General features: G+C 35.0%; 1 protein-coding gene across 1 annotated transcript; it reads left to right on the top strand.

Moving 5' to 3' along the window:
* Positions 1-21,074: 21,074 nt before the first annotated feature.
* On the top strand, positions 21,075-68,061 carry LOC138702992 (TATA-binding protein-associated factor 2N-like). Its single transcript, XM_069830464.1, has 4 exons — positions 21,075-21,260; positions 32,283-32,352; positions 58,866-59,141; positions 62,821-68,061. Exons 1-4 carry the CDS (start codon positions 21,129-21,131, stop codon positions 63,201-63,203), a joined length of 861 nt encoding a protein of 286 aa, XP_069686565.1. The 5' UTR covers positions 21,075-21,128; the 3' UTR covers positions 63,204-68,061.
* Positions 68,062-72,089: the final 4,028 nt, after the last annotated feature.

Here is a 72,089-nt window from a genome sequence, read left to right as displayed (position 1 = left end):
AACTTTGAAAGGTATATACATAAATATAGAACTAAAAATTCGAATTCTCTACGTTTATCTGAACCTACATGTAAAACCAATGCAGCTTTTTATCATAGCATGAGTCAAGGTCCCAGATTATTAAACAAATTTTATTCTAATATTATTTTAACCACGAATCCTATCCAAACTAATAAAAAAATGTATTGGATTTATAGTTTGAGTTTAAACATATTAAACACTTTTTAATCTGTATTCACTCTCAATTTTAATTTTATTTTTGTCTTTATTAAAATCACCTCCTGAACACGAGTCTTACTCATTCAGGAGTGGGCTAGTTTATCTTACATTGTATTAACTTCTATTCATTTCAAACTTACTAGCAATAAAATAAGTAAATAAATAAATAATTAATTACTACTTTTTCATTCAGTAATATTAATATTATTAATTACGTTCAAATTTCAAATAACACTCGTTAGTAACTTTTGTTTCATGAACGTTGGCAGCTTCTTCAAAGGCAAACGATGTTATCAACATAACAGTTAGAAAGTAACTGCCAGTTGTAGTACTTGTCAGTACCAAAATTCGAAACAAAGTTGGCAAAAGAAAATTCAACCTGACAACTAGGAAATCACTATAATTCACTAGTATATGTAGTAACTAGCCGTACCCGTGCGCTCCGCTGCACCCGTTAGAAATAAATATAAAGTAATTACATAATTAAAATAGGACATTTGATCCAGGGAATATTCGTGTTTGATAGAAGGATAAATCGTTTAATATGTTACTTAATTTAAATTATATTTAAATAATTAAAATGGAATCATTTTGGTCCAGAGAGCACTCATTTGGTGCAATGACAATTCCTTTAACATGTTTCTTAATTTTTATTACATGCATCCATAGTTCAATGAACATTGACATCATTTACATTTAATGTGTATACTTTATTTTACTTGTTATATGTTTCCACTGAATTAGGGTAATAACTTAATTTCAACTCTTATTTTCTACGTATTCAGTAAATGGCGCTTGGCCCACTATGGTTCTGAACCCTTCAAATAACTTAAATAACTTAAATTATATTATATTATATTATATTATATTATATTATATTATATTATATTATATTATATTATATTATATTATATTATATAAAAAGTGTGTTGATAACGGATGTACCCCGATAAGTAAGTTTTCAATTTGTTATGGGGGCTCTTGAATCTCAGGAGGAACAAATTTTTATTTTACAACAGGGCAACATAATCTGCTTGGCTGATTAGTCAAATTTTTTGCATTGCATTCAATGCGTATGTATTTGATGTATTTTAACTCGATTCAATTGAGCATAGTTAAAATTTGGATTATAAAATAATGAAATGCTAAGCTAACTTATTACTGCATACTAAATCAACTCTCGTTGTTCGTTAATTCTCTAAGATAAACATTATTTTAAGAAATACAGGAAACGAATACAGAGAATAACCTATCAAGTTTTCTGTGCATAAGAAGCTATTTTAATCTTACCTGTCCTCAATTCATTCAGAAGTTACTGGAATAACATTATAGCATTATGTCCATACAGAGAAATTACACTTTCCAATGGTGAAATAATAATTAATTACACAATTCGGTTAATTTAGCTTCCGATATTGCTTCATACAAACACAGAAACATTTTCTGTAGGCTATGATTCATAGCTTTCGATTGTTGTTGACCAAGGACCCTTATAGACGAAGTCATTTGTTTATTTCATTACACGGCCTTAGATGGCAGTGATTTTAATTTTGAAACTCATTTATCTCATTAAATATCAGTCCTATCAAAATTTTTCACAGAATAAAACTTATCGGAAATGATTTTTAAAGAAATTTTTGTTATGTAACATTTTTCATAAAAATCAATAATAAGCGAGATATTTCGATTTATTTAATTCAGGCCCCCTTATAACCCCCCTTTTAAATAATGTATTTTGAATGCTATATAGCCTATAATCTAAGTTATAACGAACTTAATTTATATTCCAATTTTCATCGAAATCCGTTAAGCCATTATCGCGTGAAAAGGTAACAAACATACAGACAGACATACAAACAAAAATAAAAAAAAAAGCGATTTTCGGTTTCAGGGTGGTTAATTATATATGTTAGGACCAATTATTTTTGGAAAATCAAAAATTAACAGAAAAATTTCGGCTACAGATTTATTATTAGTATAGATATGGAGGAAGTTATGTTTCACCCTTAGGGTGTAAGTAAGTAACAAGACCCGGATTTGTGAGTTGCCAATCTGTTTCCACTCTATTGTAAGGTGTGACGCATTTATCTTGTCTTTGCTAGCGAATAGTAGAAAATCTACACTTTAGTAGGTGACTTTTTCTTCACAGGATTCAATATAAACAAATTTCAAGGGAGGTTTCGACACGAAGTTGTGAAAAGTGTGAGGAATGGATATCCATCACACTCTTCTGCTATAAATGATCATTTTGTTGTATTTATTTCCTCAGGAAGACACTATCGAGTCCATCGAGAGATCTGGGCGCTCAGCGGATTGCGTGGTGCATACAGAGATCACGAATGGAGGGAAAAACCTGACAGCTGCTAAGGACATAGACGTACCCCCACCCAGCATCCAACCTTTCGATAACTTCAACCTGGATATCCACATCCCAGACACGCCGTCTGACATCACAAGACTCGACAACTCCAAACCTACAGGAGGGTTCGACAACCACAATATCCAGATTCCAATCAGCAACTTCGGACCCGGCACTGGGATAGGAGGCGGGTACGACATCCCCAAAAGCCCCCCAAACCTCATCAACGATTACGCAGGTCGAGAGAGACAGGAATACGGCGGCGGCGAAGAGAAAGAGAGGAGCTTCGGATCTGCGACGAGTGTGCGACGCCAGGAGTCGTACGACCACCAGGAATACTCCAACGAGAAGTCTAGGACTCTGCCAGGATGGCGTCCGGGCTGGGGAGGGGGTGGTGGTGGCGAGGCTGCGGACGACCCCAGGTGGAGGATCAACTACGAGACCAGCGCCAACGACATCAACGAAGTGAACAAGAGTGCAATTATTGGCGGGGATCTGCTGCTAGCGGCCCTGCTTCAGGTGGTCTTCTTCTATGTCTTGTACTAGTTCAATCAATGGATAACTTCATTACCTACTCGTCCAAGAGATCTCTTTGTCTGGCAGTGTTGACAGAACAGTAGCAATGAAGGATCCACACTAAGGTCTGGTTGCAGAAAGACCGAACAGATATTATGATCAACGATTAAGTACTGTACTCCAACCACGAGAAAGTCTCCAGGGAATGAGAGGGAGCGGGATGATGCTGTGAATGAATGTTGATGTCATAAGGTCACACACGTGGTTACTCGTATTTCTATTGGCTAAGTCTCACAGCACAAACAATAACACTGATGTACACATTTTTATACTGCCCTAGTTACAAAATTAGATCACAGTTAATCTCCTGGTCCTTTAATCCCTTCATACAGGAAATAACATATCCAGGAGATCGCATGGTTTTTAAACTGACATTATAACGATAATATTATATATCTACTTCGCTCCAATAGATGACGCAATAGTAAGCACATTCCTTTCACGGTTTATCTCTTGGTTGGAGAACAGTAGTGTTTAGCCATCAGTTCTAGTTTCGTTGCAGAAAGAACACTCAGTATTTGATCGGAAATAAATCTTCCATCAGATTTGATCAACAGATTTTTGCTAATTAGTGACTGATCAACGATCAAATGTAGCCTATGTTGTTTATAGAGAAGTTATTGTAATTTGTTTATAATATGGAGCAGTTAAGTAGGTAGTTCTTTTGTTCTAAAATCATTTAATAGATTTTACTGATGAAGAAATTTTCAAACATTAAGAAATAGCCTATTTGGTAAATATCCATAAGCGATATATGACGTCATACGGTGAACGATTTCGTGATTTCCGACAGGAACCGAAAAATTATCTTTTTTTTTTCTGCTTCACCGGAATACCATATTATGTCCTCTTAAATTCTATTACAGTCATGAAGCCCTCTACGATGTTTGGTAAGAGGTCCTCCATTATCATAAAAATTTGTCCCTCACGTTTTTAGTTCGGTTCATTTCTTTTACTTTATTCTGTAGTCTATACAGATCAAGATACAGATGGAATCTGTCTGTTTTACTTCTACAAAAAAAAAAAAAAGGCAAAGTATTAATTTGTTTTCTTGATCAGCGCTCACTTGATGCATTCGATTCAATCCTCTTAAAGAACATCAAATTGGCCGTGGTTGCTAAATAGCGCTGATGCCAAACGCATTTCTTTATTAAGTCAGCAATTAGTAAATAGAGACGAGCTGATTGGAGATTCACTTTCGTGCAACGCAATAAACAATCAAATAAATCAGACAAACTAATTGGTGACCAGAAACTTATTTGTTAGTATGTAGTAGACCTATACATCTTCAACGAAATTATTTTTATTGAAATTCCAACGATTTCTTTCGTTGATCATAAGACAAATATATAGTAACTTAATGTACGTCAATGTTAGTTTTGAAATTATGACGATTTCACTTAACTAATAAGCATATAATAGACATATTCACCATTGAGAAATGTTTTTATTGAAATTCTGACGATTTTTTTTTCGGACAGGCTTGGTTCACGGGGAAATAAAGTAAAATTCTCTATTTCAACACAGGCCAAAACATAAAAGAAACCTCTAGGAAAATATCAATTTGCATTAAAAAGAGAACATTGAAGTTCTATTTAATTTTTATTTAGAAGACTGAATTGTTATAGAGACAAAACAATTCGTTGCATTCATACATCCGAATCGTAAAACGCCATAACACAGCCAAGAGAAGAGAGTCTCTGGAAAAGTAGGTCTAATAACAATGAACGTACAATGTTTATTCTGAAAGAAAAAGCATCAAGGAACCTGACATTGCACAGAAAGATATTGCAATTGGAATGATAATATTAATTTTCAAAAACGACCTCTATTATGATAATCAGAACCTTAAAACATTTCCCACTCCCTTTCACTTATTCACAGAAACAGTAGTAATAATAATAATAATAATAATAATAATAATAATAATAATAATAATAATAATAATAATAATAATAATAATAATAATAATGGCATTTAATCGAAATTACAATTTGTTCAACAATGTGAACAATAAGTAACAATGATGAAAGAATAATATAAATTACTGAATGCTTTTAAACAGGTTATGTTGTTGGACTCATCCTTCCTCTGTCTGCATAATCTACACAATGCGTATGTGAAGACGCTTAGATGGCAATGTAAAGTTAAATGAATGAATGAATGAATGAATAAATAAATATGTAAATAAATAAATAAATAAATATAACTCGACCGAGACTAGTGGATTCCTATAGCCTGGAGCGCCACTTGTACTTCTCCTGGTTTGTATAGCGTCATCGCAATAGTTCACATTACGCTCGCGTCTTCACTCGCCTCGGTCAAGTTGTAAGTAAATAAATAAGTAAATAAATAAATGAGTAAATAAATAAATGAGTAAATAAATAAATGAATAAATAAATAAATAAAATGTATTATTTCAGATTTTATAATGCATTGAGCGAAAATAATTTGTAGTGCCGGATATTCAAATTAATAAGTTAACGCAAAATGTTTACACAATGTTATATATTTACTGTAGTGTATAGGAAAAATAATTATTCTGGTTTGATGTTTTTGAAACAGCTGAGACATAAGTAAAGTGGAATTCGCTACCTGCTAGCATCAGGGACTGTCGAAATAAAATTGAATTCAAACGAAAACTTACTAGGCACTTGGTCAGTAATTGATTACTTGTAAATAGTTTCTTTAATCTATCACAAAATATTTCAATATTCAGTAATTTCATCACTATACAATTTTGTTATTCTAGATTTAATTTGTAATTCAGTAAATATAAAATATTCTTTGTTTCTCTATGATAAATTACCTAGCTTTAATTATTCAGGTAATCTTTTCGTACTTTGATTTTTATTGTAATTGTAAATTTAATACTAATTGTAATATTATTTGTAATTGTAATTGTAATTTTATTGTTGATATTGTAGTTGGAATCTCCTGGTAGAGGGGCAGAGAAGGCCTGGCGGCCTTATCTCTACCAGGTTAAATAAATAAATACTAATACTAATACTAAAGTGAATTTCTAACGAGTTGCAAACAAACACTATTTAATAAAAACTTAACCTCACATTAAGGTCCTTAAACTTTTAATACCACTTTGATTATTTTTAAAATGTGACTACTTTCCACGTCAGTGTCATTTAGTGTAAAATAAATTATGAATAACCCACATGTATAGAAATAACAATACTAAGAAACATCTCCTATGTTTATTCTTAATTTAAAGGAATAAATTAATTTATAATTATTACGTTCAGAATGGCTTAACTCTTCAAACCAGTACATAGTTATTGAAATACTTTAGTTTTCAATTGAATGTTATTCAGTAAAATTTAATCAAATTTTAAGAAAATTACATTTTTATACTGAGTATTCTGTGGTTAATTCTATGGATTGGAAACATTATCATATATTTTTGAAGGAAATATCTTGTCTGTGTAAATGTCAGTGTTCTGTTTTCTACACAAGCGATCTACCGCCTAACATACTGGCTTGTTAGTAAGTTATTTTATGTTATGTTTACTTTATTGATAGAAACTGTTAACAACGTCATGTTAAAGTTCTTACTGATTTATTAATGTAAACAACTGTTGGTATTTCCGCTCTGCATATATGTTAAGTCTTACTGTTGGCATCACTGCTTTGCACATTCATCTCATGCTTTGGGTAAATGTCTTATTATTCCACTATTGTTTGCAAATTAATATTGTTATGTTATTGAATATTGTTGATTATTGTTTACTTGCACTGTTATTATGCATTATGATTAAGCTTGCAAATGTTAATGTTATTTTATCGCTAATAAAATCGCATACTTTTTCAGTCATCTCGAAAGAATTAAGTCATAAATATCTCCGATATTATAATTTTATTACATGATTATTGATCATCATTAGTCATTCTCATTACCCACTATGGAACAACAAGCTGAAATTCTGCTTCCGAGTGGAAGAATTCCCTTGGTTTTCCCCTAGATCTGTTTCATCTTCACTGAAATCTAAGCCTGAAAATAGGGACACTTATCTCAAGGCTTCTAAAACTTCTCATAGGTTGCATTATTATTGAGCTTGTTGGCGAGGGATCGACGGGGAAAGGAGAGCGATTCTGACGTCACAAGATAGCTAAGCGCGCCAAAGCTCAAATGCTTCAAAGCAGTAGCCTATCTCGTGTTTTTTTTTCTTGTTTATGTTGTTTTGAATGCATTATGCCAGGTCAAAGGTGTGCTGTTGCGGTATGCAACAATTCAAACGATAAAAATAAAGAGTTGTCTCTCTTTACCATTCCTAAAGATTTGAAATTAGAAAAAAAAAGTGGGTAATTGCGTGCAAAAGACAGGATAAATTCAATCCTGATGCAAGCAGATTATGCTCTGATCATTTTAAAGATGACGATTTTGTTCCTGGTTTTCGAGCAGCTTTAATGAAAATAAAGCCGAAACGACCGACAATGTTAAAGCCTATAGGTAAGTTTAAATAAATCACGTAGGTCTATATAAGTAGCCTCTGTTAATACCAGCTTTATATAATATTAGATTAAGTTCATCTATGTTAACCTACAAATTATTTTCTTTCTTTTGTAATCATGCTATTTATATAAAAAATACTAACTACTAATACTAACAGTTGCATACCAAAGGGGTGGAGGGTTAACGACTGATACCAGTGATGTTTTTTCACTATAATTCTCATTATATTCATTTTATATTAACGATTTATGACATTTTGTCATTATGGCATAATCAGTGGGTTAATCATAATAGCCTCCAGTAACAATTCATTGTTGAGTTATAATGATTATTGTAAATGAACGTGTTGTTGACATTTCATTACCGGTACATGCCCCTTTTTCCACACTTTAGAATGAGGTATTAAAATCAATCAATGTTAGATTTTTTTATAAACACCCATTTAAAACAAAAACACCACCATCTTGGCCCTCTTTAAATTTTAGTACATTATTCTATCTTTTGAAGGTTTAACCATGCCATCACCAGCATGGCTAATTACTTTCAATAATACTGAAAAATTCTACAATGAGTTTCATGGCAAGAACACGATTAAAAAGGGGCGGAATATTATAAAAAGAACCAAAGAATATGTGGCAATGTTCGTACATAACGTTCCACGTGAAATTTTACTGTTGATTTTTCGGTCAAAACTAGGTTCTTTATACGACTCTACTGGGTGTTCAGTTCAAAGTGTGTCATGGCTCGCTGTATGCCGTCCTGTGGCTAGTCGATGAGCCTAGAGAATTCAATCTTCCTACACATCCGCAGAAGTGTATTACATATCTGCCAGAGAAGTTGCCTAGCAAGTACGGCGTTCATTCTGAAGAGTACTTACCGATACGTACGGTAATGCCGGTAGTGACAAGAATGTGAACTGTTTCGAAACATGTACTGAGGTGAGTTTTTTCTTACTGTCGGGATATGGGGAGAGGGTTAAGACGATTGCTTACGTATTTGTTGACATTAACTTCGACGGTCAACATGGACACGGAGCATTTGATTTGTGTTGTGGAATGTTGCCGTATGCAACCGATGATAACAAATACCCTGCGTACGACTTGGCCGCGCAAAACACAGTTCGAAAGAGGTTATGGTAGCACACAGACCGTACAAACCGCCATCTGTTGCTACGACGTTCAAGTTATACCGTACACGTTCTCAAGTTCAGATTGAACGCCTAGATTAATAGGCAATTTCTCTGACACAAAAGCTGAAACTCGCTTCAAATCGCTGACTCATCAACAGTGACGTCATGACACACTTTGAAATGAACACCCAGTAGTATGTGAACACAAGACTGGAAACTAGCAGACGTAAACGGACGTCAGACACTGAGAGCAGACGAATTGTTAAGAAATACAGAAAAATAATGCAGTGACAAGTACAGCTTTTATATACAAGGTATAAACATTTTCAACGTATTTATTGTATTCCATGATACTTACACACTTGGTTTATATTCCTTGTAATGTTTTTATTTGAGACGATTATGTTTATAATGCACGCTTAACATTGAAAATAAAGGACCAATCAGCATGGACTCTTCACCCGTCATCAGCCAACTAGCTATTTGATTGGCTATTGAAAAACTAGATAACCTATTGAGAGTATAGAAGCCTTGCACTTATCTAGGATGACCAGATTCACAAAGACAAAAAAGAGAACACAAAGCTTCAAAAAGGAGGACATTGTTCGAAAAGAGAAGACAGAAATATGTGTTTAGATTTAGGCTGAGGCCTATATTATATTTTAAATTACGTCAATATCTATTTTATTACCCAATATTTACAGTACAGGTTTAGGCTTATATCATAGTATATCATACTTAAAAGTCCTTCACCCAACAAATGCATGGGAAAGAATAGTTGGAAAGCCCAGGAAGAGATGGGAGGATGAAGTCAGAAAGGACGCCGTGAATATTCTAGGGATAAGGGCATGGAAAACGAAGGCCAGAGATAGAGAATATTGGAACAGACGCATTGAGGAGGCCAAGGCTCAAATTGGGCTGTAGCGCCATAGCACCAGCAGCAGCATACTTAAAATTATGTTAATATCTATTTCATTACAAAATAATTATGGAAAACTTAATAATAATGTTTTTACAGTTACGTAGCTACTTATGAAAGTGAAGGATACTATAATTATTAAAGAGGACAGAAAATATCTGCTTAAATTTACATTCGCACGTCGATTTCTCGATTTACTAGCTACCTCTGAGCAACGACCATAACAAGGATGAGCAAAGAGAGTTATGATGGTTGGCAAAGAGTATATTCCGTCGATGCTGCTACCACCTACACGCAAATTACTTGAAAAAGGCGTTAAATCAGATAATTTCAAAATATCAGGCATACAAGTTACGAAAAGGGGGGCATTTCTTGACCCAGAACAAAAGCCTAAAAAGGAGGACATGTCCGGACAAAAGAGGACGTCTGGTCACCCTTCATTTATCAACCTTTTTTTCGTAAGGAAATTGAAGTAGGCCTATTAAGAAAGGTTGAAACAAGGGAATTAACCAAAAAAGAACACTATTACCATTAAACAATGTTTATTTATATAGTTCATTCAAGTTTGCTGATTTTTTTTTCGTTGTTGGTAACTCTATAGCATCTATTAGATGCTTTATGGTTGTGCTAACAGATGGAGTTACTTGTCTACAATGTGATGCTGAAACGTGTGTTCAGGTTACTGCCCAGCGACAGTCCTGATGTATTTTTTATATTTCGATGATTGGTTAATTAAAATTAACCCGGCACACTCACAATCACACTCACATTCATACAAATTTCCAGACTCTAGACACCCAGGTAATTTTTCTTCTTCAAGAAAAATAGTTTGCCGATTTAAAAATCAAACATCTACAAACATTTATAGAAATAAAAATAATAATTTCAATATTAATTTATAAAGTACTTAAATTGTAGAGAAATTATTTTTATATTATGAAATAGACAAAAATTACGGGAACGCCGGACACCGAGGTCAAAAGAGGGAACTGTCCTGTTTTTTTACTGGACGTATGGTAAGCTAATGTGAAATCATTATTTGAAAGTGTCCTCTCCTTATCCAGCACGAGATTTTTTTTACTCGTATCTGCTCTTATTTCAATTGCATTATGTCACAATTTGTCGCACACGTGTTTCATGTCAATAAAAGCCATTCCTCTCCCATTGGATGACTGTCCCAAGTTTTTGTAGCACGCTCTTTTTTTTTCCATTTCGCATTTTGTAAGCTTACTATTCTCATAGCTACACTTTATGCTTACATTGTCGCTCCTATTATAAAATTACTGCACATTTTTTGCCCATTTAAGTTGCACACGTTCCTGTTCCTTCGAAAGTAATGTTTCTAAGGCTCGAATACAATTACTTTTTTAGGTGTTCATTGTCTTTTCATTTCTCTCTTAGAACAAAGGGCAAGCATAATCAAATTATGCGCCTTTTCTTTTCTTTTTTGCACATATGTGCACTATACGTTTACGCAAAGAAGACTAGAGTAAATGTTAAATTTTACTGGAGGAAGTTCGAATCTAAATAGTAGTGTCAGACAAGTTATATTTTAACCGCTTCTTGTGCTCGATTAAAAAAAGTAATAGATCTACATTACAGAAATTAGGCTAAATAAAAATTTTCTGAACGCAATAAAACTTACATTCCATTAAATAAACTCAAGATCGGCTGATTAATACAGGGTGTTTAAAAAATACGGGGCATAATTTCAGGTATGTATTTCCCACATGTAGACAATCAAAATAGTTCATTACAACATGTGTCCGGAAATGCTTTATTTCCGAGTTATGGCCTTCACAACATTGAAATTCACCGGAACGTTTTTCTTTCCGCAGGTCGTTGCCGTCAAAGGAGACATTAACCACTTCCCTTATTACCCCGAGTTAACTCGGGTTGCTAACATGTGTCAAAATTTATTAACCCGAGTTAACTCGGGTTGCTAACATGTGTCAAAATTTATTAACCCGAGTTAACTCGGGTTGCTAACATGTGTCAAAATTTATTAACCCGAGTTAACTCGGGTTGCTAACATGTGTCAAAATTTATTAACCCGAGTTAACTCGGGTTGCTAACATGTGTCAAAATTTATTAACCCGAGTTAACTCGTTTGAGTCCCATTGTCTATTTCATAGTGATTTTTTAAGTATGTAAGAAAATTAGTGATGTACAGTGATTCTGCAATGTTAAATGACTTCTTTACGAAAATAAAAAAAATATGACACTTTTTTTCACAAAACTGGTAAAATATATAGTAAGGGAAGAGGTTAAAAGGGCACTCTGACAGTTCATTCCGAGGCAAGGTTACATTCAGTGTTGTGTAGGCGTTAGACTGTGCGACATGTATTCAAATCAAAGAGCTGGCAGAGATACACTTCTGACCTGGAGTTTGGGATCGTGTTCGCAGGTCAATGAGACATCGATGTGAGGTCTGTTTTCAAGCAGGAGGTGGACATTTTGAACATCTGTAATGACAATGACTTGCGGAAAGAAAAACGTTCCGGTGAATTTCAATGTTGTGAAGGCCATAACTCGGAAATGAAGCATTTCCGGACACATGTTGTAATGAACTATTTTGATTGTCTTCATGTGGGAAATACATACCTGAAATTATGCCCCGTATTTTTTAAACACTCTGTATATTCGGGACTTTTTAGGATCAAAGCATTCGATTTCCAAATAGTTTCTCGTAAAAGACTCCTTAACACCCAATCTTGGAAGACAAATATTTCTCACTCAACTGTCTAGCAGAGAGAGAAATATCCTTTATTTATCGATATATTCCGCTTAAGTATCATAATATACTGTGAGTTCGATAGTGTACAAAAACAAGTAGTGTGTGCTTATGGAAAAGGAAGTCGGCATATATTTGAATTTGAAAACACTTTTGTTTCCTAAACATAATTTTATAATATCTAATTTCTATGGATTAGTAGAATACTATGTAAGTAGTGTTACCAAATACCTTACTATAATAATACCGGACAGCTGTATACTAGCAGCATTGACGTGAGTGCGAAATATTGCGGACCTGACATTAGCGGAGCGGGATGGAATTACGTCCACATATACAAATATTAAAATAGCAGGATTTGGACTATTGTTTAAAACGTGAGTTACTAATGTGGAATAATATATGAAACACTTAAGAAATGTTGAATAGTATTTAATGTAAAATTATCTAATATCAAAGCTGCATATTATGAGAAATATTGCATGCTTCATGTTACTTTCCGTAATTAATTGTTGTATATTTTTTCTTTGGTTTAGTGAGACAAAATCATTTCTGATATTAGGAATGAATCTACAATAATGCTTTATATACGAATTGCTGACAACTGCAAAGATAAAATTGATAGTAATCTGATGCTTGTAATAATTAGTAAAGGCATGTGGACAACAATAAAACTCAGTTTGATAAAACTTTAAAATTTCCGATACATTTTAACTCCTATTCATGTATTAGGTCTAAATAAAAAAGCTAATTTGTATATTTCTATCAACATAAAGATGAAGGAATTAGGCCTACTGAAGAATGTTGTTGACTCACGTTTTATGATCCCTCGTAAATCGAAAGTACGATTTGGAGTAATTTGTAATGCTATAATTTTGTATCAATAACAGCACATATACACCCTGACATTTTAACACAGTACTAATTAATAAAACTATTAAATAGCCCAGCAACAATATACATAGCAGTTGATTAGGCCTACAGCTTGTTTCGCGAGTATCACCACACCGGCCGCTAGGTAGCAGCATCGGCGTCGATCGCACGTAAAACTGCTAGCTGTCCGGTATTATTATAGTAAGGTATTTGGTATCATGGCCGTGGTTATGTATAAAGAAATTCCTATCGCCGCTGTCTACAGAGAAATTGTCAAATCTAATAAAACGTCAAAATTTTAGATTAAATTTTGGAAAGTGAAATAAAAGTGAAATTTCTTTAATAGTGCAATTTGAAAGCGGATAAAACGTTGTATCATATGCGTAACATAACAGCATATTACTACTGGGTGTTCAGTTCAAAATGTGTCATGGCTCGCTGTATGTCGTCCTGTGGCTAGCCGATGAGCCTAGAGAATTCAATCTTCCTACACTTCCGCAGAGGCGTATTACCTAAATGCGAGAGAAGTTGCCTAGCAAGTACGGCGTTCATTCTGAAGATTACTTACCGATACGTACGGTAACGCCAGTAGTGGCAAGAATGTGAACTGTTTGGAAACACGTACTGAAGTGAGTTTTTTTTCTTACTGTCGGGATATGGGGAGAGGGTTAAGATGATTACTTACGTATTTGTTAACATTAACTTGGACGGTCAACATGGACACGGAGCATTTTGATCTGTGTTGTGGAATGTTGCCGTACGCAATCGATGATAACAAATACCCTGCGTACGACTTGCCCGCGCAAAACACAGTTCGAAAGAGGTTATGGTAGCACACAGACCGTACAGACCGCCATCTGTTGCTACGACGTTCAAGTTATACCGTACACGTTCTCAAGTTCAGATTGAACGCCTTGATTAATAGGCAACTTCTCTGACATAAAAGCTGAATCTCGCTTCAAATCGCTGACTCATCAACAGTGACGTCATGACACACTTTGAAATGAACACCCAGTATACTCGAGTTAATCGACTGTAATATGATACGTATTTCGTAAATAGCTACTGGACTATGTTACGTCTTTAATTATTTTAATGATACCATAGGCCTAATGGTAGCGAATGACACACGTAGTAATAATGTAACTGCCAAGTTCATACTGCGATACTTATACAACATTTGAAATTAAATGCTGAAATATACCGGTACGAGAAAATAAAGGGATTTCATGATGTCTAGCCTACGCACTAAGCCACCGACCCGTAGACGAGATCATTACCGTCCAGATTGCGATCTAATTGAAGTGAATACTGAACTTTACATTGCAATATTTTCAGCCTTGAAAGTTCCCAGTCATCATTTCACACACGTCCAACACGAATTCTGACATCGATAAGGAGACAAATTCAGAGCTCGAATCCACAGGTTCTTGATGAAACAATAAAATTTGTGTTGGTCGCTTCGCTATATGCTCGACGGCCTCCGCGATGCAAATGCGGCCAGTGCGTCTATTGTTAGCCTCACTTCCTTCACGGCGCGGACGGGATGTTCATGGAGTCCAGTGCACTAGTGCGGTCATCACCCTCGACTGTTCAAATAATGTCTGTCCTCCCCCATTTCCGTTTTGAAACATATTACCAACCTTATTAAGAGTTACTTTGATTAGAGGAGTATATTTTCGATAAATGCTTTGTTCCATATGCAAAATAATTACAATGCTCAGATTTTTTCTAGAAAATATAAATTTAATATAACAAAAATTATAAGATGGAAGCTTTCTTCTTTCTATCGTCTCCTATAAACGCTTAAGAGAAAATATCTATGAATTTTATGTTGCGTTACAAATGAAGCCTATCAAATTTCGCGTGAAAACAATACCGACTCTTGTATCGCTCTTTAGTAATCGTATTAGAAGAGTTTTTACCCCATCTGTTTTGGAGAAACGCTGCTAAAATAGCGTGCAATGCCAATGAAATGTACTCGTAATTCCTGAATTATGTGTGCTATTTTAAGTTCGAATATGTATTTGGCAATTTAATTACTCTTTAGTAAGAGTATGATAAAACAATGTTTAAGTTGTCGAATGCATATACTGTTAGGCCTATTTGTATTATGTATTTCGTTTTAAAAATACTATATTTTTGTAGGAAACATCACAATAGGTTTTTATTTTGTTGCGCTCGTGCATATATCCAAAGATAATGAAAAACTTTGTGTGATATTTAATAGAACTATTTTTCGAATGCAATGACAGATGGATAAACAGACAGACAGACGGACGGACAGACAGATATATACATATAGACAGATAAAGTAAATAAACAAATAAACAAACAAAGTAAATAAATAAATAAATAAATAAAATAAAAAATGATAACTCACACTAGGCCTGCTTACACCGTATCGTATTTCATTCTCATTCTTAAAGAAAGAATGAAAATATTTGTTTACAAATACGACTAGAGCCATTTCGTGTTAAGTATAACTACACATAAAAACAGAAAGAACGGAATAACGAAATATTTATTTGTATTAGAACATAAGTAAATTTTAAAAGATGAAGATTTAATTTAATGTAAAAATATGGAAGTGACATTCCGTAAAAGTAAATTCATTGGATGTAACTTACTTGATGCTGAGAAACTGATGTTTATTATTGCCGAGTTTATTGATACTTGGGATATGGCATCCCTCATTCATTCGTGGAAACAGCTGCGAATCGTCAGCGACCAGACAAAAGTGACAGTGTGAAAACAACAATATGGCAGTGACAGCTGGCTGTGATTGGTTGAAATTCAAAGGATTCTTATACTTCGAGATTATTACGCCATGTCACCAACACCTTCCAGTCCTAAAACAAAGAAGTGGCGGAGTCTGGCGGTAAAAATAAGTAAGTTAGGCCTACTAAGGAGATATACAGCCAAATAAATCTCTAAAGGGCTCCTATACACGTAAAGATTTACCTGGGAGTAAATCTGAACAAACCTAAATCCACAGCAAATCCGGTCAATTATGTGGCAAATGTAAGTTATTAAAACTTTCGGCTTTGAGGTAAGTCTCCAGTGTTTAGCAGGCTCTTGAATTTTTTCTACTGTAGCGCTCTCCAAATTAAGTGTGAGAAAAAGTAAACACAGAAATAAACGACGCTTCGAACATATGGTCGAGATTTCGTCTTTGTTTAGTTTTAAACAGTTCTATACATATGTAGCGAAATGGCAGAAAGCTACGAAAATTACAGATTTGAGAAACTATTTTCACGCATTTCTGTCAATGTAGAACCATGAAGGGATAGTATTTCTCGAGTGATTTACTTCAGCGACCTTTTACGACTTTATTGTGAAGTATACATCTAGGAAGTAAATTTGAGCGTGTAAAGACATGCGGTATCTTCCTGAGGAAAGTCTATACAGATAATTTTCCTACAAGTCTTGTGTGTATGGGGACCCTTGGAAATTGATTTTTCCGCTACTATTGCTTATTTATGGGTATATTTTGTAATTCCCCTCGTATTTTATCTCAGTATATGCGTAAACATTTATGGACACAGTCTGTTTTAATATGGATGTCAATTATAAATCCAGATGTATTAAAATAGAATAATAAAATTAAAAACGACTAAAGTAGGCTAAGAGGTCTAGCTATTTTGAGTGACTTAGCACTAAATGACACAAGGTTTTTAAAACTAAGATGTAAATTTAAAATTTCAGAAATTTTGATCTGAAAACATTAATTCATCAATTTAAGCACAAACAAAAAAAAAACATCTTTTGAATTCCATATTTTCTAACATTAATAGAAAAAAAAAGTTCAGACAAGTTTGGGGGGGGGCCGTGTCCCCCCATAAGTCCGCCTACAATATGGACTACCCAAGCGCGCCTACTTTAACTAGCAATACCAGTATTAATTTGATGAGAATGGATTTATGGTAACACATGTCTGAATTCTGAACGTATCACGATGATTTTAACATACTTCACTTCTATCTAAATTATCAGTAACAATCAATATCTCGTAAAGAATAGCGCACTAATTTCTAGGGCGTATGTCAACAATAGCCAATAGGAGAACATGTATGATTCGGTGCGATGTTGTGGGGGATGGTCAGGATCTTTCCAATCTGGAATTCAGAATAGCCAGTCTTTTGACTTGGCGCCACCTCCTCGCTTCCTATTCGTCCCTGATAACCATGGGCCAAGTAGAGGTGCCAATACTCTTATAGTCTTTTTTATACAGGAATCGTCACGCCAAAAGTTTTAAACCGGTTTGTTTGATTAGCAGGCCAATAGGTTGGTTGTGTCCTCCCTCCTACTATCTGCAACTCCTAAATGTCATTGGTCAGTTAATCCGAGATTTGAAACTGTTGGTGAGATGATTCCCTCTGTATAAAAAACATTCTATTAGGGGGTGTGATAGATCGTCCCTGCCTGGGCGGTACACTGAGATTTCTCAACACAGTGCAGTGTATTGTGTACGAGGAAACAGGCGTGATTGACATTTATTTTATTGGCTAAATGGACGTAATCAACCACATATGCAGGTGGACTTTATCTTGACCAATCACGTGTTTGTGATCGGCCAACACCAAGCGGAGCTTCCACCTGTGACAGTTGACGACAATGCAGTCTACGAAATGTCAATCACATTCAGTTGAACTCCGTTATAGCGCCATCGAAGGCAAAGAAGAAATGATGTCACAATAAACGAGTGTTACTGTAAGAAGTAAATAATTAAATACAGTAGGGTAAGTAAAATTCGAACAAGAAATACAGGGATATCATTTTATTTTTACTTCAATATTTATTGTACCCGAGTTTTTTAATGTACTTCACTCCCACCTATTCTACTAATGAAATTCCAACTGTCCTCCACATAGAACCAATGCCGCATATAGTAAGCAGTAGACTTCTGAGTTAGTGAGTATAGTACGTTCCAGAAATATGTTCGCTTTTTCCAGTGACGAAAACTTTCAATATTGAATCATATTTTCGCACAGGTACTATCATCCGTTTGCCTACGTCGCATCCCGATTTCCCCAACCTGCGTCTGCTCGCCCCACTGTAAAGGCTAGTGGCTGGACTGTCTTAGCTCTTTTCTGAAGACATTAATTTCTGTTAGGAATTGGACGTCTATGTAATATTATGCAACTAGCCTATTTAAAATAACTTAAATAAAAGGGCCTCATTAAGTAATTAACTGTCACGTGATTTCCCCCCTTTCTACGATCCTGCGACATACCCACCTGGACGGACACTAGATAGCATGTCTGAGTAATTTTATCTGTGGGGTCGGGTAGAAGTGAAGATTGAATTTACAGTACGTAAGGTACTCTTCTATAGAGTAGGTACAGAATTATTTCAACATGCGATACTAGTACGAAGGACGAAACTGGTAATTGGAATTAGGTACAATAGTTTATAGTGCTATAATATGCACAAAAGAACTGAAGCCTGTATCGAAATGAAAGGCCACCATTTTCAAAAATGTGTTTAAATATCCATATTATGATTACATTTCATTTTAACTTCATTCTCTAAATTGTACACTAATGTGTTGTAGACAGTATAATATACACTGCATAATGAATACGTCCGAATGGATAGCTCAGTTCGTGAGTAAAAACACTTATTGTTAATACAGTACTGTATTTTGATTAAACAAAAATCTAATGAAAATTATCGAACTCAAAATTGCGATATTTCCTAGTTTACGTAAATGGATGAAGTACTTTTCTTCCCTCCCATACCTAGTAAAGTAATTTGTTTGTGTTTTACGCCAATATCATCGAACCACAGTCGTGGAAGGGGGTAGCAAACGGTGTTTCCGGTTCTCTAAAGGTATAGCCAGGTTAATATTAAAAATGTTAGTAAAAATAAAATGATGTCCCTGTAGAAACTTTACCCATTAACCTGTTTAAAGTCTTTTAATAATTTATTAAACTTGTTTCGTAGACTTAAAACTTGAGACAAATAAGTACGTAAGATCATGTTGAGTAGGCCATAAAACTAAACAAAACACCATCACTAACCAAACTTTATCACAGATGCTCAAAATGAGAACCATTCACAGCCAAAAATATCCCAATCTATCACAAAATTAATCCATTGTCTTCCTCACAGTCATTCTGTTCTATCTCATATCTAAAATGGACTGTTTTCGTGATAGACTGGGATACTGTTTGGCTGTGAATGGTTCTCATTTTAACCATCTGTGATAAAGTTTGGTTAGTCATAGTGTTTTGTTTAGTTTTATGGAATATTCAACATGATTTTACATACTTATTTGTCTCAAATTTGAAGTACATGAAACAAGTTTAATAAATATTTAGGAGACACGAAATGGAAGAATGGATAAAGTATATACGTATTAATACGTAAAATTTAATGGAGATTCGGAATATGTAAATTTTAATATAGGGTAACATTAAAAAAATTAGTTTACTGTAACGCCCTGTATGTCTGAATAGCTAACTGTTTTTGAGCACTGGAATAATGTTGTATGGTTTATCTCCAACAGTTTTTGTATATAACTTTTTCTTGTAAAATTAAAATCTTCAATGGACATCATCAATCACCATCTCTATTCATCTTTATAATATTCAGTGTATATTACTTATTTTAAATAAATTTTTATAGTTTTGATAGCTACCACATCTTGTCGCAGAATATTATTATTTTTTAAAATTTCATTATGTATTTTTCTAACATGAATTTACATTTTCTTTTTTGTTCAATTGAATTGATTAGGATGCCGATATTTTAAATCCAAGATTTTGGCGGCTATCATTTCGATATACTATTACCTTAACAATATTCAGTGCTTCAGTGGCTGACCATGATAATATCTTTGAAAAATATTGGAGTGCAAGAGGTCAAATGACTTTATTGTCAAACGCTTGGCATTAGAAAACAACAACATATTCTATAATTATTGTTCACTCTGTAGATATGTTTTCCTTTTTTATATAAACTTTTTTTTTTCCAATTTCTACTTAAAACTTTAATTGTATTACTTAATTTACAGTATTATATTTTGTATCTGGAACTGCCTCTAGCTCCAGCATTTGCTATTTTTGATGCAGACTATAAATTTTAAATACGCATGTGAGATTTCAAAAATTAAAATTTTATTTTAATGTACGATTCTATCGTATTTTAGCAGATCCTACAAATTTTAAGATGGGTGTTCTGTAGACCTACATGAAGAAATAACGTATTATGTCGAATTTTTATTTTTAGCGTATCAACAAATGAAATAGAATCTACTGTATACGTAATTTAATGTAACTTACGTGTAAAATTGAAGCTTTCATATAGCCCATATTGTATTATAATGGATTAATTTATCAGGTCCTACATATTTTGATACAAACATTTTGTAGTAATATTTTCCTCAAGAGCAATGTAACTTAACAGCATCTTCCAAATTTGCAAGTCGCTACACTTGATAACAAAGCAAGGTTAACGAACGTCACGTCGAAAATTAATGATAATTATGTACTTCATTATAATACACTTTTAAAGCCATAATCAGAATGTTACAGATGTAATTTTAATCATTTTCATTTAAATCTGAAAACAAACGAGTGTTTAGTTCCGCAACAATACTGTGATGCAAGCGCACATCCGTGTGATTAGAGAACCATTGTGTGAAGCGCTAGCGCTCGCTTTCCTTAGCACGCCGAGACCTTGGTGACAACATGGGAGGGGCGACAATTACGATGTGTAAGAGGCAGGAAAATTTCGACACAGAAACAAAAAATAGTATCACATGTACAAGATTCCATCTGCAGGAGGTGAACAATGAGCAATGTCTAGGCGGGAATAATTTCTAAGCGTCATGGCAGCGGTGACCCAATGCTGGAATGCTCTGCAAGGATCAACCAGTCTTGGCTGCGGTTATTTAAGACGACGCGAGAAGACGGAGGCGTGCAGTTCGCAGAAGAACGTGAGCCGATCGAGATGGCTGTGACTTCCACGTGCGTCCAGGTAGGTAGGCAACCAACCGTACGGAATACATGACGAGACTTCTTATAAAAGTGAAATACTAAACAGATCGGCAACTAGAAACAAGAATCTGACAACTATACATGTTCGATTTTAGGTTTATAAATTCTCCTGTTCACGACAAAATATTTTCAAAGAATTGTGAGATAATTTCAAAATATTTTTGCAATAATTTAATCCTTTTGAATTTTTCAAACAAATTAAATTTTTTACAGTCAGTTTAAGATAATAATAATAATAATAATAATAATAATAATAATAATAATAATAATAATAATAATTGCTATTATTAGTGTTTTTAAATATTTTGCACTTGAAGATAATTTAATACCTAGTAATTAAAAAAAAAAGATTAATTTATGATAATATACTGATCTTAATGTAAACAGTGACTAAATGTTTTGAGGTTTATTATAAAATAATTTGACTAATAATTTTAAATGGTTTAATTTGAGTGTAAGATAATTATATTTATGCTCGACCATGCCGAAATGTAGTAATTATACACCTGGTAGCAGTCCTTTAATGCATGTCATTAAAGTACACCTATTCATTAAAGTTCCGGTTTTCGATTATTCTCGGATATACAATCGAAAGGTCACGGAGGCTGGAAATCCAATACTGTCGCAGAAGGTTATGTTCTGTTACTATAATAATGAGCGTTAATTGTAAATAATAGGTATTCAAATAAATTCAATTTGTCATCTCGTTTTTCAATGTCGAATTCAATTTCAAGGTTATATCAAGATTAATTTTTATCTTACTCTCTAGATTATATCAAGGTCGTCGACATTAGTTTCCCGGAAAAAATCAATACTTTCGCGTCTGCGCACATCTTACAATTCATGAGGTAGGCTATTGCACTCACTCACATAACAATAACATGAATACTTACGAATAATTTCAAGTTAGAAATATGGTCGAGCATAAAAAGTCGTATGAAACTTGCCTATAATGGTAATTAAGACGCTCGTATGAAAATTATGAAACTCGCTTGCGCTCGTTTCATAAACATCCTCGCGTCTTAATTACTATCATTATAGGCTCGTTGCATAATGTACTATTATAGCAATAACTAGGACTGAACTATCAGAGAAAAGCATATTTAAATAGCTGATTAACACATAAATAATAATAATGATAATAATAATAATAATAGCTAATAATAATAATAGGCTAATAATAATAATAATAATAAAATAATAATAATAAAATAATAATAACAATAATAAGATGATTGAACAGTATGAGAAAGATGCCTTAACCTTCAAGTCACGATCGAAATATTAACACAAATAATTACAAACATTCTCGCTAGGCAAATAATATCTGTAAATAGAAAACTGACTACAGTAATGGAGAAATCTGTCATCTTCAGTGTAGCTACTGAAATATTTAATTTTGGTATCCATAATGATAATGATATATTGCACCGTACTAATAGTTAGTAAAAAAAGATATATCATTTAATACAAAGAGTTTTAATAAGACGTTTTAAATAATAAACTGCTACAATAAATCTATAAATTTAAGTCACTTCATTTGATTCATATCATATAGTAATTTTCAACCAAAGTTAATTATGAAGCCCTATCTAATATGTAACACGAAATAAAATGCTATGTTTTTATGAGAATAGAACAACAAATTTTCAAAATGGGAACATCTGACCGACATCTTCGGCTGACCCTAAGGGTCTACAATACATAATAAACACATGAAAGTGATAATGTGCGTATTAAGTGAATATGTAACACCTTTCGCTAGCATAAATTTAGTAAAATTAAGAATTTAATTTCTACGTATAATAAATTAATTTTGCGCTAGAATTTTATATAATCATTAGACAATATTTCTACATTAGTGAACAATTTTTAGAATTAATAAAAATTGTGGTTAAGGGTATATTTTTAGATTGGGGTTGTAATTTGTGCAGAGAAAATCGATTTCGCCGGTATCTTGTAATAATAAAATTCTGAATATTTTAAAGCTATTTTTTCTTCACAATCAGTGGGTAAACAAATCCTGTACTTATCAGTTGAAGATATAAATAAGAAACATTTTTTTGCGAATTTATTTTGCCATGAATTGTAAATTTTAATTATTTTTACATAACTGTTAAGAAAAAAGTAACTTGCAATGATCCACAGTACTAAAGAAATATAGCCTTCTTGCATGCAAATTTCATGAATTTATCTAAAAAAGTGTGGAAGTTGGAAAATTTAAGTTACGAGTTATGAACGACAAAATTATCGAAGATGAGAAGTTCTGTCCATATTTAAATTACCAAGTCAATTGATGCAGTTTCACGTTTCAGGTCATAATTCCAAAAGTAGGTCTATTAGATGTGTCACTGAAACATTTTTTCCATCACATTACTGAGGAAAGTCCATTAAAAAATCGAAAGCAATGGATTATTTTAGTATGGTTGGTGTTTTTCCAGCCGAATGAGTGGCCTGCACGCGCCGACAGGTTTTCGGTCACGGGCCAAGTCTCTCACGAATATTTACAGTTCACACGTATGCTAATTTAACAAGCAATTACAAACGGCCGTCTGACAGGTTGCAATAAACCAACCAACATCCACTTGCTAACTCGGGTCTTTCAGGTTCCATATCGCAAATAATGCTTTCATCCTATGCAAAGAAAATTCCGTGAAATTTGGAGTAGGTAAAAAGGGATCTGAAGAAGATTAGCTTTGCCCTAGACATTTCCGCCAAAGTGAACCTCTTTTGCCTACCTCTTTTACATCAAAGGGATTAATTTAAATTATATATCCCTGAACCACTGTTGCCAACATATCGTTCTACAATCTCGCTAACTTATAAACAAAAAGTAGCTAAATCTCTCCAAAGTGTACGATGAAAGAGTAATGGAACGGAGAAAAATTCTCTCCGGCGCCGGGATTTGAACCCGGGTTTTTAGCTTTACGTGCTGATGCTTTATCCACTAAGCCACACCGGATACCACCCCGGCGTCGGACAGAATTGTCTCTGATTAAGTTCCAACATAACGAGTGCACCTCAGCACATGTGTGGACTTCGGATTAAAATAATATTTATTAAAATAATATATATGATATGCGTAAATCACTTCGTGATTTAAGACGGCGCTTATTCCGTCGGATCCCGGCCAACTAATCACTCATAACGAGTGCACCTCAGCACATGTGTGGACTTCGGTCCTATGTTCATAGACATCTATGACGTAGTGCAGAGGGCGGCCACTAGAGGGAACCCAAGAGTTGGAACTTAATCAGAGACAATTCTGTCCGACGCCGGGGTGGTATCCGATGTGGCTTAATGGATAAAGCATCAGCACGTAGAGCTGAAAACCCGGGTTCAAATCCCGGCGCCGGAGAGAATTTTTCTCCGTTCCATTACTCTTTCATCGTATGATGACGCAGAATATCTGTATGGAAATATCATATGTACTTCGGTACATTCAAATAATATATCTCCAAAGTGTGTTAAAATATCCCCAGGAATGTCGCTAAAAATTAATAATAAATATCACTAAATAAAAATAAGAGAAACATACATATGCGGAGAAAAGTATAATTTCCTCGTCGTCACCCTCTTCTGCGGATTCTGGTTGTGTTGTTGACGGCTGTGATGTTGAGGTGGAAGGTGTGGGAACAGCTGATTGTGAATACACTGCACTTGATCCAATCATTGACACTACACTTTCTGCCAAATTGTAAGTGTGGAAATTTTCACTCAAACCTTTGACCACAATTATTTTTGTGAAATCTAACACTTTTTAAATTTTATATATTAAAATATATTAAAATCAGCAAAAACTACAGACTCATTTGCTTCACACGAACTGTGGGCACAAAATTCCAAAACTCCACTGCCTCGGGTCGGTTCGGAGTGGAAAATCTCCCCGTTGCTGGAAAGAACCAAGAATTAGCTGGAGCTCGCGACCCGTCACGTGCCAGTCAAAGTTGCCACCGTTTATCGGTGTTGGAGCAGTAGCATTGAGAGAGGGACCTAACCCGTGAGCATCTTTAACCCCTGATCACTGAGATATGAGATCAGAGATTTCACGTATGAATCATTAGACTACTCAGTCATGCACCCTTGCCTCTTCTAAAACTAAGAAGTGCATGACTTCAGTTGAATGTTTTAACTTAAAAGAAAGGAAAAAGTGGAAGAACATAAAAATCACCAGTAAAGTCGCTAATCGTATTTTACAAAACTTGTCGCCGAGACTGATTCAAAATTCCCTAGATTTAGCGACTTATCGCTAAATATGGCAACACTGCCCTGAACATTTTAACAGTGGAACGTATAAGTGGGCATCTAGTCGGAAAAAATGTCAGTTACAATTTCTGCAATACTTTGAGCGCATCTCACCCCTTACTAACCCGTAATATAATATGATTTGTTTCTTCAGTCAACTACCCGAAGACAGATTTCAATCTCATAAGAGACACCAGTAAGGCACCACTCATGAGACAAATAAGTCAGGCGATAATGAAGTAGGGTGGCTAGTTCCTTTCCTCCTCCATTGCATAGATCGCTGGCGAGTAACATATTACACTAATCAGACATCAGATGTATACAATAGTACATATATTGCGATACAAGGTTGAGAATGCTTTTTGTCCAAGAGATTTTGTAATGCACTTCACAAACGTGTATTGTACAACATTTCTTGCATGATCATATTTTTAAATTTGCAATTATAATATACTAGTGGCTTGTGCAGCAAATGCTGCAAACTAAGTTCATTAGACGTTCAAATAAAAATTTTTCAGATTTATTTTAAACTAGCCGTACCCGTGCGCTCCGCTGCACCCGTTAGAAATAAACATAAAGTAATTACATAATTAAAATAGGACATTTGATCCAGGGAACATTCGTGTTTGATAGAAGGATAAATCGTTTATTATGTTACTTGATTTAAATTTAATTAAGAAATTAAAATGCGATCATTTTGATCCAGAGACCACTCATTTGGTCATAAAAATTAGTTTAGGAAATACAGGAAACGAATATACAGAATAGCCTATCAAGTTTTCGGTGCATAAGAATCTATTTTAATCTTACCTGTCCTCGATTCACTCAGAAGTTACTGTGATAACATTATAGCATTATGTCCATCTAGAGAAACTACACTTTCCAATGGTGAATTAATAATTAATTATACAAATCGGTTAATTTATCTTCAGATATTACTTCATAGAAACGCAGAAACATTATCTGTAGGCTATCTTTCATAGCTTTCGATTGTTGCTGTCCAAGGCCCCTTATAGACGAAGTCATTTGTTTTTTAATTCATTACACGGCCTTAGATGGCAGTTATTTTAATTTTAAAACTCATTTATCTCATTAAATATCAGTCCTATCAAAATTTTTCAAAGAATAAAACTTATCGGAAATGATTTTTAAAGAAATATTTGTTATGTAACATTTTTCATAAAAATCAATAATAAGCGAGATATTTCGATTTATTTAATTCAGACCCCTTATAACCCCCCTTTTAAATAATGTATTTTGAATGCCATATAGCCTATAATCTAAGTTACAACGAACTTAATTTATATTCCAATTTTCATCGAAATCCGTTCAGTCATTATCGCGTGAAAAGGTAACAAACATACAGACAGACAGACAGACAGACAGACAGACAAAAATTTCAAAAAAGCGATTTTCGGTTTCAGGGTGGTTAATTATATATGTTAGGACCAATTATTTTTGGAAAATCGAAAATTACCAGAAAAATTTCGGCTACAGATTTATTATTAGTATAGATGAAGAATACCAGACATTTTGAAATATATTTGCTTCCATAATAATGAAACATACTCCCTCTGAATGTTTTTTATGCCAAATACTTTCTCTTGAACCTATCCACCTTCAGGTTTTGAGTTTCAACGCGAAAACGCAAGTAACAATGTCAGGACTATCAGTGGGTTTTTCATGTGGGAGTAACGCAATACTATTTCAGGTCATTGTGGATTCTAGGTAAAACTTAAAAAAATGTCAGGTTTACTATGCTTTCGAACAATAGCATAGCATCTTGGTATAGCTGCTGCATGTAGAGCTTGAAATGTAGAGGGTACAGAAAAATCATTTTATCCTGCTAAGAGATCTTGCTGAAATGATCGAGAGACTACAAAATTTTGTAGACTTCTTATTTTATCAGTAAGTAATACCTTCTCGTCTTTTCTCAGGAACTGTAATTTTTGTGCTCTCTCGAGTCAATACTAAAGAGAATGACGCATATAATTATCTACAACACACCGCCTTTAAATATATGAAAAAGACCCAACCTCACTCGATTAATAACTATAAAAATATTTTATTTTTAATAACAATATTATTATCTTACGTAAGTTTTGTAGTTACAGTATATATACTATATAGCCGCCACTCAGTAAATTATAGAAATGAAGATCTAATTTAAGATATTCTCTATTCTATAACCCCAAAACGTTTCACTTTCATATCATCATAATATTAATGAAAAGTAGCCACATCATGGCATTGACTATAATAATATTTCATCTCTAATGGTAATAATGCCATCAAACCACCTGAAATTTTGTAGATTTTAATATCCAATACACCACAGCTGTACTCAGAAAATTACACACCGCAGAATCAGACCTGTAAATTATTTCTAGTAAGTCTTGAAGTTTTTAATAACCAATTGAATCGGTCGGAGCTAAAAGGAACTAAGTCAAAATATGCAGTTTTGGGTTATGCAACAATTTGAACAACGGATATCATGCGCATCGAACGGTGGAAGAAGGAACTAAGACTTTTAAATATTCTTTTGTCTTCTATAACATAAAAATGTAATATTTGTGTTATTATTGGAATGTTTTTTACTTCTCCTGAAAAGTTGTGAAAAGTGACTTAGTTCCTTTTAGCTCCGACTGATTCAATTTAATTTGAGCTCTAAATATGTCAGTAATCCTGCAGGTCATGGCCTTCGTGTAATATCCTATTGTTTATTGTAGTGTGTGTTTTGTTTTATTCTGAAATGCAACTAATCAGTTCTCAAAACTGACGAAAGATGGATTTCGGAAAATAGGAAAATGATGTAGGAAAATTGACATTTCACTGAAAACTACTATTTTTCTGAAAAACTTTGGGTTCCAAGCTTCAAAATGAGAGGTCACTTATTAAAATCCGTTCAGCCGTTTTCCCGTAATTTCCATTACCAGTTCAAATTATATATATAGACTAGTGGCTTGTGCAGAAATTGCTGCAAACTAAGTCCATAAAAAGTTCAAATAAACATTGTTCAGATTTATTTTCAATGAAGAATGCCAGAATTTTGATAGTTATTTGCTTCCATAATAGTGAAACATACTCCCTCTGAATGTTTTTTTTTTTTTGCCAAATACTTTTCCTTGAACCTATCCGTCTTCAGTTCTTGAGTTTCAATGCCAAATCGCAAGTAACAATGTCAGGATGATCAGTGGGTTTTTCATGTGGGAGTAATGCAGTAGCTATTTCGGGCCATTGCGGATTGTATGTGAAAGTTAAGAAAATGTAAGGTTTGTCATGCTTTGAACAAAAGACTTAGCATCTTGGTATAGCTGCTGCATGTTTCGTGAACTACCCTGAAATGTAGAGGGCAGAATCACTTTTTCCCACTAAGAGATCTTGCTGAGGTGATCAAGAGACTACAAAATCTTGTAGGCCTCTTATTTTATCAATAAGCAATACCTTTTCGTCTTTTCTTAGAAATTGTAATTTTTTGCGCTTCTTCCAGACAATACTGATCTATCAAATACTGCTGGATTAATTTGTGTAACAATGAATGTTATTTCGTATGTTTTCTGTAATATAGGCTGTTGTGAGGAATTTATTGCTGAGATGTGGAAAATGAGGCGAATGATATGTCAGAGTTGTAGAATCTTATATGCGCCCTAAATAAAATTGTCCATCGTAAATCGTTAGCAGTTTCAGTGTTTCATTTGTTGCTGGTTGCGGAAAAAAACTTACTCATCGCGGTAGCAAGAAGTGAAATAGCATGCTATTTTCCCTACAAAAAAATATGCTTGGCAGCGATCACAATCTAATCAATTAAACCAAAGAAATATGAAATTAATTTTGATGTAGTTTAAAGACGCAGCTGAAATAGGAAGCATAACTCAATTACTACCAAGGAAAGTTAGAGAATCAGACATATAAATATCTATATCACACACCCACACCACTTGATTAATAATTGTAAAAGTATTTTATTTTTAATAACAATATTGTTACCTTACGTAAGTTTTATAGTTTTCAGTAACATAAGTTTATATAGGCCTATAGCCGTTACTGAGTAAATTATAGAAATGAAGATGTAATATAAAATATTCTTTCTCTGCGTCTACTTACATAAAGCGCCAAAAGGTTTCACTTTCATATATCAGTTTTGTAGTTCTTAATATCCAATACACAGCTGTACTCGGAAAACTACAGACCAGAAAATCATACCTGTAAATTATTTTTTATACGTTATCAAAAAATTGCACAAATCAAGATCGACATATTGGCATTATGATGGGAAAGAATCTGAGCCATCTGAACTCTATGTCAGCAATCCTGTAGGTCATGGCCTTCGTGTAATAACCTATTGTTTATTGTAGCGAACATCAAGTCGGCCGTGAATGCAATTAATTAGTTCTCAAAACTGACGAAAGATGGATTTTGGAAAAAAGGAAAATGATGTAGGAAAATTGATATTTCACTGAAACTACTACTTTTCCGAAAAACTTTGGGTTCCAAGCTTCAAAATGAGGGATCATTTATTAAAATCCGTTCAACCGTTTTCCCGTAATTTCAATTACCAGTTCAAATATATATATATATATATATATATATATATATATATATATATAGATTTTGTATTAAAATTTAGAGCAATATTATTCCAAAGCCTTCGTAAAACTATATTGTAATGGTAACCATGTAACAATAAGTGCACCGTAATGGATCTATTTCATATTATGTTATCAATAGAGCCCGAATGTTTAGGCGGCATTATAAATTTTAAAAAGACATAACATATTTTAGCAATAAATTTAAATTACTGTATATCAATATAACTCACATTTTCAATCCGTAGTTGACACATGCTGACTTATAAAATACTTTCATGGATAAATATATAATAGGATGCGAAACTGCGGTCAGCACCATCTGGATTTGGTGCTCTGAAATAAGGTGATCAGCGCCCGACGTCGTAGGTGGTGAACATTAGAACTACGTGTTGGGTACATTACTGAGAGTTCTCTATTTATCCGTTCGAGATATTGTATGGGAGAGTCGAGGAGAGAAGATGGCGGGCTGAAACTTACTAATAAGTGAACATAAAGTGATACGTGTGTGTATAAGCAGTGTATGTTAAACAGTGATGTTTATGGACGTTGTAAAAATAGTGTTGTTGAATGTACTGTGAAGTAATAGTAATATAATAAATTGAACTATCTACGTAGTTCTTGCAGATTTTTCCATTGTGCTGTACAATAAATACCCAAAGAATACAATCCCAATTATCTAACCTTTTGCTTTATTTTTTGTCTCTGTCTGGTTATATTTTCATCGGGTAGTGTAAAACACATCGTCTCTTTTATCTTCCTGTTGGCTCCGGTAAGAATTTTCAGTAGAATATGCTGTGAGGAATAAAATTGTAAATGTTTTATTTTAAATTGGGTTAGTTTTGAATATCGATGAGGGTGGGAGGGAATACTTTCTGCACAGTTTAACATTTTCGTCACCAGGTGCGCTGCTAAATGCACGGAGTAATTAGTCTTTTCGCTACTTGGTGCGCTGCTATTTGTAATAACGCCTCTCCTAAAAATAGATGGCAGCAAGATCAATTTCTATAACAGCGCCTCTAGTATGTGTTACGGGAAACTCATTAACTTTCGCATCCTATTATATATGTATCCATGATACTTTTTTTAGTGATCAACTGTCTTTTCACAAACCATACACAACAAAACTGTTCCATCGGTTGAAAACACATGGGTACCAAATTCACTAACGTAAGCATGAAGTTTACTTTTCAATGGTTTACTGAATTTAGACATTCTAGCTAACCGATCTTATACCTTCTGTCACCCGACAATGACTGACTGTTCCTCACTCAAATTTCTTTCTCCTACAATAATAAACACGTGTAGCACAAAATTGTAACAGTAAGATTTGAAAATATGAAAGCAAACAATTGGAAATGACAACTTCTATGAGAACGAGCTTAATATTTAAAATTATAAAGCTGATTGTTGATATCGTGAAGACATCACAATATTATGTTTGCTGTGGATTGCCGATCATTATTCATATTACACCAATAGTATTAAAGCACGATTATTAGCAGATTAAGCACTGAAATGAATTACTTTTATTTACTATTGTTAGTAAAGTGAGTCGTCGTTTCATATATTTAAATTTCATACACATTACATTACAATTAATTAGAAAATTGCAAATAAACAAGAAATATTGCTTTAAAATGAACAAAAAAGGCATTTATTATTGGTGGGGGTTTGGAAAAAAAAAACCAGGCAGGTCCATTTTTTTCCATTTTTCAATTGTTTACGCATAGAGGACAAAAAAATACGCTCAATCGTTTGGTCGAAGAACCAAGTAGTTCCAAGAAATGCGTTCACATAATGCATTTTGGACCTGCCTCTTCTGTGCACGCTTATTATTTGGCGGTAAGTTTTTCTTCATTGTCTTCAAAAGTACTGAATTGGAACTGCCTGGTTTTTCCCCCAAACCCCTTAATCAGTATTAAAAAGGTAAAATAGGTAAAATAAAAATTGGCCCTACCACTTTGATTTACCCCAAATCACATTTATATCTATAAAAATAATTATTTACTTCCAGGCAGTAAAATAGGCATTTTGCCAAACATCCGGGCTCTAAAATGACAAATCTTAAGTAGTGTGAGTTTATCCTTGATTGTGGTGTCAACCCGCAAGTTCCCGTCCTTGAACTCAAACAATGGCGACTTTCTACTGTTCGTTGAACTGTGTTTCAGGCTGCAGGGGTCTTCCTGCTGCTGTGCGGATATCTGCAGGCTGTGACCATCACGCCGCTTCCGTACAAAGGTAAGCGGCTTCCTCAAGGTCCACGCATCCTCAGAAACGGGCTCATTCATAAGGACTCATCTCCGGATCGAGCAAACGGCGCTTCCTGAGAAAATGTCCAGTTTCCTTACTCCGTATAAACGTGTAGAGAACAGTGGCGTAGCGTTAATGTAAGCTAAAAAGCTCAGCTTCCCCAGTTAATAATAATTTCATAATAAACCTGCAGTTTATGAAGAAAATTATTTATTAATTTTAATAGAATTTATATTTACGCGTTAAATATTGTGATGCGGCAGCTCAGGATGATTTGTGATGCAGCAGTAAACAAGAAGCCTGCACACACCAGCTTCCAAGCAGACCGGTTTCTTCTGTGTAATCCACCCCACAGATTTTCCATCCCTTTCTAAGCTACCCTAGTCGCAAGGCTCGCAAGAAGCTAGCTTTAACATTTAAAATAAGTAGTTTCCGAGTTATCCCTTTTCGTCAGTTGTTTTCAGTTGAAGTGTTAGTGTGCATTGTGGCTGATATAATAAATAATGAGCGAAATAACAGTTCCTGACACCAATTTACTTGAATATTTTTAGGACAATTGTATTATCAAAACTGACTTACGAACAAAAGTGTGATTTAAAAAACAAATGACCGACTCCCTTGCTGTCAATGAAGGAGACAACCAAAAGACAGACGCATACTTACGTAATGATACTAATATTGTGATTTCTCTAAGTATGACAGGGAGTGAGCTAATGTTATACGTATACGTGTCTATTTGTTAAGAGATATGTGTAAACCGTGAAATCGTATTTTACTACGTTTCATTTGAGGTCATGCCTTATTGGTGTTACTTACGATGTTCCAACCAATTTCGACTTCTGACTTGAAATTGACTATTATTTATTTTAAGACTGTATTTTTGTAATACGTTTTCTCATATTGCATGAAAGACAACTTGAGTTAGCTTCCCCTGCTCAAAATTTCATGCTACGCTACTGGTAGAGAATGTCCGATCTTTTAGCAAGACCCATCCCCAGCTCATCTCACGCCAGAAACACCGCAACATCCTGTGTCGTGGTGAAATTCAACTCTGATTATTACAATAACACCCATCCTTCCCATATAATGCGCTCAAGATCGACAGGGCCGCATTTCAACAGTCACATAACAGCCAATTAGCCATTCTCCTAAACTCAGACGACTCAACCTGCCTGTGGTTTTTCCGTGGTTTTCCTAAAGCTGGTATTACACTATCGAAGTTCTTGACAAAGAATATGATAAAATTTGCTTCAAAAGATCTTTGATAAAAAGTAGGATTTTGAGTAGGATAAAGGTCATAATACTGTGATACGAGTAATATTGTGATTTTTTTTTTGAGAATTTATTACAATTTTACTGAGCCAGAGAAGGACCGGTTTTGTGCAGCAACTTGCCCACGAACATCCGCATAATACGCTGACGCAAAAAAAAAAAAAAAAAGATCTTCTTCTCGCTCAGTAAAATTGTAACAAATTCTCAAAAAGAACTATCACAATATTATTCTATCACATTATCACCAACCTTTACCCTATATTACACTATATAAAATGTTTTATCAAAGATAACCTGAAATTAAGGAACAACAACGATCGGCTTCCATTTAGAGTTAAACAAAATAGAAACTTCGTTTGATCACAGATATGAAAAAAATGAATGAACAATGCTATGCATGTTTAGCTACAATTAGTTCAAAATAATACAAAATGCAAACTGCTGAAAAAAAAACAGAAAAGGAAACGTTTGTGGATTAAACTATGAATTGCAAGACGTGACAAGAAACGTATCCATCAAAACTTGCTAAAAAGAGGTACAATACGAGGACATAAAATTTATATAAATTATTTGAGAATGAATGAAGATAATTTTCAGTTTGTCCAGACTTGTACGTCACTCCTGTACAGCAGTTATAGTCTGTGCTGTTTAATGTACACTTCTCGTATTTTATTTCGGTTTTTGTAGTCTGTGTTTTGTGCTTTATAACATTTCATTTGCTTCATAGTCTTATATCAGCATATTGGTCGTAGTAACAGTCCAATAATATTACGTTCCGCCGTATTCGTTTCAAGCTGGCAAATCTTTTATAAAAGATAACAAGATGCACTTACATTTTATAAAAAATATTTTATCAAAGGAACTTCTATAAATAGCCATTACATTGTCATATACAGAGAGTATTACACATTTCGAAGCACTATTTCTCAGCAACGAGAAGAGACAGAAATACAATTTTTGCGGTTTTGTATTCCTTAAGTCCGTACATGTTCAAAATGGCCCCTTCCGCCACACTACACTCCCAACAACGACGTACAACAGAGCGACATACCAACTAATTGAATATTATTACAGGCATGATCAATCTGAACTCTCAGTTCCTCCTTATTGTCTTAACTCTGCCAGCTAAAATAAAATTATTTTATTACTATTATTATTATTATTATTATTATTATTATTATTATTATTATTATTATTATAAAAAAACTGAAAAAATTTATCAGAATTGTTTTTTGTATTTTGGGTATATGGAATTGAATTGAATTTAACGGAGGGCACTATGGCGCAGCACTGCGACCTGTTAAGATCTATTGCGCTGACCTTCGGGTGACGCATTCCCAACCACACCGGCTGACCAAACTAAAGTTCCCTGTGTATCCAGGTTTCGAGCAGGCAACCCCACTCGTCCCTAGGCCAGCACCCTTCATGCTACGAAGTCACTATGGATTTTTTCAATGAAAAATTTCAGACATGACCGGGAATCGAACCCGAGCCGCCTGCGTGACAGTCTGAAGGTCTGACCATTCAGCCACCGCAGAGGTGTTTTGGGTATAATATCACTGGAATGAAGATCTGTTTTCGGACCATCCCTTCACCAATATTTTAAGAAATTTCCGAACTCTACAATTTAAACACGGTATTAAAAAAGATAAAAAGCTAAGGGAATTTTATGATAACGTTGCTATAAAGGACACGAACATTTATTAGTAGCATACTTGTTAAAACATTCAGAAAACTTAAATTACTATTAATATAATATGTGGTTGAAACAGAATTCTTCCTTCATGTACAAAAATGTTTCGTGAGTATTTTGCGTCCTCGACTCCCTGAAGCTATCTGAAAATGGGGCCGGGCCCCTCTTGCGCCCGTGGCCCCCCACTATAGTGGTGTTCGTCCCCCAATGGGCGGCCTGCGAGGGCAATGGCAGCCTGGCAAGCAAAGATTCTGAATGCGCTCCACTGTGACTAATTGGATGTTCTTTATCGGTCTTTAAACGGGACTGGCTGGGGTTCGAAAGTGAAACTGGAGGCGATCACCACAAATACCAAGTTACACGTCACGCTTGTGAGCAGGACTGTGCCATCTAGAGGACGCGGACACCGATCCGACGGCCATGACTTCTCTACTCGCATTTCTGCGGGCTCAAGTCTCAAAGGAATTACAGTATTCCTTATGCCGTCGTGCCTATCCAGAAGCTATTCAATGTCAAATATATTCAGTGAGCGAGTGAGTCGTTTGGGCAGGGACTCATTCAGAAGTCTGGTATGTATTTTTTCTTTCCCCTTATTTGCAATAAATATTTACTGAAAGGGCATATACACTTTCGGAAATCGAAAAATGTTTTTTTTTTTTCTTTTTGTTGGCTGGACTTTCGTCAATCGCATGGTGATTTTTTTTCAATATCTCCAATATTTTTCGAGTGCCCAGCCTCATGGGCTAGTGGTCAGAGCTTCTGACTACAGTTCATGGGGTCCCGGGTTCGATTAGGAGCTAAGAGGAATGAAGTTACACGAGAATAGAGAAAGTTACACAACGCAGAACTGCACGCATTGTATTCTTCACCTAACATAATTACTTACTTACTGGCTTTTAAGGAACCGCCCTCACATAAGCCCGCCATTGGTCCCTATCCTGAGCAAGATTAATCCAGTCTCTATCATCATATCCCACATCCCTCAAATCCATTTTAATATTATCCTCCCATCTACGTCTCGGCCTTCCCAAAGGTCTTTTTCCATCCGGCCTCCCAACTAACACTCTATATGCATTTCTGGATTCGCCCATACGTGCTACATGCCCTGCCCATCTCAAACGTCTGGATGTAATGTTCCTAATTATGTCAGGTGAAGAATACAATGCGTACAGTTCTGTGTTGTGTAACTTTCTCCATTCTCCTGTAACTTCATCCCGCTTAGCCCCAAATATTTTCCGAAGCACCTTATTCTCAAACACCCTTAACCTATGTTCCTCTCTCAAAGTGAGAGTCCAAGTTTCACAACCATAAAGAACAACCGGTAATATAACTGTTTTATAAATTCTAACTTTCAGATATTTTGACAGCAGACTGGATGATAAAAGCTTCTCAACCGAATAATAACAGGCATTTCCCATATTTATTCTGTGTTTAATTTCCTTCCGAATATCATTTATAAGTTATTTGTTACTGTTGCTCCAAGATATTTGAACTTCTCCACCTCTTCAAATGATAAATTTCCAATTTTATATTTCCATTTCGTACAATATTCTGGTCACGAAACATAATCATATACTTTGTCTTTTCGGGATTTACTTTCAAACCTATCTCTTTACTTGCTTCCAGTAAAATTCCCGTGTTTTCCCTAATTGTTTGTGGATTTTCTCCTAACATATTCACGTCATCCGCATAGACAAGCAGCTGGTGTAACCCGTTCAATTCCAAGCCCTCTCTATTATCCTGGACTTTCCTATTATCTAGAGCAAAGTTAAAAAGTAAAGGTGATAGTGCATCTCCTTGCTTTAGCCCGCAGTGAATTGGAAATGCATCCGATAGAAACTGACCTATACGAACTCTGCTGTAAGTTTCACTGAGACACATTTTAATTAATCGAACTAGTTCCTAACATAATTAGGAACATTAAATCCAGACATTTGAGATGGACAGGGAATGTAGCACGTATGGAGAATCAGAAATGCATATAGTGTGTTAGTTGGGAGGCCAGAGGGAAAAGACCTTTGGGGAGGCCGAGACGTAGATGAGATGGTAATATTAAAATAACTTTGAGGGAGGTGGGATATGATGGTAGAGACTGGATTAATCTTGCTCAGGATAGTGACTGATGACGGGCTTATGTGAGGGCGACAATGAACCTCCAGGTTCTCTAACAACCGTAAGTAAGAACTTAAGTAAGACTTGTTAATCTATATATCATTAATATAAATGCTTATATTTAATGTGAATAATTTCAGTATGTATTGACCTGTAGTACATAATGATTATGAAGAAAATACGTCAAATAACATAGGAGAAATCGCTGTATACAAAGAAATGGCACATTGAAAACCATGTTTTCGTTATCAGAGATACTAATAACGTAAATTTTTCATAAAATATCAAAGTTTATTTCCACGTTATCACAAAACTTCCCTGAGGAAAACAAACATCACCATAGCAACACGTCTCTGCCTGCAGGATACTCGTACATTTCGAACGATAATAAATGAACCGTTAACATAGGAAGAATAACATTTAGTATAGAAGTAACATTTCCTCTCTGAAAATCTATCATAAATGCCTCAGACACCAGCACAACACAGGAAATCAATAACAATCCAGACTAACATCCGAGAACAGAAGCATGAAGCTTACACGTTCCAATGACCTAGGAGAACAGTCGAGACAAGCTACCTATGGCTTCCTCGTTGGAGGCAGGATGTCATTGTTTAGTAATTCAACCTTTATACTGAGGCAGCTATTTAGAGACTGTGGAAACACAACAGTGACTGAAAAATAATTACAGGAATGCCAAATGTATTAACGACTTAAAAAAAAAAAAAACATAACTGTTCTGCATAGGCGGAGTTATAGGGGGGAGGGCACTGCCTCTCAAACTTGTCTGATCTCTTCTTTTTTTAACGTTAGAAAATATTGAATTCAAAAGATCGTTTTTGCTTTATTTTGTTTATGATTAAGTTTCTGAGCTTAAATTGACGAATTAATGTCTTTAGATCATGTGTCTAGACCAGTGTTACGCAACCGGTATACCGCGGCACACTGGTGTGCCTCCTCAAGGTGAAAGGTGTGACGCGAACTTCTACCTATTATTGTAAGAAAAATTTGATGAAATTAATTAAAATTAAATTCCTCTCTCTGATGACACAATTAACTGCCCAGTTAATGCCAAGGCCAATGAGATCCAAGACATTATGAAGGATGAAATAAAGAGCAGTCAGAAGTTCTCACTTCAGATCGACGAGTCCACCGATATTAGCAGTCATACACAACTTCTTTCCTACATTCGGTACATTCATGGGAATGTAATTGCATTTTTTTTGTGCAAAGAAGTGCCCGAGCGAGCAACCGGTGAAGAAATATTTCGCACAGCTAATGAATATGTAGTCCGTAATTAACAACAGAGGACTGCGTTAGCGTTTTGCAGATGAAGCCGCTTCTATGAAATGATTCGTGGCACGAAGTAGTAAAAGTTAATATGTTATTGTCATTTTCAACTACATATATGTGTGAACTGGCCTTCTCGACGTTAACTGAAATTAAAACATTAAAGAGGGAGAGACTCAAATCCATCGATGAAGAAATTAGGCTTGCACTGTCAAGGATTCCGCCGCGGATCAGCCCCCTGTGTGCAGCTAAGCAGGATCATTTGATTGGAATTATTTACTTTAATATTCGTAATAGAAATGTGTACTTTCTACAGTGAATTAAAATTAATAAATTGTTAATAAATGCAGAGTCGATTTATGTTTTATGATAATAATAATAATAATTGTAAATTTGATTACATTACGTAATTATATTAAGAGAGTCGCATAATATATTTTTGAGGGGATTAACATTTTGGTGTGCCGTGTTGAGTCTACGCCTGTCTAGGGTGTGCTGTGAATAAAAAAAAGGTTGCGGAACACTGGTCTAGACTATAATATTTATTTTAAATTTTTGAATATACAAGAATTTCTATACCTCATTTCAGGAATAGTAGCACTGTAATGTTTCTTTTGTAACATCATGTGTTAGAAGTCTAAGGCCCAATTGTATAAAACTCCCTGACTAAAGATCAACTTTGATCGAAGATCGAAAAGTGAACCGAGTTCAGACACTTCTTCTATTGTATAAAACTTTTCTGTGATCAAATTACCTTGGTTCAAATGCAATCTAAGTTCACGTGAAAAGGATTTGGCAACATCGCATAAACAGGTGAAATACGTAATGCGCGGACAGGTTTGTTCAGTGTTGCCAATCTAGCGACTTTAACTCTTTTTCAACAACAATTTCTTTTAACTTTTATATTGCTTAAATAGGGATTTAGTGACCTTTTTAGCACCCCATAGTGACAAAATGTAATCTTTCTTTGTTGATAATGAGAAATCTAGCGACTTTACAACTACTTTCTGGCGACTTTCCGTACACTCAGTTGGAGACATTGTTTTTTTTGTGGTAAATAATGGCGGACAATAAGAAGGTTGACTGTTCTCCGAGTTGTTATCATATTATGGTGTTTGATACTGCTAAACATAATAAAGCTTTATAAAACGACAATTTTCGTTTAGTAATACAGTTAATTGAAAATTTATGAATGTACCTATCATATCCATTAATAATTAATGGTTGTTATAAACATAATATAATTATAGGTTATGTTATTTGATACTGCTGAACACGATAGAGCCTTATAAAATATAAGATTGTTTGTGTATTAAGGCAAGAAATTGAAAGAAATATATATAAATGTACCTATCATATCTATTAATATTAATAATAATGGATATTTTATTTGCGCAATCTGTCACTCATATATTTCAAACAGAAAAGAATAACTGAACTTGGATCATCTAACTTAATCGGAGAAATTTCTTCAGTCAAAGTTGACTTTAGTTTGAGACAAATTAATCTCAGATTAGAATTTATACAACACAAAATTCCAAGTTCAGCTGAAACAAGGATCAATTTAACCTCTGATCTAAGATTAAATGGTTTATACAATCGGGCCTAAAGGAGTTTAGACCGCCACTTGAAGATGTATGATAACTAGGCCTGTGACATTGGAGCATGTTTACAGTGAAAGGAAGCCAATTCACTACGAGATAGACACAGAGTACGCAAGTGTATGTGTGTACGGAGACGACATAACCGCTGCGGTACAGTTCATTCAAGTGTAATACAAACTGTCGTGAAGTGTAGTGCGGTCCGCAGTGTGGCTCAGAAGGAAAGAAACACGTTTTGAAAACTAGAATATTTAGTTTCACAGTATGGTGCAGATGTATTTTGCATTCTGAATAACCGACAGAGTATTTGCAAATGTGAAAAAAGTATTTATAAAAACTCCAGCTCGTTTTACTACATTGAAAAATGAGTGTCCTGGATTGCTTCTTCCGCCTGTTCCTGTTCTAACACGATGGGAATCCCCGCTGCAAGCATGCAGATACTTGCATAAACGTTTTTTTAATATAAAGAAGGTGATAGAGATGTTCGATAAGAATGGTGCAGATTTTATAGGTGTGGTTCAATTACTTCTTTGTGACCAAAGTATTGAACAACAGTGTCATTATATTGTATCAAATTTTGGATTTATTCCTCATCCAATTGAAAGTTTAGAGAACAGTGGAGTTAAACTGGTGGAACAAATTTCAATAATGAATAATATTGTGTCTAAACTAAATAGAGACCACACCTGTGGAGTAACGGTTAGCGCGTCTGGCCGCGAAACCAGGTGGCCCGGGTTCGATTCCCGGTCGTGGCAAGTTACCTGGTTGAGGTTTTCTCCGGGGTTTTTCCTCAACCCAATATGAGTAAATGCTGGGTAACTTTCGGTGCTCGACCCCGGACTCATTTCACTGGCATTATCACCATCATCTCATTCAGACGCTAAATAACATAAAATAACCTACTAAAATAAAATAAAAACTAAATAAGTATACAAGACAACGTAGGTAACAAAGTCTGAAGAAAAAATGAAATATATATTACCAAAAAAATAAATATTGGATTCAGTTCACTCTGTCGGGTAGCTAATTTCTGTCTGGTGACAAATACACTGGAGATAATTTAGATATCGAATTCAATGATTTCAAATATTTCACATATGCACCTGTTGTTTCAAAACTTTTCTACATTCAAATTCATAATAGACAGTAGTAGACACTCATTCGCTTTCGAAACTTTGGGAATGCATTTTGTTGTTCACTGTAATTACAAACTAAACACGCAATAGACAATACATCTAAACTCACATGTGTTGAATGGAATTTTCTAATAGTTGAAATGAAGTTAAATAAAGATAGAAAATAATTCAGAAGGCTGTGTCTAATATTCTCTTCTGCAGACTGTACTGTAGAAGACGGAGCGCTGCAGCGGACTCTGTGTATATTCTGGAGTGAGTTGGCTTTCTTTCACTGTACACATGCTCCAATGTCACAGGCCTAATGATAACATACTGCACAACAATGCAGAAAAAAGAAAGGTGATCCCGATATAATGTTTAAACTTAAAGACGAGATTAAATAAAATAATTATTAGAGTTTACATTTCATATGATATCTTCAGGAAAGCTTAATATAAAAAGTTTGTTAGCACTGTTACGTAGTTTTATTAATGTGTATGGCGTCTCTGTAAGAGACAGAAAAATAGGGAGATTGTTTTAAATTATGCCTATTATAATTTGTAGTAGACCTACAGTTCAAGCCCTATACAACTCGGTCCGAAACATCGTGGATATGGATGTAAAACTGTAAGAAACATGCCCCCCCCCGAAAATACCTTTATTAAATGATCATATTCCAATATACTGTACTGTACCACGGTCAAGCTATAACGGGGGAGGAGGTAAATGATGTTTCCCATAACCCCGTTATATGGGATTCTATGGTTTTGCTTTGCCCTCCCCCCCCCCAAGGAAACGGTTCTCTCTCCGCCAAATGCTGTTCTGTATCCAGGATCCTTGTGGTCACCCTCACTAGCTGATTATTTAACAAATCTTTCTCTCCTCAGGGTAAATGAAAAGGGAGCACGCCACGCGATATGCTTTATACGAGTATATTATAAGGTCTTCCCTAAAAAAAATCTTGCCCCTCCCCAAGCAAAAAGTAAAATGACGGGCCAGGTTAGCTTATAATAAATTAAACACTTTACGTAAATGCATGAAATTAATTTTCTCGTTATGTTATCCATAATGTTGTAACACCAGGTTAGTAGTGTTTACGCTAATCGCTGTCTTTATTGTGGGAATCTGTGCGACATTACGTCACCAGGAATTAACGAGCAAAAGCAGTAATTGCGCTCGTTATGTAGTTGTCACACAGGTGATTCAGCAACACTTGGCCCATTGTCTGCTGCTGGAATTGCACACAAGTCCGGGTTGGTCACGAGGCAAAGTGCGAATCTGACATCTCCATTTCCACGTCTTTTCACATTTGTTCAGCTATTTCATTAGCAACCACTTAAAATTAAATACTCGTCCAGAATCTATCTGATAATAAGAACGGCTGGGGATACCAAATAATTCACAAAAATTCTGCCTTGTATCCACTTCGTCGCAGTTTCGCTGAGATTGGGATTTCATTCTTTCGGTCCAAAATTATTACAATACAGTTTCTTGATCCCCCTTGTGTACGCCCCTGTTAATAATTATGTTACAGCGGAGTTGATACGAGGCGCGTCCATAAAGTAACTTTCCCACTCGTCCCACGATCAATTTCAATGGGCGCTATGCCCTGTGCATTCAAAAACTTTATCACTGACCGCACTTCACACGCGGCGGGAACTGGAATAGGAACGTCCATCTTCAACCAATGCAACGAAGCTACTGAGAGCACTCGGAAAGTTCCGCTAGCGCATGCGCCTTGCTAGGAAATTACTCTATCACGTACACGCAGTCGCTTCGCGCAACATATGGTTTGCTAGCTGTGGGACGAGTGGGTAAGTTACTTTATGGAAGCGCCTCGAATTAAAAATAGTACACCAAAACAGTACTCTGTGATCAATATTTTATCTAATATTATTGTACTGAAAAAGAAATCAAATTTTTATACTTCATTGAGAATGATGGACCGGTTTTTCGTGCTTAAAATCTTTATATTTGGGATCAATGTTAGTTCTCTTTAAACTCAGTTAATCTTAAGACTTTTGATAATGAAAGAGCAGAAAATGACTGCTCACACAAGTTAATCGTGGACACGGCATTATATGTTTCAAGGCTCGATGTGAAAGTTCAGCTAAAAATAAAAAGTTGACAAACGTTTTTTCAAATAATGTCACAAGATAACTTAATAAGCTGAGCTTCATCCTTTTCTCTGAGATCGTATCTCCATGCTGATGAAGGAAATCTTCATCTATTATTGTTAGAAATAGGATCCGGGAAATAACCTCCGAGTTCATCTTCATACATAACATGAGTCGCGGACCCCAGAATGAGCTTCAGGATCCCCCAGGGGTGGAGGAATCCTCGGACCTCATTTTGAGAATCACTACCTTAGAGTCAGGAATCGAAACGTTTCGTGGTATGAATGTTTGACGAACTCTCTATACATAGCGAAGGGAGGGACAAATTGTTCTACTGCCGCCAATATTGGGGTACAAAACGCATGTAGTTGCTGCGTTACGCAACACCAGACGGAAGAGCGTGTTGCCTGCTCGGTCGGCAATGCGGAACGCGGCTTTTCTCACGCTAAGCTGATTTTCGGAAGATACGCTGTCGAACAATGCTGCCTGCCTTTATGGCTTACAATAACATTTATGGCGATAAAATTCAGTCACGGAATGTTTTACAAGGTCATAAATATTGCACAGGAAATTACTTTTAGCATTCTTTGTATGAATTTATTGAAACACAACAACAATATTTAACAATTCCAGAGTATTCTACGTTCAGCCGAGATGGATATGACAATATGCCTCTTCCGTGAAAACATGGACTATTCACTTTCTACCTATCACAAAAACGTGACAAGGACTTCATCGGATTCCCTATAATTGCGTGAAACGTTTATATTACTCGTGTTGGTAATTACGCGCATGACAGATTGTAAGGGTGTGTTGGATTTGAAATAAAACTTGGTATTTCTTTTCATTTCTGTAATAATAATAATAATAATAATAATAATAATAATAATAATAATAATAATAATAATAATAATAATAATAATGGTGTTTGAGAATAAGGTACTTAGGAAAATATTTGGGGCTAAGCGGGATGAAGTTACAGGAGAATGCAGAAAGTTACACAACGCAGAACTGCACGCATTGTATTCTTCACCTGACATAATTAGGAACATTAAATCCAGACGTTTGAGATGGGCAGGGCATGTAGCACATATGGGCGAATCCAGAAATGCATATAGAGTGTTACTTGGGAGACCGGAGGGAAAAAGACCTTTAGGGAGGCCGAGACGTAGATGGGAGGATAATATTAAAATGGATTTGAGTGAGGTGGGATATGATGATATAGACTGGATTAATCTTGCACAGGATAGGGACCGCTGGCGGGCTTATGTGAGGGCGGCAATGAACCTTCGGGTTCCTTAAAAGCCATTTGTAAGTAATAATAATAATAATAATAATAATAATAATAATAATAATAATAATAATAATAATAATATTCATACGAGCGTCTTAATTACCATTATAGGCAAGTTTCATACGACTTTTTATGCTCGACCATATTTCTAACTTGAAATTATTCAGATGTATACATTTTATTTGTATCTGACAAGATCGGAAGTGACCTTGTTCTAGGTCGTGAATTGTGAGATGTGCGCAGAAGCGAAAGTATTGATTTTTTCCGAGGAACAATAATGTCATTGACCTTGATGTAATCCCGTTAAACTTGATATAACCTTGATTATTGAATTCGACATTGAAAAACGAGTTGACAGATTGAATTTATTTGAATATTATTTACAATTAACGCTATTGAATTTATTTGAATATTATTTACAATTAACGCTAATTATTATAGTAACAGAACATAACCTTCTGCGACAGTATTGGATTTCCAGCCTCCGTGACTTTTCGCTAATTCTCTTTCGATTGCATATCCGAGAATAATCGATACTTGCGGTTTTATAACGGTACAAAGCTGACTTGTCATTGGCTGAACACCTGTAAGCTGAGTTGTCACTGGCTGAACACCTGTACTTTAATGAGTAGGTGTACTTTAATGACATGCATTAAAGGACTGCTACCAGGTGTATAATTACTACATTTCGGCATGGTCGAGCATAAAGTATAATGCGAAATGAAAAATTAAATAATAATTCAGTTCATTATCTATTCTTTATGATTAAAATATATCAATTCACTTACAAAAACAATGCATACATTAGATTAAGTGTTTAACGAATGCGACAGACCTTATTTGTACAACAACAATGGAAGCGGCAGGAAATGGACGTGGTTGCACCAAATGAAGTTAACATAAAACATTGTTGTTTTACATTTGCACAATGAGAAAGTGTGATAATACCAAACTAAACTCTGGTTTATAATTAATTAACATTGTGGTCCGCAAGTACATATAAAAACAATTAGGCCTATAACATCTTTACAAAAAAAACTTAAACTATCATCTCCCCCTGCCAGAATCATAAAAAAAACGCCAAATAAATAGCTAGCCGCTGACGGTAAAATTCTGTAGCTGACCATAGTCCTGAAACACCAGATTTAGCTACAAAACCGTTGACTTGGCAACACTGATCACACGATAGCATTTTCTGGTTGGATGATCGTTCACCTCTACTGAGTCATGTGGATCTGAAAAAAACAACAGTCGGCTGGTTGGCCTTGGCTCTTTGTGGACTGTTGCGCCACAGATTATTTTATTATTATTATTATTATTATTATTATTATTATTATTATTATTATTATTATTATTATAGTTACATCAACTTCTTGTCTATGCGGATGACGTGAATATGTTAGGAGACAATACACAAATGGTTAGGGAAAACACGGAAATTTTACTTGAAGCAAGTAAAGCGATCGGTTTGGAAGTAAATCCCGAAAAGACAAAGTATATGATTATGTCTCGTGACCAGAATATTGTACGAAATGGAAATATAAAAATTGGAGATTTATCCTTCGAAGAGGTGGAAAAATTTTAATATCTTGGAGCAACAGTAACAAATATAAATGACACTCGGGAGGAAATTAAACGCAGAATAAATATTGGAAATGCGTGTTATTATTCGGTTGAGAAGCTCTTATCATCCAGTCTGCTGTCCAAAAATCTGAAAGTTAGAATTTGTAAAACAGTTATATTACCGGTTGTTCTGTATGGTTGTGAAACTTGGACTCTCACTCTGAGAGAGGAACACAGGTTAAGGGTGTTTGAGAATAAGGTGCTTAGGAAAATATTTGGGGCTAAAAGGGATGAAGTTACAGGAGAATGGAGAAAGTTACACAACGCAGAACTGCACGCATTGTATTCTTCACCTGACATAATTAGGAACATTACATCCAGACGTTTGAGATGGGCAGGGCATGTAGCACGCATGAGCGAATCCAGAAATGCATGTAGAGTGTTAGTTGGGAGACCGGAGGGGAAAAAGACCTTCAGGGAGGCCGAGACGTAGATGGGAAGATAATATTAAAATGGATTTGAGGGAGGTGGGATATGATGATAGAGACTGGATTAATCTTGCACAGGATAGGGACCGATGGCGGGCTTATGTGAGGGCGGCAATGAACCTTCGGGTTCCTTAAAAGCCATTTGTAAGTAAGTATTATTATTATTATTATTATTATTATTATTATTATTATTATTATTATTAAATTAACTATTTTTCTCTTCGTATTTCTCGCATGTATTAATCATCTCAAATCAGTGTTCTCAAAAACGTGTGGCCTATAGAAATTTGCATAAGGCACTATAGTGCTAAGTGTTCAGTTATGTAAGAAACATGACACACACACGCACGCATGCACACACACAGAGTTATGTTATGAATGATATCACTCATATTCTTACTTGGTTAAGTTATAACAGAAAAGAAGAAATTCTAAACGGATTAAAAATCAAATACATAACATTCAGGACTACAAAAATAATTGGTTTGAACATATCCAATGGATACCACGAGAATGTCTTCAAAGAATTATTAAATATCAACCTCGAGGAATAAGACAAGAGAGATCTCTGAAACGACTATTAGACAATTAACCAGAACGGATCAATCAATGGTCCAAATACATGTATAGTGATATACACTACCGTCTGGTGATATAATGATAATGACTATTGCGCTCATGCACCAATGGAGTATTCAGTTTTAACCACTCAAAGCCAACTATTAATTACAATCTTGACGAAACAATCTTGTCATACTTCAACGCTCATTTGTTTAATATCTTGTCGTACCTGGTGTTCTGATGTTAAATATTTTAATTGTTCCGATAACAATATAGTGGGCCATGATATTGCGTGATCATGTGCCACCGACATAATGTAAGTATTAAATATCATAATTTATAATAATAACTTATAATCTTTTTCTGTATGTTATAAATTATTGATTAATATATTCACGAAATAGTGTTATTCAACTATCACAACAGTTCTCATTTCAAAATAAAATGTTATAACCTCAAATATTTAATTTTTCTGTTTAATTAACAATTATAATTTATACAGCTATTCTAAATGTTTACCCATGCATTTCATACTGCAATAGGCAAAGGCGAAATTATATTAAGTTAGCTACTTAAATATATTATTAATAGTAATGTAATTATGTTAACTTCTTTTGCTAAATTATTTACTTAGGCCATGTCTCAAAGCTACATTTACAACTGAAGTGAACTAGATTATTGACTAAACAGCCGGATGTGACGTCTGAAGTCATGATCCAAAGCTACATAGTGCATAGCAATCAAGCCCGTAGTAGCTAGTAAACGAAAATGCTTGCTTGATTGCTGACTTGTTCACTAAACAAACATGGATACCTCATTAGTAATTGAGGTTAAGAAATCTGAACATTGTAAATAAAATGCAAGTACAATGAGTAATTACATATTGACTTTGAACATTGATATTTTTTTAAATATTGTAATATTTCAGGCTTTCATCTTTTTCACATATTTCGATTGATGATAGCAAAACGTAATTTTCATAGATACCTTTTTATATTTCTACATGTTTTTACGTTTCTTTTCTAGGGTCTCAGGAAACTAACATTCAGTTCAAAGACTTGAAAATCAAGTTTCATGAACTGTTCACTGGAAAACTTTTCATAATGGAAAAATTAAAATTTCCAAAAAATAACAGTTGATAACTCGTGATGAAACTGCATTAGAACATTGCCTTCTTAATTTAGTGCTATAAAATAATGTCATGGTTTTCAGAAAAATAGTCTATGAAGAAGACCGTGATTCCAGCAAATACTTTACTATAATAATACCGGACAGCTGTATACTAGCAGCATTGGCGTGAGTGCGAAAAATCGCGGACCTGACATCTTGCGCAGAGGGTTGGAATTACGTCCACATATACAAATATTAACATAGCGAGATTCGGACTATTGTTTAAAACGTGAGTTGCAATGTGGAATTATATATGAAACACTTAAGAAATGTTGAATAATATTTAATGTAAAATTATTATCTTATATCAAAGCTGCATATTATGAGAAATATTGCATACTTCATATTACTTTCCGTAATTAATTGTTACATATTTTCTTTGGTTTACTGAGACAAAATCAATCTGATATTAGGAATGAATTTACAGTAATATTTTATATACGCATTGCTGACAACTGCAAAGATAAAATTGATAGTAATCTGATGCTTGTAATAATAATTAGTAAAGGCATGTGAACAACAATAAAACTTAATTTGATAAAACCTTAAAATCCAATACATTTTAATTTCTATTTATTTATTAGGTCTAAATAAAAAAAAAACTAATTTGTATTTTTCTATCAACACAAAGACGAAGGAATTAGGCCTACTTACTTTTTATGAACTGTCGGAAATCGAAAGTACGATTTGGATCAATTTGTAATGTTGCAATTGTCACAATTATAAACAGCACATATATACCCTGACATTTTAACACTAGTACTAATTCATAAAACTATTAACAAATTAACTAGCCCAGCAACAATATACATTGCAGTTGATTACAGCTTGTTTCGCGAGTATCTCCATCCCGGCAGGTAGGTAGCAGCACCATCGTCGTTCGCACGTAAAACTGCTAGCTGTCCGGTATTATTATAGTAAGGTATTTGATTCCAGCATACATGTTCAAAGCCCCCTAACGTGTAGTTTACCCAGCGAATAGGGATTATAAAGAATGGACACTGAGCGAATTTTCCTGTGTTTTGTTTCTCTGTGCGCCAGCGTATAGTTCCACTTTCAAGCGCTAGAGGTTAGTGTAATCGAGCATACGCTAAGATAATAATTGAGAATAGAGTTGAGACACAGGATCCAAACATCGCCTACCTTATTGCATAATCCAGTAACGCTTTGCTTCAAATAAATTCAAGTTAACAGCTTTTCCTTATTTCTCAGTGACAAACTAGTTGTAATAATAATATTTTATATTTCAGATATAATAAATTATATTATAAAATAATATAATAAATTATAAAATTAAGTATCGAATTCGTTTAATATTTGTATATAATATAATATAGATATATGGTTTTACTTCTCGTAAGAATTTTGTTTTTCCATTTTCAGCGCTATCAAATCATTACATATTTTAATTGTTGTTGGGGTCAACGTCTCAACTCTCATTATAAAGGAACTCTAGAGTCTATACATTTCAGTTAATGACGGATTTATTATTTTATGGATCCAATTTATTTTATTTGAGTACATAATGTACCTAGATGTATTAATTATGTGTATTATATTTCCGCTGTGTCGACTGCTAGCTGGTGTGATGTCAGCGCCAACTCTAGGGAGAAAGCAGAATCTCACGCTTTAGCTGGCTTGAAGGTCATTGAAATCAGTCCGGCTACATCAAAGGTACCGACGCGAAGTGTCCATTCTTTATAATCCCTATTCGCTGGTTTACCAGTTAGCTAGTTGCTAGTCAATAGTGTGTAGTATAGACTTGAGCTTTAAGACCCGACCTTATTAGTTTATTTTATTACAATCTTTCGCGAATTGTCTACAAGATGAGAACCCTTGGGATATTACTTGTAATACCCCATTTTGATTATTGCGATTCCTTACTAACTAATGTAAGTTCACTCTTAGCTGAGAGACTACAACGTGTTCATAATGTGTGCATACGATTCATCTGCAATACTCGTAAATTTGACCATATAACACCTTCCCTCCAGTTACTTTCATGGGTGCGTCTGAAGGAACGAAGAACAATACATTCACTGTCTCTTCTATTTAGAATCATGCATATTTCTACTCCGAATTATCTCTTATCGCGCTTTCAGTTTCTTACAACTCTTCGAAACCGACATCAAGCACTTATTTCTATCCCTCATCATAGAACGTCTCTATACTCATCCTCTTACACTGTAGAAATACCTCGTCTCTGGAATTCGCTACCTAATGATGTCAGGGACTGCCGGACTTTATCACAATTGAAAATTAAATTGGAACATTTTGTCTTGTTTAATGCTTTTTAGATATTGCTAGAAGTGTTGATTTGTGTTTTTTTTTACTTCAGATTAAAATCGCAAGCTTCTTGTTTATGTTAGTTAATTAGGATACAATTAATTATACTTAATCACTCATTTAAAGTTTGTGTGACTGCAACCTGTGTATATTTTTGTGTGACTTTACTTCGTTTATAGTGTTTTTTTTTTCCTTTTTATTTCTGTTATTGTATTTGTATTCCTGGTGTTGTGGAAGAGAAGGCCTGATGGCCTTAACTACACCAGAATAAATAAATAAATAAATAAATAAATAAATAAATAAATAAATAAATAAATAAATAAATAAATAAATAAATAAATAAATAAATAAATAAGTAAATAAATAAATAAATAAATAAATAAATATGTTCATATTCTTACAACAAGCTGGCAAGATTCTAAACAGTTCTTTTTAACGAAAAATATACAAATTAATTTCATGGCGAACTTGACTCGTAGGCTATACCATTGCAATGAAACGCACATTATTACACGAATTCGTGTCAGACTTCCGTCAACTCATATTAACGTGTGATCCTCCAAAGGGAGCGCAGCTTCCCGACCTTGGGCTTGTTATATGTCCACCATCCGTTGAAGGCTTCACGCAAAGGTCGGACTTCAAGACGGAAGTCACGACGACTTGGCGAGAGGAAGTACTTCACGAAAAGTGTGACACGGTGGCATTGGGCATCCTGGGGGAAAGGGGGCGCAACTAAACTGACACGTAACCTAATCGTTTCCTATCTAGTACAACAGAGATGAAGTGATTATTAATTCACTGTGGGGAAATTTGGGTTGAACTTCTTCACTGTTGATAAAATACAGAATATACAGGGACATCATTTTATTTTTACTTCAATTTTTATTGTACCTGAGTTTTGGAATGTACTTCATTCCCACCCCTTCTACTAGTAACCGTTCACGACACAGAGCCGTAAGCAGTACTGAGTTACTGAGTATAGTACGTTCCAGAAATATGTTCGCGTTTTCCAGTGACGAAAGAGCTTTCAATATTGAATCATATTTTCGTACAGGTACTGTCGTCAGTTTGCCAACGTCGCATCCCGATTTCCCCCACCTGCTTCTGTTCGCCTCCTCTGTAAAGGCTAGTAGCTGGGCTATCTTAGCTCTTTTCTGAAAACATTAATTTATTTCTGTTAGGAATTGGACGTCTACGTAGTATTATAAAAGTGTTTAAAATAACTTAAATAAAAGGGCCTCGTTAAGTAATTAACTGTCACGTGATTCCTCCCTTCCTTTCTACGACCCTGCGACAAAGCCACTTGGACGGACAGTAGATAGCATTTCTGAGTAATTTTATCTTTTCGGACCGGGCAGAAGTGAAGATTGAATTTACAGTACGTAAGGTACTCTTTTATAGAGTAGGTACAGAATTATTTCAACATGAGTTACTCTTACGAAGGACGAAACTAGTAATTTGAATTACGTACAATAGTCTATAGTGCGATAATATGCACAAAGAACTGAAGTCTGTATCGAAATGAACGGCCATCATTTTCAAAAATGTGTTTAAATATTCATATTATGATTATTTTTCAATTTAACTTCGTTCTCTATATTGTACGCTAATGTGCTGTAACAGTACAATATACACTGCATAATTAATACGTCCGAATGGATAGCTCAGTTCGTGAGTAAAATCATTTATTGTTAATACTGTACTGTATTTTGATTAAACAAAAACCTAATGCAAATTATCAAACTCAAAATTGCGATATTTCCTAGTTTACATAAATGGATGAACTACTTTTCTTCCCTTCTATACCTAGTAAAGTGATTTGTATTTTACGCCAGTATCACCGAACTCCAGTCTTGGAAGGGGTAGCAAACGGTGTTTCCTGTTTCAATCGTTAATAGAAAGGTATAGCCAGGTTAATATTAAAAATGTTAGTAAAAATAAAACGATGTCCCTGTATTAACTGTAACGCATAAACCAACGGAACTGGTTGAAGCCACTCGATGGACCGTTCATAATGTTCTGCCCAAGAGTAGGTCTTTCACTGCAAACCCAGTGTTCTCCAATCTTCTTCCTCTTAGTCTCCGCTTATAATCCATATATCTTAACATCGCACGATAGAAGCTTGCTGTAAAATAGGTAGAATAGCAGCAAAGAGAGCGCGGGAAGGAGGTCGACAAATTATTATTGCAGATTGAAGGTAAAAGGTAAAAGGTATCCCCGTAACATGCCATGAAGGCATTTGGGGGGCATGGGGTAGAGCCCCGTGCTTTCCATGACCTCGGCACTAGAATGAGGTGGTGTGGTCGGCACCACGCTCTGACTGCCTTTTACCCCCGGGAAAGACCCGGTACTCAGTTTTATAGGAGGGTGAGTGAACCTCGGGGCCGTTCTGAAAGTTTGGCAACGAGAAAAAATCCTGACACCACCTGGGATCGAACCCCGGACCTTCCAATCCGTAGCCAGCTGCTCTACCAACTGAGCTACCCGGCCACATTGCAGATTGAACCATTCCTAAAATAATAGATCCATACCGCAAGGCTAACGGCAAAATAAGGACCTTGGAAAATGTTTGAGAAGTCTAGCACATTTCCAAAAGATGGAGTAAAGTCAAATTTGTAACCAGAATTAATACAAAGGAAAACTTAATGGGCAATTTTGTCTCGGGCCGATTCGAGAGTGGGCGCTTTTTTCCCCAGTGGCCGCTTTATGCCCGGCGATTTTTTCCCGCTCCCACACCAGCTGATATTCCATGAGAATATCGCTTCAGCCACGGGGACTCGAAACAGCGCTCATCCGTATCGCTAGTCGCTTCAGACTATGCGGCCCCAGCGCGGGTCGAAATTAAAGCTCGCACAGTTGAAAAACTCTTCGCAAGAAACATTCAGATCCACTTACACATCTGTTGCTGGCCCGATAAAAATCTAGGCAATAAGAAGGCAAACAAATTGTGTGATTTCTGTATTTTACTCGTTATTTCACGGTGTGCGGTATAAAATGCATTATTTAAAAGTAGAATAGTGGAAGGACGAAACAACCACAGACCGAGTTAAACAACGTACGTCCGGTCGGAGTGCAGCCTCCGGTACTAACGCGGCTGAAGAAGCAGCATCAGTGAGGTTATGCAACAGCATACAAAGAATTAATGATTCTATGAAATTATTTCGATTCTGCTTAGGAAGACGTAAAGTTCCATGTTAATACCAGGTTACGACTGTTGGCTTACATGATGCTGGACTGCGAAAAATACAGACTTAAACAGTAAGACATAATTAAAATTTAAAGGACAAGGAGAACAAATGAAAACGAGGAGAACAGGGCAAAGAGAGGGATAACAAGGGAAAGACAGGGAGGAAAGAGAAAGACATGGAGAACAAGGGAACAAAGAGAACAATAGAAATACAAGGAAAAATAAGGGCAACAGAGAAAATGAAGGGGAACACGGGGAATATAAGGAGAACAAAGGGAATGCAAGGAGAAGAAAGGGATTACAATGGTATGGGAAATACAAGGGGAATACAAGGAGTACAAGGGAAAGCAAGGAGAACAAGGGGAATACAAGAAGAACAAGGGAAATACAAGGAGAATAAGGAAAAGCAAGGAGAACACGGGGAATTCAAGGAGAAAAAAGGGGAATACAAGGAGAACAAGGAAAAGCAAGGAGAACAAGGGGAATACAAGAAGAACAAGGGAAATACAAGGAGAACAAGGAAAAGCAGGAGAACAAGGGAAATACAAGGAGAACAGGGGAAAGCAAGGAGAACAAGGGGAATTCAAGGAGAACAAGGGGAATACACGGAGAACAATGAAAAGCAAGGAGAACAAGGGGAATTCAAGGAGAACAAGGGGAATTCAGGGAGAACAAGGAAAAGCAACGAGAACAAGGGGAATACAAGAAGAACAAGGGAAATACAAGGAGAATAAGGAAAAGCAAGGAGAACAAGGGGAATACAAGAAGAACAAGGGAAATACAAGGAGAATAAGGAAAAGCAAGGAGAACACGGGGAATTCAAGGAGAACAAGGAAAAGCAAGGAGAACAAGGTGAATACAAGAAGCTAAAGTTATGTTTTATTTAACGACGCTCGCAACTGCAGAGGTTATATCAGCGTCGCCGGATGTGCCGGAATTTTGTCCCACAGGAGTTCTTTTACATGCCAGTAAATCTACTGACATGAGCCTGTCGCATTTAAGCACACTTAAATGCCATCGATCTGGCCCGGGATCGAACCCGCAACCTTGGGCATAGAAGGCCAGCGCTATACCAACTCGCCAACCAGGTCGACGGAATACAAGAAGAACAAGGGAAATACAAGGAGAATAAGGAAAAGCAAGGAGAACACGGGGAATACAAGGAGAACAAGGAAAAGCAAGGAGAACAAGGGGAATACAAGAAGAACAAGGGAAATACAAGGAGAATAAGGAAAAGCAAGGAGAACACGGGGAATACAAGGAGAACAAGGAAAAGCAAGGAGAACAAGGAAAAGCAAGGAGAACAAGGGGAATACAAGAAGAACAAGGGAAATACAAGGAGAACAAGGAAAAGCAGGAGAACAAGGAGAATACAAGAAGAACAAGGAAAAGCAAGGAGAACAAGGGGAATACAAGAAGAACAAGGGAAATACAAGAACAAGGAAAAGCAAGGAGAACAAGGGGAATTCAAGGACAACAAGGGGAAGTCAAGGAGAATAAGGAAAAGCAAGGAGAACAAGGGGAATACAAGAAGAACAAGGGAAATGCAAGGAGAACAAGGAAAAGCAGGAGAACAAGGGGAATACAAGAAGAACAAGGGAAATACAAGGAGAACAGGGGAAAGCAAGGAGAACAAGGGAAATACAAGGAGAAGAAAGGGATTACAATGATAAGGGGAACAAGGGGAATACCAGGAGAATAAGGGGAATACAAGGAGAATAAGGAAAAGCAAGGAGAACAAGGGAATACAAGGAGAACAAGGGGAATACAAGGAGAATAAGGAAAAACAAGGAGAACAAGGGGAATACATGCAGAACGTAGGGAAGGCAAGGAGAACAAGGAGAAGAAAAGGAGAACGAGGAGACAAAGAGAAGAGCGATAACAGACTACTAGGAGGGCAAAAGGAATACAAGGAGAACAAGGGGCGTTGCATACCTAGTGATGATGCCCGAAAGGGTTTTCTAAGAGGCAATTCCATCTTGTTTGACAACAGAAACATTTAGAAAAAGTTCCATCTTTCCACAAGTGATATAGAATTTAAACCCCGTTTTAATGTGTGCAATTACGGGGGATTGACTCATTTCGAAGGCACAAATTGTTTAATCCGAAATTGTATTATGCTGCGATAGGATGGAGGTCACGCAGTACTGTATTTCAAGGCGAGATAGTGTACGCTAGCTAGAAACGGTTCCGTCTATTTGTTCCGGTTCAAATGGACACGAATATTAGCAGTTACAACCGTGTGCTATTCTATACAACTGAGGATCTTATTACTGTAGTAATGTTAGTGACATTCTTGTTACCAACACAAGCAGATGCCATCGCAACGACACTTCTTATTTTAGTCTGACGTTCTCACGGCAATATTTTTCATATGACTGTCGGGTGGTCTACTTGACTCCTCCTCCTTGTTCTTCTACGTTCCAGGATTAGGTGATATCACCTGTTCAGGTCTCTAGTATCCAGTTATCTCCTAGAACTTTTCTCCCTTTGAGTCTGCAATTATTGTACTGTAATACTTGCTTAGCAAGTTTTTCCATTCCCATTCCACTCATATGGTATCTTCAATTGTCTATATTCTTCTGTCTTATCGTTAACAAAAATATATCCAATTCTAATCTCAGCGTTTCAATTATAATCTATCAGTTCTTGTGCATCATTTTAATTATCTTGGACATCTCATTTCTGTAGCTTATATATGAAATAACATTACTTACGATTCACCCAGTATATTGCAAAGGGCTACAGCCTACTTTCTTTTCAGAACTACAACTCTTCATTATTTTCTATAATACAATAATTAGTGCTGAGAGTTTTCCTGTAATTTAATTGAGCTTAATGAATGTTTCTCGTCATGATGATTATTTCGAGACCAGATGTCGAGAAATAATTATCTAATGATAACAAACATGAGCTTAAAAAGCGAAATTAATTTACTGTACCTGAGGATAACTATTATCACGAATTGTATTCGGCAAGATAATCCCAATGCGAACTTTAATTCTGAACAAATAAAAATTCGATGTTATAATCACAGCCTAGTATATACAGTCACGAAGATAAATACGTAGGGAATATGCATCCATAGATAGGTTGCTAACCACTAGGATTGCTACTATCACTTCCATAGACAATGTGAAACAGTACCGGCACAGTCTATTGTTCCTAGTACCCTCATCAACTCAAGCTTCGTGACTGTATATACTTAGGCCCGATTGTATAAACCATTTAATCTTAGATCAGAGGTTAAATTGATCCTTGTTCCAGCTGAACTTGGAATTTTGTGTTGTATAAAGTCTAATCTGAGATTAATTTGTCTCAAACTAAAGTCAACTTTGACTGAAGAAATTTCTCCGATTAAGTTAGACGATCCAAGTTCAGTTATTTCTTTTCTGTTTGAAATATACGAGTGACAGATTGTGCAAATAAAATATCCATTATTATTAATATTAATAGATATGTTAGGTACATTTATATATATTTCTTTCAATTTCTTGCCTTAATACACAAACATTCTTATATTTTATAAGGCTCTATCGTGTTAAGCAATATCAAATAACATAACCTATAATTATATTATGTTTATAACAACCATTAATTATTAATGGATATGATAGGTATATTCATAAATGTTCAATTAACTGTATTACTAAACGAAAATTGTCGTTTTATAAAGCTTTATTATGTTTAGCACTATCAAACACCATAACATGATAACTTGGAGAACAGTCAACCTTCTTCTTATTGTCAGCCATTATTTACATTACAAAAAAAAAAACAGTGTCTCCAACAGAGTGTAATACGGAAAGTTGCGAAAAAGTAGTTGTAAAGTCGCTAGATTTCTCATTATCAACAAAGAAAGATTAAATTTTGTCACTATGGGGTGCTAAAAAGGTCACTAAATCCCTATTTAAGCAATATAAAAGTTAAAAGAAATTGTTGTTGAAAGAGAGTTAAAATCGCTAGATTGGCAACACTGAACAAACCTGTATAACATGGTCCGCGCATCACGTATTTCACCTGTTTATGCGATGTTGCCAAATCCTTTTCACGTGAACTTAGATTGCATTTGAACCAAGGTAATTTGATCGCAGAAAAGTTTTATACAATAGAAGAAGTGTCTGAACTCGGTTTACTTTTCGATCTTCGATCAAAGTTGATCTTTAGTCAGGGAGTTTTATACAATTGGGCCTTAGCCTGTGATAATAAGATCCAGAAAAACAGTCGAATCGAAGCAGAGATGATAAGAATAAAATACTCTTTGGAATAAAAACAATTGAACATTTGAGGTTATAACAACACTTCATTTTGAACTACTTAATTATTCTTATCTATGATTTTCAACATGTTTAATTTTATTGTAAACATTTTTACTTATAGTAATTAATTTTGCAATTATTGTAATTAATTATTGTTGCATGTTGAGACTGCGAGTCTTACTTAATTGCTTGATTGCTGATGCATTGAAACGGAGACGATACAAAAGAAACAAATAAACGTAGGAGGAAAAACTGTCACTTATTAATTTTGAGCAGGATCAGTGTAATTCGATTCTCATTGGTCAAAGAGCTCGTTCATTGGTTGAGAAACATTCGCGTGGGATTATCACATGTATGTTATCCACTCTTCTTCCAAATAGACCAGCCATGGTTCAATAAATATCGCAACTTGTGGTGGTTTCTTATGGCAACAAACTGTCTGAACGAATAGTGTACTTCTCTTAATCTAATACGAGGTATCTTGATCTTTCAGGAAATGAACAGGGATTTAGGTATCCCAGGGGCACGGCCACGTTCCTGGACCAAGACGAAGGGCTGCGGATCCGGAGGGAGATGATGGCCGGCGCTGGAACGCCCGGATTCTACGGCGGCAACGACTACGACAGGCGGAACTACGAGAAACGCAGCTACGACGGGCGACGCCCCTACGACGACAGATACGGCGGCAATGAGATCGACCGCGACATGTACTACGAAAAGGGGCAGCGGGACTATTACCCTAACTACAACCCCGTGGGGAGCAGGCGAGGTGAGTCCGGGAGCGACAGAAATGACAGCAAAGAGCTGCATCCCGCAAAGCATAATAATTGAAACATAATGTATAACTAACAAGGGAACGTTCAACATTGGAAGGTTGGATATGATCTTCAGATTTTGTATACCAGGCCTGCACAAACAGCGCTCGACGAGCGCGCGCACTCCTTCGAAGCGGGAGAGCGGTGTTTACCGCTCGCCGAAACGGAGAAGATACGTCAGAATGACATAGACTTGCTATAGGTAGAGGAGAGGGAAACGACCACTCAGTTATCTAGTGGAGTGCAGTGTGTAAGTCTATTCTCAGTAACTGTTTCACGTTGCTTACCTACTGCTGCAGTATAGTATGAAGGAATCTGAAAGACGGAACATAATATTTAACATTTAACGATTTACAGCTCGAACTTATTGATCTTCAATGTGACCTAAGGGCTAAAGATCGTTTGAATAATACTACTAGCTTGGTTGAGTTTTACAAGACTAAACATTAGCAATAATATCCACGTCTACACAGGCTGGCTATGAAAATGATTGCTATGTTTGGCTCAACATTTATATTTGTGAGCAACTGTTTTCTATAATCAACTTTAATAAAGGCAGACATCGAACATCTGTAACTGATGTTTCATTATGATCAGTAGGCTACTGTTCCTTTCAGCTGCCAACAGCATAAAACCTCATTTTGATGTACTGATAAATAAAAATATAACAAAATGATATTATACATTTAAGTACCTATAGAATTTCTATTACTTCTGTAAAATAAATATTTCTTTATTAATTAATAATAGTCCAAGACAGTTCTGCAAACACTGAACGAGAATTCATTTCATAAGCACTCGTAATAGTACTTCATTTTGTGTATATTTCGTACGAGATCACCCCTTCTTCCAGTCCACACTTACACAGAGCGCAGCTAATATCTGCATTCCGCTCATGAGCTGTGAGCCGGCTCGGAGAGCGCAAATCTTGTGCAGGCCTGTTGTATACTGAAAGGTCGCATTTTTAATAGATTTTCTACGAAAAAAAAATCGAAATCGGCCTATAAGGCAGTCAAATAGTACTTGGAATATTATGTAGTAGGCCTAGTAGTTTGGTAGTTTGGAAGCCCTGATGCTGTTGCTTGGGAGAAGGCAAGCTCTATGTATGTAGTGTACTGTACTTGTGTCGCGAGGCAATGGTGTGTAAATACGGAGAACGTGTACGTCAAAATTCAACTGGGCAACAAACAGCTGACAAATTTGCCTGGAGCTCTCTATTATCTATTAGTCTCCCTTGAAGGTAAGAGGCACGAGCTGGAGACTGCCCTCACACGAAGGCCGTTTGGGTTGGTCCATTGTACTACACTCGGAATGGAATGGTGTATATACCCTGCGCGCCGCCCCCAAACCCTTTATCTCTCCTACCAGCAACTAATGACCACTTACCCCGGAGTCCACCAAGTTCGGTGGCGGATCACATCGATTTTACTTCCGACGCTTGCCCGAAATATGAGAAAGAAACGGAGATGATGATGATGATGATGATGATGATGATGATGATGATGATGATGATGATGATGTTGAAAGGGGGAAGTGCAATTATGATGGCGAAATGAGGTCCAAAGCCGAAAGTTATCCAATAACTCTACTCCAATTGTTTGAGGGAATACTTAGGAAAAATCCTCAACCAGACTGTCCCAACCAGGATCTGAACACGGACCCGCTTGCTTCACAGTCAGACATGCTAACCGTTACTCCACAGCGGTGGACAGACCTTTATAGTGGACAGGGGTCTTTTACTTGCCATAACTTTACGACAGACACATCTCAGCTTCACTTTCTTTCCGAAGAAGAATTCATCGCCCTTTTAAATTCATTTCTACGCTGGCTTTGAACCCATAAATATCGCATCCAACGGATAGAATAGCAACTATGAAGTCCCGTCGCTCTAATTTCCGGCAGCCAATCACGTTGCAGGTCGGCTACATTTAAACTGTGTATCTTGTGATTCGCTGATGAAGATGTTAAGCATTTCCTAATTCTGGATAAATACTTAGGCATATATATATAATCGCCCGCCATTTTGGCTCTTTCGTTGGCGTTCGCAAAAAGCACACGAGGACGTTATTTGCCGCTCAATTATTTGCTGAATTACAGTGCGTTTGTTTTATTATCATAGGAGCTACGACATGATAATGTTGAACGGTGTGGCAAATAGATCCCTCGTCTGGTAGCTCGGCAACGAAAGAACAAAAATGGCGAACGATACTACCTACCTAGACTTTATAGAGCCTTGACTTCCTTAGACGTAAGCAAAGAGGAGGAGTCACGCCGGGAATAACAGCGTCGCGACTATAGTTCACCAGGGCGACTCAGTGGTGGGTGGAAACCAAAATTCCAATTTACTCAATTCAAATTATAATGAACGCGACTCAATGCTGCGTACAACACGTTGCCGACAGCTGTCATATTTTACTGTATGTTACTTGTGACGTTTCATCAAAAATCACAAACGAAGTAAATTAAAATCATCAGTACCAGTTGCAGGAAACACAGCTCTGGCTACTAGCAACAGGTATCTATAATAAGCACAGATCAAAACACTCCTCATTTCTCATCTATACTAATAATAAATCTGTAGCCGAAATTTTTCTGGTAATTTTCGATTTTCCAAAAATAATTGGTCCTAACATATATAATTAACCGCCCTGAAACCGAAAATCGTTTTTTTGAAATTTTTATTTGTATGTCTGTCTGTCTGTATGTATGTTTGTTACTTTTTCACGCGATAATGGCTGAACCGATTTATATGAAAATTGGAATATAAATTAAGTTCGTTGTAACTTAGATTATAGGCTATATGGCATTCAAAATACATTATTTAAAAGGGGGGTTATAAGCACGCTTGAATTAAATAAATCGAAATATCTCCCTTATTATTAATTTTTGTGAAAAATATTACATAACAAAAGTTTCTTTAAAAATAATTTCCGATAAGTTGTATTCTATGCAAAATTTTGATAGGACTGATATTTAATTAGATAAATGAGTTTCAAAATCACAATAACGCCATATAAGGCGGTGTAATGAAATAAAAACAAATGACTTCGTCTATAAGGGGCCTTGGACAACAACAATCGAAAGCTATGAAACATAGGCTACAGAGAATGCTTCTGTGTTTGTATGAAGTAATATCGAAAGCTAAATTAACCGATTTGTATAATTAATTATTAATTCACCATTGGAAAGTGTAGTTTCTCTAGATGGACATAATGCTATAATGCTATTACAGTAACTTCTGAGTGAATCGAGGACAGGTAAGATTAAAATAGCTTCTTATGCACAGAAAACTTGATAGGCTATTCTGTACATTCGTTTCCTGCACTTCCTAAAATAATTTTTATGACCAAATGAGTGGACTCTGGACCAAAATGATCGCATTTTAATTTTTTAAATACAATTTAAATAAAGTAACATAATAAATGATTTATCCTTCTATCAAACACGAACGTTCCCGGGATCAAATGTCCTATTTTAATTATGTAATTACTTTATATTTATTTCTAACGGGTGCAGCGGAGCGCACGGGTACGGCTAGTGAAAAATAAGAACTAAAAAGACTATAGTTTACTTTATGTTGTCAGCAAACAGCTGGATACATTAAGAAGAATGATTGATTGACGTCTTTTTCAGATTACGACTGTGATCCCCGCAATGGCGGCGATCCCTACGATCGGAGAGGCTCGCAGGGTTTCCAAGGAGGAGACAGAGGCCACAACGACTGGGGGCAAAGAGGTTACAATGGCGGCGGCAGAGGAGGGTACGACGAAAGACCCTTCCGAGGAAATGACAGAGGACGAGGAGGTTTCCGAGGACACGACGACCGCAACGGAGGCTTTCAGCCAGGATTCAGAGGAGACGGTCAGTGGGGCAGCAATGGAGGAGGAGGAGGAGGAGGAGGAGGAGGAGGAAGAGGAGCAGGAGGAGGAAGAGGTTACTATGACGACAACTTGGGCGAGGGAACCGTCGGCTTCTATGGAAGAAGCAGGCGGACGCGAGGCACAGCATATTTCTGATCTCATAGGCTACGAAACTTCAAACGTGAACCTTTAACTTGTGTCAATTTTCACGTAATGGTAAGTTTATAATGTTATACTATATTGCATGAGTCAATGTTTAGGAAACAAGCGAATCGAGTTTGCTAATTTTGACGAATGCAAAAACTTTATAGCATTATAAACGTGTTTCATATGTTATATTGTTGTACGACAGCATTATAAATCAACTAGTGGCTTGTGCAGCAAATCTGCAAACTAAGTTCATTAGACGTTCAAATAAACATTTTACAGATTTATTTTCAATGAAGAATATCAGATATTCTGAAAGTTATTTACTTCCATAATAATGAAGCATACTACCTCTGAATGGTTTTTTTTATGCCAAATACTTTTTCTTGAACCTATCCACCTTCAGTTTTTGAGTTTGAACGTGAAAACGCAAGTAACAATGTCAGGACGATCAGTCGGTTTTTCATGTGGGAGTAAAGCAATAGCTATTTCAGATCATTGCGGATTGTGGGTGAAAGTTAAAAAAAATGTCAGGTTTGCTATACTTTCGAACAATAGACATAGCATCTTGGTATAGCTGCTGCATGTTTCGTAAACTACCTTCGAATGTAAAGGGTAAAATCATTTTATCCTGCTAACAGATCTTGCTGAAATGATCGGGAGACTACGAAATCTTGTAGGCCTCATATTTTATCAGTAAGTAATACCTTTTGGTCCTTCCTTAGAAACTCTTAATTTTTGCGCTCTCTCGAGCAATACTGAAGATAATCACGCATATAAATCGACACTACACCGCAATTAAATATATGAAAAAGAACCAACCCCACTTCATTAATAACTACAAAAATATTTTATTTTTAATAATATTATTATCTTACGTAAGTTTTATAGTTTTCAATAACATAAACTATATAGCCGCCACTCAGTAAATTATATAAATCAAGATCTAATTTAAGATATTCTCTACATCTACTTATATAACCCCAAAACGTTTCACTTTCATATCATCAATATAGCATTAACAGTATGATTAATGAAAAATATTCACAGCATGACATTAACTATAATAATATTTCATTTCTAATGGTAATAATGTCATCAAACCACCTCAAGTTTTGTAGTTTTTAATATCTAATGCACAACTGTACTCAGAAAATTACACACCACAGAATCAGACCTGTAAATTAATTTTAGTAAGTTAAGTTTTTAATAACCAATTTAATTTGAGCTCTAAATATGTCAGCATTCTTGCAGATCATGGACTTCGTGTAATATTGTTTACTGTAGTGTGTGTTTTGTTTTATTCTGAAATGCAATTAGTTAGTGACGACAGATGGATTTTAGAAAATAGGAAAATTATGTTGAAAAATTGATATTTCACTCAAAACTACTAGTTTTCTGAAAAACTTTGGGTTCCAAGCTTCAGAATTAGGGGTCATTTATTAAAATCCGTTCAGCCGTTTTCCCGTAATTTCCATTACCAGTTCAAATTATATATATATATATATAGATTAATAAAGAAATAACAGTTTAATATCATGCTCTATGAAGAAAGAGACTGCTATGACAACAATGATGCATTAAATATTATAGCATGGGAAATCGTTTCAAAATTATTAACTTTATGGAATAAATTATGCCATCATAATAGAACTCATAACGTTTTAGTTGTCATGTTAATATTTTACAGCTCTGGTACAAACAATGTGGCATATTGTGAACGATTTTCATTAACGATAAAGGCTGTTTATAATGCTGGAGTACAAAAAAAAAACATTCTTATGTCACGCTTTTTGTCTAATTAAAGAAAAACAAACACCCTTATTATATTATGAAGAAGACGGTTTTCAGTTACGTATTCGTTCATGAACTCACCCTATTTCCGTATTTGTTGGTGTATAACATGCACCTTTTTTTGCCTGCAAAATAAGTTAAAACTAGGGTAAAACTTCTACAAAGAAAATATAGTCATGCGCATTCGATTATGAGTAAATATGTAGGCTTTTAGCGCTTATACTTCGACAAATACGTCACATACGAGACACTTTTGAATTACAACTTGTACAGATCTGGGGAAAAAATTGCATCAGTCTTACAGCATGCATTTTCATCATTTATTTCAATTCATTTTACACTACAGCTACCAATTCTTCCCTCATGGTTAACCTCGCTTTGTTGCGTTACTTAACTGGGATTTGATTAAGAAATGAGATAGTGGTTAGAATGTTAAAAAAGTTACGCCCTATTTTGAATGCAAGATGAATTATTATTTATTTGTTTCAACGCCATTGTTACCTGAAACAAACCATAATCATAACCATGGCAATAATATTCCAATCACACTCATCAACAGCTTCATAAGATAAAGACAATAATAAGTTACTAATAATATCTATCCCTGTACACGGGGCATGCTTTTATTAATATAAATCGGGGGTAACTTTGTGCACACCCGGTATTATTAGTCTGTCTGAAAGTTAAATGTAGGAAGAATTGAACAAGTGGTTTGAGATATGCTACTTGTTCAGAATTTTCACTTGTAAACTTTGGACGTAGTAACCATAATCAAATCCGATTGTCTAATGAAAGTATTTCTTTTTTGTGATGGAAAAGGGAACACGGTTGCAAGAAAGCCGAAATATCCAGAGCAAGATTCTATTTCAACTCAGTTCTAGGACAAGCTGGGTTTCTGATTCAATTATGTTAAATGCTAAGGAGAAACTGTATGCAAGAAAGTGCATTTAGAAGAAGATGAAAGTGTTTTTAAAAGCTGTTAGCTGTTTTGACTAATTACAATTCGTAGTGTGTAGAAAAGATGAGATACAACGAAGACTGATATGACAATCGAGATGCAACGAAGTGGATACATCGAAAGTAAAGCACAAATGTTAAGTTTGCTCATTTATCCTGACCTATCTGAGCAGCAGATCATTTGGACGGACTTACGCAATAATAGACAAATTGACAATTTGAAAAAAAAAGAAGATATTTCCACAAATCTGTTGATGGCAGGCTAATTTTATTTAACTCGGAAAAAATCAAGAATGCGATATTTGATATCTGCTGCTATTTATAAACAAAAATTCGTCTATTGCATTAAAAATTCATTTATTTATTTTGCTTTGAAATATTAATTCAACTGCTGGTCTCTTATCAAAAATCGGTTAACCTTTTTTGGTATTATTTGTAATATTTTTTGTAATAATAGTATGAATGTTATAATAGTTCTTGCATAAAATGTTTTATAAAAAAAAAAAAACAGATCTATATTTCAATGGTCAATATCTGGAAACAGGTTTTTGGCGCTTGGTCTCTTATTGCGTAACTCCGTCCAATTATTTTATATGATAATTTAAAACAGTGTGTGTGCTGGCGTGTTTAAAGATATTTACAAACGGGAAAGTTTTTAATGTCGTGGGAATCAAAAGCAAATTCTTATACTTCTCTTCTGGTATACTTCTTACGTATCGACGGGTAATAAGTGACACCTCATAAATTTGCAGTTGAATCAAACGACTGTTTTTAAAATTAATTTCTCTCAAAATGAACTAAATTTTTATGGGTGTTTCTGCTTTGAAATATTTTCTACTCAAGGACATAATATTGGTTAACTGTCCAATTTTTGAACATAATAATAATAATGTAGTTCATTTAAGTAATAATATAGTTAAACTAAATTGCCATTTTTTGTAGATACGAGGTACCACTTCTTAATCATCGGTATATTTAACCTGATTTGTGAAGATTAGCAACACAACAGCACAAGCTATAATGGCCAGTAAAAAAATATTCTAAGCTTTTTTAATAGTGACCACTTACATTAGCTAGCGTACTAACCTTATGTAGATAACTACAGAAAAAATATGAAAGTGAAATTTTTATCAAAAGCAATAATCTTTTGCAGACATTTCATGATACTTTTGACGAAATAACTGAAGGGAAGAGACATTTAATGAGGAACATACAACTTTCAGTAGATCTTCTGTAAAACTGATGAAAATCAATATATATGTATATACTCAGCAATAATTCCGTAATCTTGAAATATAATATGCTCAATACAGGCTATATTATTTTCAGATTTAATGGAACTATTACCGACAGAATTATAAATACAAAATGGCACACGTAACTTTCTTTATTAAAACGGTTTCCATGATAACTCAAACAGTTTTTTGGATATTGTAGTGAAATTTTAACAAATCTAACTAACAAGCATCGGTATAACAGTTAGGTATAGTTTATCAAAAAAATATTTTATCTAATGAAATTTAATAAACTGGATTTTAAGTAGAATTAAAATATAGAATGATTTTATTGTATATATTTAATATATTGTAAATGATGTTGCTCACATGATATTCGAGAATAACAGAAAAGTGAATCACTAATAAACGTTGACATTTGTGGAAATTATAAATGACATTTGAGTGCACAAAATGCAGCTGCCATTTTGTGTTGTTAAATACCAGCAACAATAACAGTTTTACTATATCTATAAATACTATACAATAGTACGCAATTATTGCAGAAATAGCGTACATTGGGCACATAAAATTTATTTCAAGATTTCAGAGTTATTCAATAATGAGAAAAATATAGAATTCCACCAATTTTTCAGTAATTAAGCTGTATGTCCTCACTTAAATCGATTAAATATTTACAGAATATTGCTGAATGCTGAAACAGATTAAGAACAATTAAATATATCCATTTTTCAGATTAACAATAAATTAAATTCGTTGTTCGAAAAAGAAAATATAGCTTGAGAACACCAAAAACGAATTTTCTATATTAAATTAAAATTATTGTTTTAAGCTTTACGACAATATAACGTGTAGGCTTATACCAAATCATTTCTGGTACACCGGACTGCAAAAGAAATGCCGATACGAAATTATTATATCTTTCCCGAGGATTCTAGGAAACATGGCGAGATGGAAAGCTATTTTCCTGAGATTAGGTTTTCAAAAAAACATGTAAATACGACTTTTATAACATGTTTACGTCATGATTTAATATGACCCGATTTTAAATTATTCATATATATTTATTTTACAACATTAATAAGAATAGCACACGAAAATAGTGAAACTCCAGTTTATATGGTATTCTACAGCCTTCCTTATTATCAATGGATGCTGTCATTGTTACAATCGATATATACGGCCAGTTACGTTCTACAGGACATCATTTTATTTTACTAACATTTTTAATATTAACCTGTCTATACCTTTAGAGAACCGGAAACACCGCTTGCTCCCCCCTCCAAGACTGGAGTTCGATGATACTGGCGTAAAACACAACTCACTCTACTAGGTATAGGAAGGAAGAAAAGTAGTTCATCCATTTACGTAAACTAGGAAATATCGCGATTTTGAGTTTGATAATTTTCATTAGGTTTTTCTTTAATCAAAGTACAGTACTGTATGAAGAATAAGTGTTTTTACTCACGAAGTGAGTTATCCATGCGAACGTATTCATTATGCAGTGTATATTATACTGTCTACAGCACATTAGCGTACAATATAGAGAACGAAGTTAAATTGAAAAATAATCATAATATGAATATTTAAACACAATTTTGAAAATGGTGGCCGTCCATTTCGATACAGGCTTCAGTTCTTTTGTGCATATTATCGCACTATAGACTATTGCATCTAATTCCAATTGCCAGTTTCGTCCTTCGTACTAGTAACTCATGTTGAATAATTCTGTACCTACTCTACGTACTGTAAATTCAATCTTCACTTCTGCCCGACCCGAAAATATAAAATTACTCAGACATGCTATCTACTGTCCGTCAAGTGGTTACGCCGCAGGATTGTAGAAAGGGAGGAAATCACGTGACAGTTAATTACTTAACGAGGCCCTTTTATTTAAGTTAAATTAAACAGCTGCATAATATTACGTAGACGTCCAATTCCTAAGAGACATTAATGTTTTCAGAAAAGAGCTAAGACAGCCCAGCTATTACAGAGGGGCGAGCAGAAGCAGGTGGGGGAAATCGGGATGCGACGTAGGCAAACGGACAGTACCTGTGCGAAAATATGATTCAGTATTGAAAGCTCTTTCGTCACTGGAAAACGCGAACATATTTCTGGAAAGTACTATACTCAGTAACTCAGTACTGCTTACTATCTGCGGTCTTGGTTCTGTGTGGAGTTGGAACTTCCTTAGTAGAAGGGGTGGGAGCGAAGTACATTAAAAAACTCAGGTGCAATAAAAATTGAAGTAAAAATAAAATGATGTCCCTGTATATTGTATTAACAAAAATGTATTAATTAATTTTATTATAAATATAAAATTGTATTATAAATACAGATACAGAACTGAAAATTAAATCTAATTGGAACTTTTAACTACACATTTCTCCTTTGCATGGAATAAAAACTCTTTAGAAAATTCATGCCAGTTCAGATGTGTTTGTGTAATTATTTCATACATAATTTATTTATAGTTCATTGAAGATATACAAGAACAAGCTGAATGATGCAATGATAACAGAGGAAACATAGAGTTTACACATAATGCCTTCTATGTGTCTCTATTTCTATTGTTTCTTTAACGAAGTCCTCGTAACACGATAATATTTCAAATCGATAGCGACTTCAACTCGACATTTCTTTTGCAGCCCGGTGTACCTACTCATGGTACTTGCAAAATATGTACTTATTTCAGGTTTTATGAATAATATTTAAACGACCATTTTCTGAGTTTGCTTTCACTGCGTGGAACACTAGTAATTAGGTTATTTTTATAAGATTATGATTATTATTTAATGGTATTTAGAATTTATTGTATTATTAATCTAGAATTTATTTTACACTTTCTTAAAAGTAATAATTATTTCTAGTTTAATCAAATGAAATTCGTATCAGTCATTCATTTTCTTTATTAATTCTATTTTCATGTCTCGCATATGTACTGTATCTTCTGTAATGTTCTTTATGCAAAACGAATTATATTATATTAATGCAACAATTACTTTCATAAATCAATTTAACTGCAATGCACGTCAAAGAATATCTGAATCGCATACATGTTCCTGTAATACAAGGTGGTACACAAGTTGGTATACAGTAATGAAATATAGTTTCATTTCATACAAATGAGGATTACAATATTAACAACGGATCGATCAAAGAGTTAAGTTGATGTCGATTGATGTCATGTGATTGTTGTTGTTGGTGTGTAATCATCATTTTTACTTAAAACATTACTGTAGTTATTACTGTATATCTACTTATGCACCCTCCTGTATATTGGAAATTAACAAAAAAAATGTGATACGGTTTAGAAATAAGTATATTAGATCTAAGACTTTCTGTGAAATGAGGTCTATCAATAAAATGTAAATGTTCATAGGAATCCAAATAAAATTTTGTAATAAAAACCTGTACAAAACAATCAATTGCTCATTTAATTAACTAACTGACAATGAAGAATGTCTAGTCTGTATTCCTTATTTCATAACTTTGTCGTGAACAATATTATTATTGTTATCCAAATATTGAAACCCTATTTTACCTTTGGTACATTAGGGTTATAGTTTGTTACATGTGAAATACATGTCGTGAACAAAAGCTATAAATAAAGTATACTTTATACATTTAACAAAATATCAAAATATTGTAAGACTATAGAAGATTGTTTTTTGTGTAATCTTGAGGTTTTAGTAAGGAGTTAGGGCCTACTATAATACCCTATACTACTGGTATCTTTGACAAATATTGGAGTGCAAGAGGTCAAATGACTTTATTGTCAAACGCCTGGCATTAGAAAACAACAACATATTTCTGGTTACTAGTACCCGTATTTTGTACCTTCAAAACAACATGAAAATAAAGTGAGATTATAGCAGACTGTTATTCAGTGTAGTGTTGAGGTTTTAGTAAGGAGTTAGGGTCTACTATCATACGCTATATTTCTGGTTACTAGTACCCGTATTTTGTACCTTCAAAACAATATGAAAATCAAGTGAGATAATAGCAGACTGTTATTCAGTGTAGTGTTGAGGCTTTAGTAAGGAGTTAGGGTCCACTATCATACGCTATATTTCTGGTTATTAGTACCCGTATTTTGTACCTTCAAAACAATATGAAAATAAAGTGAGATTATAGCAGACTGTTATTCAGTGTAGTGTTGAGGTTTTAGTAAGGAGTTAGGGTCTACTATCATACGCTATATTTCTGGTTATTAGTACCCGTATTTTGTACCTTCAAAACAGTATGAAAATAAAGTGAGATTATAGCAGACTGTTATTCAATGTAGTGTTGAGGTTTTAGTAAGGAGTTAGGGTCTACTATCATACGCTATATTTCTGGTTACCAGTACCCGTATTTTCTACCTTCAAAACATTATGAAAATAAAGTGAGATTATAGCAGACTGTTATTCAGCGTAGTGTTGAGGTTTTAGTAAGGAGTTAGGGCCTACTATCATACGCTATATTTCTGGTTACTAGTACCCGTATTTTGTACCTTCAAAACAATATGAAAATAAAGTGAGATTATAGCAGACTGTTATTCAGTGTAGTGTTGAGGTTTTAGTAAGGAGTTAGGGCCTACTATCATACGCTATATTTCTGGTTACTAGTACCCGTATTTTGTACCTTCAAATCAATATGAAAATAAAGTGAGATTATAGCAGACTGTTATTCAGTGTAGTGTTGAGGTTTTAGTAAGGAGTTAGGGCCTACTATCATACGCTATATTTCTGGTTACTAGTACCCGTATTTTGTACCTTCAAATCAATATGAAAATAAAGTGAGATTATAGCAGACTGTTATTCAGACTGTTATTCAGTGTAGTGTTGAGGTTTTAGTAAGGAGTTAGGGCCTACTATCATACGCTATATTTCTGGTTACTAGTACCCGTATTTTGTACCTTCAAATC

Source organism: Periplaneta americana, chromosome 7, assembly GCF_040183065.1.
Source record: "Periplaneta americana isolate PAMFEO1 chromosome 7, P.americana_PAMFEO1_priV1, whole genome shotgun sequence".
Taxonomy (NCBI): Eukaryota; Metazoa; Arthropoda; class Insecta; order Blattodea; family Blattidae; genus Periplaneta; species Periplaneta americana.
The sequence above is the reverse complement of the archived record's forward strand: the minus strand, read 5'-3'. Positions and strand labels throughout refer to the sequence as shown.

Bases quoted from the DNA above. Each gene is read 5' to 3' on its own strand.
- LOC138702992 (XM_069830464.1), top strand. From the start codon at position 21,129: ATGCTGGAATGCTCTGCAAGGATCAACCAGTCTTGGCTGCGGTTATTT. The intron at 21,261-32,282 runs GTAGGTAGGCAA...ACTGTGTTTCAG, and splicing joins TGACTTCCACGTGCGTCCAG to GCTGCAGGGGTCTTCCTGCT. The intron at 32,353-58,865 runs GTAAGCGGCTTC...TTGATCTTTCAG, and splicing joins CACGCCGCTTCCGTACAAAG to GAAATGAACAGGGATTTAGG.